The following is a 72089-nucleotide window of genomic DNA, read 5'->3' as shown; positions in this document are numbered from 1 at the left end:
GTGTTGAAAATCATTTGCACCAGATTGGTTATGTTAATTGCTTTGATGTTTGGGTTCCACATAAGCAGAAGATACCTTCTTGATCATATTTCCACATGTGATTTTCTACTTAAATGTAAGGAAAACATTCCATTTTTAAAACAAATTGCAACAGGCAATGAAAAGTGGATACTTCACAGTAATGTGGAATGGAAGAGATTCTTGGGCCAGTGAAATAAACCACCACCAACCACACCAAATGCAAGTCTTTGTCCAAAGGAGGTGATGTTGTGTGTACGGTGGGATTGGAAAGGAGTCCTCTAATATGAGCTCCTTCTGGAAGACTGAATGAGTAATTTCAACAAGTATTGCTCCCAAGTAAACCAGCTAAAAGCAGTACTTGACAAAATCATCAGGAATTAGTCAACAGAAAATGCATAATCTTCTATCAGGATAATGCAAGACCACATGTTTCTTTGATGATCAAGCAAAAACTATTACAGCTTGGCTGGGAAGTTCTGATTCATCTACTGTATTCACCAGATATCACACCTTTGGATTTCCATTTATTTCAGTCTTTGCAAAATTCTTTTAATAAAAAAATTTCAATTCCCTGGAAGACTGTAAAAGGTTCCTGGAAGAGTGCTTTACTCAAAAAGATAAAAAAGTTTTGGGAAAATGGAATTATGAAGTTGCCTGAAAGATGGCAGAAGGTAGTAAAACAAAACAGCAAATACATTGTTCAATAAAGTTATTGATGAAAATAAAAAAAAGTTTCTCTTATTTTTACTTAAAAACTGAATGAATTTTGGCCAACACAGATAGAAACAAGTAAATCAAGGGTTTTTGTGGTATGTAAAGGTGATAATAGACACAGTGTTGTAGGAAACCAGAGAGACTGGTAGAGGACCTTATGTGGGAGACTTGAACCTCATTTTTAAAATTATTTTACTGTTGTTCAAGTACAGTTGTCTGCTCATGAGAATATTTAATGAAGAATTTTAAGCTGAAAGAATATCATGCCAGATCTCTGCAATGAAAAGACCTCTTTGGCTGTAGTGTTGTGGGTAATATCAGGGGGCTGGACTTGAAGCCAGAAATGAACTGAGGCCCTTGCAGTGGAGATATAAGGACCTGGCTAGAGACAGAGTTGCATTTCATTGTAATGGAATAATACCTGCAGATAGAAATCCAATAGATTCTAGATTAGATCATTGCCTTCAAGCACCTATTGGCATAGCTCTTGATGGCCATAGTAGCACTAGACCTTGACTAAGCTATTACCAAATAGTATGTTTCTGAGATGGTTACAGCTTTGGTTTGGTTAGATAATAGAAATTTTAGGGAAGTAGGGAAAATAAAACTGAGCCAGTGAAATAATATTAAATGTGGATGTTATGACATTGTGAATGTATGAATGCTTTATAATTTATAAAATATTTTTCCATAAGCCATTTTATATTTTCTTGTGTCAGATATACTTGTTTCAAATGAAATATTCTTCAAAAATGTTTGATTTAATTAAGAATAACTTGAAGGAAAAGCCATATGTATTTGTGTTGTATCCATGTATTTTAAAACATAAAACAAAAAATATAAGGGTGGAACTGAGTTACAAGATTCAAGAGAATCTTCTATATGAGGTAACTATGTATGAGGTAGAAAAACATGATTAGAAGAAATGCATGAAACACATTCCTTCATTTTTTTTATAGAAATGTTGATTTTCAGCATTTTGTCACAAACGATTTTTTTAAAAAACATATCTTTTGCAAAATACCCCAAAAGACTTCTTTTACCTGCTGGTTCCTTAGTGTGTAAATGAAGGGATTTAGTAAAGGGGCAACTGAGGTATAGAGCAAAGCTACACCTTTGGATACAGTCACTCTTTCTTTTGCAGAGGGCTTAATATACATAAAGATACAGCTACCGTAAGTCAAAGAGACAACAATCATGTGAGAGGTACAGGTGGAAAAAGCTTTAGTTCTTTGCTGTGCAGAAGGGAATTTCAGAATTGTCTTAATGATACAAGTGTAGGAAAGAATCACTAACACCAATGTGATCACAAGTGTCAACACAGCTAAGATAAAAGACATTAATTCTAGGACATGTGTATCTGTGCAAGAGATCTGCAGTATAGGAGAAGTTTCACACATAAAGTGATCAATTACTCTGGAAGCACAGAAATTCAGCTTAAGTCCCATGACCAGTGGGAGAAAAATGATTAAGAATCCAGTTACCCAAGAGCTGAGTACAAGCTGAGAGCACACTTTGCTGTTCATGATGATGGGGTAATGCAGGGGTTTGCAGATGGCGACATAGCGGTCATAGGACATGGCAGCCAGAAGGTAAAACTCTGTAACTCCCAGTAAAAGAATGAAAAATAATTGAGTTGCACAATTATTGTATGAAATGGTTTTGTCTTTAGTTATAATTGTTACCAGGAACTTGGGAATACATACTGTTGTGAATATGATTTCCAAAAATGAAAAATTACGGAGAAAGAAATACATGGGCGTCTTGAGGCGAGCATCCAGCAGGGTGACAAGAATAATGATTATGTTCCCCATCAGGCTTAATGTGTAATTAAGAAATAAAAACAGGAAAATCACAATTTGCAATTGTGGGTCATCCGTCAACCCTAGAAGAATGAACTCTATTTCCATTGACTGGTTCTTCATATCTCTTTTGTAAGCCTCATTAAATGTGCATAGGAAAAGAAGAAAAATATTGAATGATATATATTATACATGGATATATTATAAATTAACTTACTGTATTAACTTAAATATATGTAAATTAGCAAAATTTATATAAATTAACATAAATATATACAAATTAACCAAAATCTATAAACAACAAATGTATATTAACTAAATACATGTATATTTAGCTAAATGTAGTTATTTAACCTAAAGCAGAAAAAGGTATACATTTTTAAATATATCCATTTCCAAATGGTTTCACCAGTCTGAGATTGCCAATGACATATAATTGCATACTACAGTCAGTTCTAAATTCTTCCTCTAAGTTCTCTTTATTATAATATTTCTCACAATTTTCCCTCTGGAACTTAAATTTTTTGGTTAATATTTATTTTTGTTCATCCTCCCTGAGTGGACTTAGTATTGCATATATACTTTTAATAAAAGGATATGAGTTGTTTTAACAAATTTTCTATCCTTTTTATTTGGTCTGTGAAAAGGCACTAAGTTATAGTTTGTCTTTTTAGAATGAATATCAGGATGATTTTCCCAAACCAAAATTTAGGGTTATATTACAATTTCAGTGATAGTCAATGCCTAAGGAATTACTGATTTCCAGTAAATAGATAAAGATTCAAATTATAACACTTTTGGAATTTTCTCTGCACTGAGCCCTGACTGGTGTGGCTCAGGGGACTGAGTGCCAGCCAGACTGTGAACCAAAGAGTTGCTGGTTAGGTTCCCAGTCAGGGTAGATGCCTGGGCTGCGGGCAAGGTCCCCAGTAGGGGTGTATGAGAGGCAACCCCACATTGATATTTCTCTCCCTCTTTTTTTCCCTCCTTTCCCCTCTCTCTAAAAATAAATAAATAAACTTTAAAAAAATTTTTCTCTGTACTGAGAGCATACCATTATCATTTTTGTCACTGGCTTTGATATGTTGAAATGGACAGTTGTTTTCCAGTATACATGGCAAATAAAAAAACAAAACATGATAAAGACAAATGAGTAACATATTTTAATAAAAATAGTGTTTTTAAATAATTATTCTTTTAAAATATATTCTTATGTCTACATAATTTGAAGCACTATTTTTAAAAATTCCTTCATATTTTTTATAAAACTATTGATTACCCCAAAATTATGTCACTCCCTATCCTTTCCATATAAGAATCCTATTTACTTCCAGGTTGTACTGTCCCTGGTATGTTAAACATGTCAGTCTGTGTCATTATATGCATCACCAGTGGATTTTTAAAATAAATGAATTACTAAAGTACTCTTACTTTTGCATTTGTCTTATTAATATTGCTATTGTACCTATTTATTACTTTTTTTCTAATTTGCAGAAAAATAACAATGCAGTAATGCAACCGATCCCAGGAAAGAAGGCTGGAGCCCTAAGGAAAGTTCTCTTTTTTTTTTTTTGTGAAGAACACGGCACCCTGGGATGGGTTCACCTCCAGACAGGGGCTGATTAAAACACAAAGAAGCCCTGGCTGGGTGGCTAAGTTGGTTGGATCATTGTCCCATAAACCAAAAGGTTGTGGGTTAAATTCCCTGTCAAGGCACATGTGTAGGTTGCAGGTTTGATTCCTCCTTGGGGCCACTGTGGGAGGAAAATGATCAATGTTTCTCTCTAACATTGATGTTTCTCTCTCTCCCTTCTTATTTCCCAGAAATCAGTGAACATATCCTTGAGTGAGGAATAGCCAAACACACACACATACACACACAACAGCAAAAAAAAGAACTCAAGATTTTTCACACCAAATGTAGTTTTCCAAAGCACACATTAGTAAATAGTTTTAATGTTTTTTAAATTACTATCATTACTTTCTGTTTTAATGTTTTTTTTAATTACTACTAGTATTTTTTTATACTATTACAGTTTCCTTTTCTCCCCCCAGAGGAGGTAAGAAACTACTTCCACCCAGGCCCATCCTTTCCCCTCCCTCAGTCAATCCTGATATCATCATCAGTGTTGGTGGGTCACACATAAATGTTCTTCGGTTAATCCCTTCATGGTCTTTCATCCAGTCCCCCACCACTCCCCTCCAGCAGCTGACAGTCTGTTTCATGTATCTATGCTTCCATTTCTATTTTGTTCATTAGTTTATTGTGTTCATTAGATTCCACACATAAGTGAGATCATGGGGTAGTTTTAATGCTTTTAATCTCAGATGAGGTCTTCAGCTACCAAGTGATCACAACCTTTTCTTGTAAAAAATATATATTTCTGTCCTTGCTGTGACTTCTATCTTTGCTCTATTCTGATTTGAAAAGGTGTGCAGTATGAGTTACTCATACAATTTCTGTTACCATGTGAGTCTGACAGACTTTTCTGGAACTATGTTATCTCAAATTATAGAGGAGAGTTGCTTAGTATTTTTTCCACATCACTTTACCCAGGGCAGCACTTAATTCATTAAAAAAATCAAATAAAATGAATTTAGATGCAACTGCATATGAATAAAATAAACTATGATACTTATTAATTCACAAACATAAAATGACTCTACTATTAAAAATTATAAAACACAAAAATTCAGTAGTCATATTTAATTCCTTGAATTGGAACTATTATGCATTTAACCTAATTTCTGACTTTGAAGTTAAGTTAAAATTATAGTAGACTTACCTCCTTGGATCTGCTGTATTTATTGTTTCCCTATGAGGGCATAGAAGATATATGTATATTAACATAATTAATTATGATTTTACTCTATTATGATCATATTTTATTATTTACTAGAGATGTTTACAAACAATGATTTTTGTTGGAAGAGGCAATGTGTACATATTGTGATTCTATAAATAATGTTTATGTTACCTCCGATTTATACTCACTGTGAAGTTTGAAACTCAGGTATCAATTGATTTTAATGAACATCTGGCATCTATCTTTTATTCCAGATAAAATGCATTTTGTAAAATTTTGTTTATATAATTGATATCATTCAAAACCTCATAATAGGTAGTTATTCCTTGAAATAAAATGAAATGAAGTGAAAAAGTAGAAACTGTAAAACCTCAAGACATCAACTGATGAAAGACAAGAAACTATTCCAAGAAAGTGATTCCACATTGCCAACTGTACACTTTTAAAATGCAGTTTTATAATTTTCTACTTACTACAGACTCAAGGGGTCTGTTGAAATAAAACAAAGGAAATCGCTTCTCTAGGGATCAGAATTCCAGAAGTACTAATTATTGCCAGTAAAGGACACTATTGTATTCTACTTTAAATAAAAACTAAAGTGAAAGGATCTCAGAGGAGCACCCTAAGTGATTTAGAAAAACCAATGAAGGATTTAACAGAATCATGAGCAATTTACCATTCTGGGGCAACATTAGAAAATCCCAAGCTGGTGTATACCAGCACAAAACATTGCTTTGCTTCTAATTAGCAACAGAAGCAATTTTATTCCTGATTTTAGTGGGAAACCTTTTGGTTTTTGCCCATTGAGGGTGATTTTGGCTGTAGGTTTCTTGTATATGGCCTTTATTATGTTGAGGTATGCTCCCTCTAGTCCCACTTTGCTGAGTGTTTTTTTATCATAAATGGAAGCTATACCTTATCAAATGCTTTTTCTGCATCTGTTGATGTAATCATGTGATTTTTGTCTTTCCTGTTATTTATGTGATATATCACATTCATTGATTTGCAAATATTGTACCATCCTTACATCCTTGAAATGAATCCCACTTGATCATGGTGTATGATCTTTTTAATGTATTGCTGAGTGCAGTTTGCCAATATTTGTTGAGGATTTTAACACCTGGGTTCATCAGTGATATTGGTCTCTAGTTTTCTTTCTTTGTTTTGTTTTTATCTTTAGGATGATGCTGGCTTCATAAAAAGAATATGGGAGTCTTCCCTCTTTTTGAATATTTTGGAATAGTCTGTGTAGGAAAGGGGTTAATGCCTCCTTAAATGTATTGTAAAATTCTTCTGTGAAACTGTCCAGTCAAGAGCTTTTGTGTGTCGGGACTTTTTTCATTACTGTTTCAATTTTTCCAGCTGTTATTGGTTTGTCTGTTCAGGCTTTCTGCTTCTTCTTCATTGAGTTTTGGAAGATAACATTTTTCTAGAAATTTGTCCATTTCACCCTGGTTTTCAAATTTCTTGGCGTATAGTTGTTCATAGTAACTTCTTACAATCTTTTGTACTTCTGTGGTATCAACTGTAATCTCTCTTCTTTCATTTCTGATTTTGGTTATGTGGTCCTCTCTTTTTTCTTAATGAGTCTGCTTAAAGGCTTTTCAAATTTGTTTATATTTTCAAACACTACCTCCTGGATTTATTGATCCTTAGAATTGTTATTTTAGTCTCTATGTTATTTAATTCTGCTCTGATCTTGGTTATGTCCTTCCTTCTACTTCCTCTGGGCTTTGTTTATTGTTTTTCTTCCAGTTATTGTAGATATATGGTTAGGTTGTCTGAAATACTTCTATTTTTTATAGATTCAACATAATCTCTATTAATATACCAATGACATACTTCACAAGTATAGAAAAAACATTTTGAAAATTTATGTGGAACCATAAATGACCCTGAATAGCCAGAGTAAATTTGAGAAAAAAGCACAAAGTAGGAGGGATCACAATACCTGATATCAAACTATATTATAAGGACAAAGTAATCAAAACAGTTTAGTACTGGCATAAGAAGATATACATAGATCAATAGAACAGAACAGAGAGTCCAGAAATAAACACAAGCCTCTATGGTCAATTAATATTTGACAAAGGGGACAGGAACATAGAATGCAGTAAAAATATCCTCTTTAACAAATAGTGTTGGGAGATCTGGACAGCTACATGCAGCAAGAAACACAACCACCAAATTACATCATACCAAAATAAACTCAAGATGGATAAAAGACTTAAATATAAGTTGTGACACCATTAAAGTCCTAGAGGAGAACATAAGCCAGAAAATCTCAGATATCCCACACAGCAATATTTTCACCAATATGTCCCCTACAGTGAGGTACATAAAGGAAAGGATAAACAAGTGGAATTTCATAAAAATAAAAGTTTCTGCATGGCTAAAAAAAACAGCAAAATGAAAAGGGAACTAACTGTATGGGAAAATATATTTGCAAATGATATCTCGGACAAGGGTATAACCTCCAAATTATATAAAGAACTCATACAACTCCACTCCAGAAGGACAAACAACCCAATACAAAAATGGGCAAAGGACATGAACAAACACTTCTCCAAGGAGGACATAAAGAGGGCCAGGAGACATATGAAAGGGTGCTCAGCATCACTAGCTATCTGAGTGATACAGATTAAGACCACAATGAGATACCGCTTCACGCTGGTCAGAATGGTCATCATAATCAAATAAAAAATCAAGTGTTGGTGAGGTTGTTGAGAAAAGAGAACCCTTGCACATAGTTGGTGGGAATGCAGACTGGTTCAGCCTCTGTGGAAAACAGTGTGGAACTTCCTCAGAAAACTAAAAATGGAATTGCCTTTTGGCCTGGCAATTCCACAACTGGGATTACACCCTAAGAATCTTGAAACACCAATTCAAAAGAACCTATGTACTCCAATGTTCATAGCAGCACAATTTACAATAGCCAAATGTTGGAAGCAACCTAAGTGCCCAACAGTAAATGAATGGGTCAGAAAACTATGGAACGTTTACATGATGGGATACTCTGCAGCAGAAAGAAAGAAGGAGTTCCTAACCTCTCCAACAGCATGCATGGAAGTAGAGAGCATGATGCTAAGTGAAATAAGCCAAGTGATGAAAGACAAATACCACATGATCTCACCTATAAGTGAAACCTAGTCAACAGAACAAACAAGAAACCAAAATATAGCTAGAGACACTGAAATTAAGAACAAATGGACAGTAACAAGATGACAGGTGGGAGGAGATAATAGTGAGAAAAGGGGAAGTGTTTTCAGAACATGGGAAGAGGACACCTGGAAAAAAACAAATGGGATAGGATCAAGGATGGGAAGTAGGGATGGCTGGGGTGAGGGGAGGGGAAGGGGGAAAATGGAGACAACTGTACCTGAACAACAGTAAAAACACTTAAAAAATAATTGAAACCCTGAGTCTATCCTGATATAAAGTAATATATAAATTGGAAGTTTTATGAAGAGTCAGATATTTGCATAGCATCCAAAATATCTATACAAAGTACTTCTTAATTATAAAGTTAAAAATGTAGATTTATTACAGTAAATCCTAAAAATAGCCACATTAACCGAGAAATAAAAGAAAATATTATCAATAATTAGAAAAAATGAAATGGTGTGATCCTTAATAGGATTTCATGAGAAGACATAGTCACTTCTGTGGTATTCCTGTCTAAGGTCAGTAAATTGAATATAATCATGCAGAAATTTCAGACCAAAATTGAGGGAAATATATGTAATTTCTGGAAAATAATTTTCAACAACATTCTCTTTCTTTACCAGTGCATGTGCTTATTTATTTATGAGGCATAATTTACATGATCTAGTTTTTACCCTTTCTGGTGTACAGTTCTATGAATTTTGACAAAAGCATATGGTTGTGAAACCACTTCCACAATCAAAATATAGAGCAGCTCTATTACTCAAATAATCCTCCTGTTCCCATTTGTAGTCAGTGCTTCCCCTGCACTGCATTCCTTGGCACAACTGACTTACTGAGCCCATAGTTTTGTCTTTCCCAGTATGTATCTTTTTGGGTCTGGCTTCTTTCACTTAGCATAATGATTAGAGGCTCATGCATATGTTGTACATATCAGTCACTGGGTCCTGTTTTTAAAAAATTATTTTATTGTTGCTCAAGTACATTTGTCTGCATTTATTCCTCACAACTCCCCCTCACCCCAGCCATCCCCACCTCCCTCGCCTGCTTCCACCCCCCCTTGGTTTTGTTCATGTGTCCTTTATAGTTGTCCCTGAAAACCCTTCCCCCTTTCCTCCCCATTATCCCCTCCCACCTCCCCTCTGGTCACTGTCAGATTGTTATTAATTTCCATGTCTCTGATTATATTTTGCTTGCTTGTTTGTTTTGTTGATTAGTTTCCACTTAAAGGTGAGATCATATGGTATTTGTCCCTCACCACCCGGCTTATTTCACTTAGCATAATGCTCTCCAGTTCCATCCATGTGGTCACAAAGGGTAGAAGCTCCTTCTTTCTTTGGGCTGCGTAGTATTCCATTGTGTAAATGTACCATTCTTGAAAGTTAAGGAAAGACTCGGGGACCATCCAAATTAACAAGTAAATAATATGTACTTGTTATATAACAAGTAAATGAAACATGTAATTCTGAACAGTATTCCTTTTTACTATAAAGAAAAATTTATAGTAAATTATTTATAATAATTTTATATATATAAATTTATATAAAATTTACTATAAAGAAAATTTACTTGTTATATGTATATAACAAGTAAATGAAACATGTAATTCTGAACAGTATTCCTTTTTACTATAAAGAAAAATTTTAGACACTCAGTGAAACTTGAATAAGATGGGAAAATTACACCATGTTAATGGTGTATATTAATGTTTAATAGTGGTGGTTGTATTGTGCTTATCTAATGGAATCTTCTTTTTGTCATATATTCAAACTACATTAGTGAGTAGTAGCTGGAACACCAAATGGTTTAGGAATAAAAGACCTTTATTATGTATTTTTTGTTTTTCTTTATATTTTATATTGTTTCAAAATAATATGGAAACAAGGAAACATTTAAGTACTGCCTCCTCCTACCCTCGTTTTGGGGGTGGATCACAGCCAAGTTATGGAATTCTGACAAATTCACTAATGGAAATAAGAGAGGCTCTTTGGGGGGTAAACCCTCTTATCAGTAGAATTGGCTATATTGTCCCAGTGGAATATCTGAAATTCTTGTTTGCATTAAGTGTAGAGTTTAAATTATTTCTAGTTCTTTAGGGAGGATGCCCTTCAGTTTTGTAGTTAAAGCAATTCACTATGGTTTTTATTTCAAGTTTTCTTTGTTTTCTTCTTCTTCCCTCTCTCTCTTTTAATAATTGGTATGTCCTGACACTAGTCTCCAGAGGGCATTTCTTTTTTCCCCCTCTTTTTATTTCAATTAATTCCTCTGTGTACATTATGAGCAAAATGATAAAGCTGTAGCTTTTATTTGTGTTTAACTGGGTTCCTTTCACTTGAGATATTTTTCAAAACATCTTTTCACTTAAAGCATCACATTTTCATTTTGAATTTTTATGAAGGTTTAAAAGTTATATGTAAGAAAGAAAAGAAAATGAATTTTATCTAGCATAAGAGAGGAATCTAGTGGAATTATCTATAATATCTGGTTCCTGTGGCTTTAATGAGTGTGAATGAATGTGGAGGATATTAGCAGATGTATACAATTTGCAGATTGCATGCCTGTTTCAAATTCTTCTCCAGAAATGCATTGAAATTCAAGTTCCTCTTAAAAATGGAATATTTCATAGTCTAAGAGGTAGATATTTATCATTTATTTTGACGTCTGATTTTACCATATTCTCATAGGGAGAATTACATTAATATGTACTACTACGGTAAGTCACTTATAATTTGGAATAAATATCTAGATCATAAGTGAAAGCAATTATGCAAGTACAAGTCAAGTAATATCCACTGGCTTTTGAAGTGTTATATATTTTTCTATTTTATGTAGATTGGACAGTCAAAACCTTCTGATTAAATGCAACTAAGAGGAGACTGATACATTTGAAACTAAATAAAAATAATCACGTGAAGCCCTGGCTGGCATAGCTCAGTGGTTTGAGTGCAGGCTGTGAAACAAAGTGTCGCAGGTTTGATTCCCAGTCAGGGTACATGCCTGGGTTGCAGGCCATGACCCCCAACAACCACACATTGATGTTTGTCTCTCTCTCTCTTTCTCCCTTCCTTCTCTCCCTAAAAATAAATAAATAAAATCTTTTTAAAAAGTGCGTATGTTTAAAAAAATAATAATCATATGAAATGAGATAAAGGAACAATGTAAAAGAGCCACACTGGGACAAGTAATTAATGATATATATTAGAGTATTTCAATCACAGAGAACATATGTAACTGTTATGGTTTTTATATGCTCCACATATTTAAAAAGTGTTTTGATGAGCTGAAAAATCATTGCAAATTGACACTGGTATAACTTTAGATGTTACACTTTGTCAATAGTGTATGTATGAAATAAGCATAGAGAGCAATTATCCAATAATATTCATGCTTTCCTTATTTAGAACATTGAAACAAATTCAGCTCATCTGAAAATGATTGGCTCAAGTTTAAATTCTCTTTCAAGTTCAAATGGGGAAAAGAAAGAAGTATTGTAAAAGTTAGCTGGTTTAAATGGAACAGTCAGTTAGAGGCTGCTTAGTTTATTGAAGCTATTATTTTAGGTATTGTCTGTTTTCTCAAATTGAATCAACCTTTTAAACTTTGTTTAGATTTCTGAATATTTTCTACATCTGAAGCTTTTAACATTCTTGTTATTTTCACTCTTGGACTTGTGTTTCTTTGTCTCTTTGACAGGACTCATATCTGAAATGAACAATCAGTCAAGAGTAGAATTTATTCTCCTGGGACTGACTGATGAGCCACATCTGCAAATTGTGATTTTTATATTCCTCTTTCTAAACTATATGTTTAGTGTGATGGGGAACTTATCCATAATCCTCCTTACCTTGTTGGATCCCCGTCTCAAGACTCCTATGTATTTCTTTCTGCGAAATTTCTCCTTCCTAGAGGTTTCATTGACAACAATCTGTATTCCCAGATTCCTGATGTCCATACTGACTAAAAACAAAATTATTTCTTATAATGGTTGTGCATCTCAGTTATTCTTTTTCCTCTTATTTGGAGTTACAGAATTTTACCTACTGGCTGCCATGTCTTATGATCGTTATTTAGCAATCTGCAAACCTCTCCATTACCCAATCATTATGAGCAACAAAGTATGCTACCAACTCGTACTCAGTTCATGGACAGCTGGCTTTTTGATTACCTTTCCACCACTGGTCTTGGGACTGAAACTGGAATTTTGTGCTTCCAACGTCATCGATCATTTCATATGTGACACTTCCCCTGTGCTGCAGATTTCTTGCACAGACACTCATTTCCTAGAATTAGTTTCATTTGTGTCAGCTGTTGTAACACTTGTGCTCACATTGCTGTTAGTGATTCTTTCCTATGCATGTATTATCAAGACCATCCTAAAGATCCCCTCCACTCAAAAAAGAACAAAGTCTTTTTCCACTTGTTCTTCCCATATGATTGTAGTCTCCCTTACTTATGGTAGCTGTGTCTTTATTTACATGAAGCCATCAGCAAAGGAGAGGGTGACTTTATCGAAAGGTGTAGCTGTTATCTATACCTCAGTTGCCCCTTTATTAAATCCTTTCATTTATACTCTAAGGAACCAGCAAGTAAAACAAGCCTTCAAGGACACACTCCAAAAGATTTTCTTTTTCTTCAAAAAATGAGGGAAAATTAGGAGAAAAGAGAGAACACTTTAGTCATTATTTTACAAGTTTACTTAATCTGTCCTTCAATGAGTCAGCCTTCCCATAACATTCTTTTTATTTTTGTTCAAGTGCAGGTGTCTCCCTTTGTCCCCCACAACTCCCCCTTGCAGCACCCTTGATCCTGCCCCCATTTGTCTTTCTCCATGTGTCCTTCATATATGTTCCTTGATGACCCTTTCCCCTTCTCCTCAGTTATCCACCCCCACATCCCCTCAGGTTACTGTCAGTTTGTTCTTTATTTCAATGTCACTGGTTATATTTTGCTTGCTTGTTTCTTTTGTTGATTAGGTTCCACTTATGAGTGAGATTATGTGATATTTGTCTTTCACCACCTGGCTTATTTCACTTAGCATCATGCTCTCCAGCTCCATCCTTGCTGTCATAAAGGGTAGGAGCTCCTTCCTTCTATCTGCTGTGTAGTTGTAGTATTCCATTTTGTAAATGTACCATCGTTTTTTGATCCACTCATTCAATGATGGGCACTTTGGTTGCTTGCAACACTTAGCTATTGTAAATGGTGCTGCTATAAACATTGGGGTGCATAGGTACTTTTGAATCAGTGTTTCGGGATTCTTAGGGTATAATCCCAGCAGTGGAATTGCCAGGTCAAAAGGCAGTTCCTTTTCTGGTTTTCTGAAAAAGTTCCACACTGTTTTCCACAGTAGCTGAACCAGTCTGCAATCCCACCAACAATGTACTAGGGTTCCCTTTTCTCCACATCCTCTCCAACACTTGTTTGTTGACTTGGTTATGATGGCCATTCTGACTGGGGTGAAGTGGTATCTCATTGTGGTTTTAATTTGCATCTCTCAGATGGCTAATGATGCTGAGCATCCTTTCATGTGTCTCTGGGTCCTCTGTATGTCCTCCTTGGAGAAGTGTCTGTTCATGTCCTTTGCCCATTTTTGAATTGGGTTTTTTTGTCTTTCTGGAGTGGAGTCTTATGAGTTCTTTATGTATTTTGGAGATTAGACCCTTGTCTGAGGTATCATTTGCAAATATATTTTCCCATATGGTTGGTTTCCTTTTCATTTTGTTTATGTTTTCTTTAGCTGTGCAAGAGTTTTTTATTTTGATGTAGTCTCATTTGTTTATCATTTCCTTTATGTCCCTTGCTCTAGTGGACATAGCAGTGAAGATATTGCAGCACTGAATATGTGAGGTTTTCCTGAGTATGTTCTCCTGTAGAACTTTTATGGTATTATGACTTAAGTGTTTTTCCATCTTGAGTTTATTTTTGTGTATGGTGTAAGTTAGTACTCGAGTTTCATTTTGTTGCATGTAACTGTCCAGATCTCCCAACACTGTTTGTTGAAGAGGCTATTTTTACTACATTTTATGTTCCTGCCCCCTTTGTCAAATATTAATTGACCATGGAGACAAGGGTTTATTTCTGGGCTGTCTATTCTGTTCCATTGATCTATGTATCTGTTCTTATGCTAGTACCAGACTGATTTGATTACCATGGCCTTATAATGTAGTTTGATTTCAGGTATTGTGATCCCTCTTACTTTGGTCTTCTTTGTCAAAAAGCTGAGCTTATTCCAAGTTGTTTATGGTTCCATATAAGTTTTTGAAGTGTTTGTTCTATATCTGTGAAATATGTCATTGGTATTTTGATAGGGATTGCATTGAATGTATAAAGCGCTTTGGGTCCACTCCTTTTTTTTTAAAAAGGGAACTCAAATTTCAACGACAAATAAATGATATATGGAATTGCCAGCCTCTTTTGGGGTATTAGTGTGTTTTTGGTTGTACAAAGAATAGTGATTCCAGTACATTGCATGGAATAGATTTTAATTTGCATATTTTGGGAAGTTAAGTATAGTTAAAAGAGGATATGTGGTCTGGATATCTAGTTGATAAAAAGTGGGCTATGCATGTATCATGTTATGTTTACTTAGATAATTTATAAATACATTTCCCAGGATTTTTCCCTTCATGGTCCTGGGAATGGTAAGAAAAATTAAAGCAGTCTTAAGAGAATTTATCAAAAGATGATGAAGTACTACAAAGTGTCATAAAAGTAGTAAGTCAGTATTTCTCCTGGTACTGAACATTGCTGAATATAAAATTCTTATTCATTAAATGAGTATTTCAACTGAAAAAAATTGCTTTAGCTAGTATAAACATTTTGATGATGTTAATTCTTCCAGTTTATGAATGTGGTATATGCTTCCATTTATTTGTGTCTTCCTTAATTTCTTTCTTTAGTGTTGTGTAGTTTTCTGAGTACATCTATTATCTCCTTGGTTAGGTTATGCTTAGATACTTTATTTTTTGTGTTGCCAGAGCAAATGTGATTTTTTTCCTGATTTTGGTTTCTGATATTTCATTGTTAGTGTACAAAACTGCACTCAATTTCTGAATATTGACTTTGTATCCCACTGTTTTGACACATTAACTTATTGGGTTGAGCAGTTTTTTGGTGGAGTCTATAGGATTTTCTATGTGCATGATCATGTCATCTGCAAACAGTGACAGTTTTACTCCCTCCTTTCCAAGTTGTATTCCCTTTATTCCTTTCCCTTGTCTCATCTCTGTAGCTAGGACTTCCAATACTATGTTGAATAGAAATGGTGAAAGTGGACATCCTTGTCTTGTTCCTGATCTTAGTGAGAAAGTTTTTAGTCTTTGCCCATTGAGTATGATGTAGGCCACAGGTTTTTCATATAATACCTTTATATGTGGAGGTATGCTCCCTGTACTCTCACTTTGCTGAGTGTTTTTTATAATAAATGGAAGCTGTACCTTATAAAATCTTTTTTCTGCATCTACTGATATGATCATGTGGTTTTGTCTTTTCTTGTTTATATGATGTATTACATTTATTGATTTGCAAAAATTATACCACTTTTGCATTCCTGGGATAAATCCCACTTGATCATGGTGTATGATCTTTTTAATGTATTGCTGGGTACAGTTTGCCAATATTTTTTTTGAGGATTTTAGCATCTATGTTCATCAGTGATATTGGTCTGTAGTTTTTTTTCTGCTGTGTCTTTACCTGGTTTTGGGATAGGATGATGGTGGCTTCATAAAAAGAGTTTGGGAGTCTTCCATCTTCTTGGAGTTCTTGGAATGTTTTGAGAAGGATAAGGGTTAGCTCTTCCTTAAACATTTTGTCAAATTCTACTGAGTCCAGTCCATGGCTTTTGTATACCAGGAGTTTGATTACTCCTTCAATTTCACCAGCTGCTATTGGTCTGTTCAAGCTGCCTACTGCTTCTTCATTCTGTTTCAGAAGATTACATTTTTCTAGAAATTTGTCCATTTTATCTAGGTTTTCAAATTTCTTGGCATATAGTTGTCTGTAGTAATTTCTTAGTAAAGGTTCTATATACATCAGTTAAGTCCATACTTTGTATTTCTGTGGTATCAGCTATAATCTCTCCTCTTCCACTCCTGATTTTATTTATTTTGGTTCCCTCTCTCTCTTTCTTTTTTCTTGTGGAGTCTGGTTAAAGGCTTGTTGATTTTGTATATCTTTTCAAAGAACCAGCTTCTAGATTTATTGATCCTTTGAATTATTCTTTTAGTCTCTACGTTATTTAATTCTGCTCTGATCTTGATTATTTCCTTCCTTCTACTGACTTTGGGCTTTGTTTGTTGTTTTCCTGCAGTTATTATTAATGTAGGGTTAGGTTGTTTATTTGAAATGTTTCTATCTTTTTAAGGTAGGCTTGTATTGCTATGAACTTCCCTCTCAGGATTGCCTTCACTGTGTCCCATTAGTTTTGGACTGTTATGTGTTCATTTTCATTTTTTTCCAGAAACTTTTTGATTTCTTCCTTGATCTCATTATTAACCCATTCATGGTTTAATAGTATGCTATTCAATCTCTATGAATTTGGATGTTTTTGAGTGTTTTCCTTGAGGTTGGTCTCTAGTTTCAGGCCCTTGCGGTATGAGAAAATGCCTGATGTGATTTCAGTTTCCTTGAATTTGTTGAGGCCTGTTTTGTGTTCTATCATGTGGTCTACCTTTGAAAATGTTCCACATGCATTTGAAAAGAATGTGTATTTTGCTTCTTTAGGACAAAAGGTTCTATATATATCAGTTAAGTCCATTGAACCTTTTAGCATAATATATCTTTTCCTTCTTACTCTTCTTTATGATTAGCATTTCTTTCTGTGCTAGGGTGAGGGTCTTCTATTTAAGTTATCAACATAAACATTATATTTTATTTACTCTAGAAGACAAGGTGGTGACTTCCTCAAAACTACTTTAATATATATTAATGATGAGATTATATATATACTTGTGAAATAGTTTGGCAGTTCCTCTAAACTTAAATACAAAGTTACCATATGACCTAACAATTCTATTTCTAGGACTTTAAAACATATGTTCACACAAACAGTTGTACACAAATGTTCATAGAAGCATTATGCATAATAACCAAAAAGTGGAAACAACCCAAATATCCTTCAAGTGATGAATGGATAAAGAAAATGTGGCATATCAATGCAATGGAACATTATTTGGTCATAAAAACAAGTGAAGTACCAATACATACTACAGGATGAATGAACCTATGAACATTATGTTATTGAAGAAAGTCACACACAAAAGTCCACGTAAGTGTCCAGAATAGGCAGTCCATAGAGACAGAAGGTAGGTGAGTAGTTGTACAGGACTGCAGGGAGGGAAGATAGGGATATGGCTCTTTAATGGGTATTTGGTTTCTTTTGAGGGTTACAAAAACATTCTGGAGTTATACTATAATGGTGAAGATTGCATAACATTATGAATACAGCTATGCACAGTGTAAGAATGTTTTGGTTAACAATGAGCCACATAAACAGTGGAGGTTCCATAAGTTTAGGGAACCATTTTGCATGGCATGGAAATGTAGCTCAGCCTCCACGTGGAAAACCTGTGGGAAGTGAGTGGCATACAGGACCACACCCATGGAGAGGTTTTCCTGTGGGGAATCAGGCCTGCATTGTACCTAGACTACTATGAAACTTGCTTTTGATAAAACTCCCTCACCCTGAATTGAGGCAGCAAGTGCTTACTGTAACTTCCTAAAGTCTGTGCTAAACCTACCAAGTATGGAGTGTGACCAGTTCAACCATTTTCCCCTTGGTCTGTAACATCCTTCTCTTTGAAGTGATTAGCAGCATTCTCCTTTGTTGTCTGTAAAAGATAGTCCCCTGAAGTGAACTTGTGCATAGTAAATGAGGACTACCCTCCATGTAATGTACCCAGAAAAACAATAAAAGCCTGTCCAGGCAGCGACCTTGGGCACTCTCATACTTTCTCTCTCAGAGAGTTGTCATGCTATCCCTTTTTCTACACACGGACTTCTTTGTCCGTGTCTATTTGTTCATTAGCAGCCACAACATAAACAGATACTGCAGGCCAGGATCTGCATCACATAAGATTATAAAATAACTGAAAAATCCTATTACCTGGTGATATTGTAGCCATTCTAACATAATAGCACAAATACATTATTTACATATTGGTGATGATGCTGGTATAAACAAACCTAATGTGCTGCCAGTCATACAAAGTATAGCACATACAATTATGTACAGTACATAATACTTCATTATGATAACAACTATGTTGTTTACTTATGAATTTACTATACTATACTTTTTATTATTTTAGAATGCATTCTTTTAAATAACAAACCTGTCTGCTGTAAAACAGTATGCTATGTTATGCTAGTAGCAGCCTCACACATCTCCTGTTTACTGTGTCCCTTGATTGCATCATTTTATTTTGCGCTCGATTTGATCTCATGTTGTTTTGTGCAATAACATGCTATATAGGGCTTATAGCCTAGGACCAATATGTTATACAATACAGCCTAGATATGTAGAAGGCTATACCATCTAAGTTTGTGCAAGTGCACTCTGTGATGTTCATACAATGACAAAATCACTGAAGGACGTATTTCTCAGAATGCCTTCTAATTGTTAAGCAGCATATGACTATATCTAAAAACCAATTAATTGTGTCTTTTAAAATGTTTTAAATGGTGAATTTTATATTACATGAATTTTATTGGAATTAAAAGCAAAAAAACACTGCCAAAGGGAAATATTTTTTCACTCATATCTTCAGAAACTTTCTCTTTATTGTCCTTTTCTCCTAGAAAACACTGCAAGGTATTGACACAAGAGAAAAAGTAGAAAGATATGTGTAAAACAATTTTATTAAATTTTTCTTGCCTTGTTCCAGGCCCCTTTTCAGCCATAAATTAGCTTGCAATGTACATCTTTTTTGTTAGGCATGGTCTGCAAGACTCTTCCCACTTTTGTCTTTCTTTAACAGGAATCACCAATCATTTTAACATTTATAGTTATTTTCCTCACTACATGTTGCTGTGGATTAAGATACAGTATCTCAGCTCCTTCCTCACTTGATAACCCAAAAAAATAATTTATTTTCATATTTTGATAGTAATAAACAAAGCAAAATCATGAGGAAGTTACATAAATTAGAAAGTATAGTACATTTGTTAAGAGAACTATCTGTGAAGTCATCCTGACTTTGCCACTTAAAAGCGCTGGTACTTCTGGAAAAATTTGTAAGCTCTCTGTGCCTCTTGTCCTTCATCTCTGTAATGTGAATAAGTGATAAAATTACCTAGTTCACGGGGGTTGTTCATGTAACTCAGAACAGTGCCTAGCACATGTAAGTATCAAAAACTATATAGGATATATATGTAGTTATCACAATGTTTTTGGCTCATTGTGAGTGGTTACTACACTGGAGAAATTTATGTTATAATTTATCTCTTCCAAAATCGATGTAGTTCTTAATTTTATTTTCTGAGGAAGAAAACAGGAGTTTGAAAATAATTTCTGTATGAAAGCTATTTTCAATTTCTACCCCATGATGCAATCATTCCCTAAAATAATTGTATATATAAAACATTAACTGTTGCATTTCCTCTTGAAAATACCATTCAAAGGAAGTTTCTTTTTTCTACCTAGAATATAGTTTCCATGGTTTCACTCTGGTAAATTCTTATTATTGTTTTCAGTCTGAAGCTATATCCTCAGAGAATGAATAAATTCTTTCCCTGGAGTCCAGGGAATTCATATGTCTATACATAAAAGTGACATTGTAGTTATTTATTTATGTTATTATAAAACTAAGTGATCTATTGAATTATTGAGGTTATATTGTACCTTTCTTGCATTAACCCAGTATACTCTCTGGCACCCAGCAGAGTATATCTACTACTTATAAGGATAATTAAGTATAATTTATTATCAGATTAATAAAGTAATACATATTTGGTATGATACTATATTAGTACCACTCCTAACACCATTAACAAAACCCCTTAACATTACCTAAAACCCAGTTCACATTAAAATTTCCTTGTTGTATCTATTATGTACATGTCTACCTATGTATATGTGTGTATAGAGTGGTTATTTGTCCTTTAGAGTATCCCACATTCTGAATTTGATTTACTGCTTTCTGTCTATGTAAATCCCATTGCATTGCATCTTAAAGCACACACTAGTGATGCCATGGTTATAAATGGCTTCATGTAGTAGTTTCTGCTCATATTCCCTAACTAAATAGTTAACATTTTTTATGAATGTTGTCATTTTTTTAAGTGTTTTATTTCAGTAGGTGTTGAAAAAATGCTTATTTCCCAATTTAATCTTTTATTCTATATATTATTCAGAATTATTCTATTCAAGGAACTTATTTATTTAAATACTCTAACATTATTTGTATAAAAAAGCAAAAATATATATGCCTTTCTTTGTATTTGTCTCACACCTTAATAACCACAAATGTTTATGATATGTTTTCTTTTTTCATGAATTTATAGATTTCCATATATTTCTGGTGTACATCTGGGAATGAAGTCCAATTTATGGTTTATAAATATCCAATTGTTTTGTCACCATTTGCTGAGGGGGTTGTTCTGTATCCACTGAATCACCAGAGCTTTTGATACAGAAAATAATAAAAAACAATAAAGACAAAAGCTAATTCTTTGAGAAGACAAATATAATTAATACATCTAGTTATGGTCATGAGAGAAAAAATGATAGGGCACAAATTACTGCTTTTAAAGTTTAGAAATGTGATATTGAGGAGGAAATTTTTATCTTCTACTTTTCTGTGTTCTTCTGGTTGGTCTAAGAATTAAACTGACATGAGGCAGATTAACAGAAGAAAATAAAATTTAATTTTATGTGTACCCATGGGGGTCCATAAGAATAGGAGGCCTGCTCTGGCCAGGTGGCTAAGTTGGTTGGAGCATCATCCTGTAATTGTGGGTTTCAACCTCAGTCAGGGCATGTATGGGAGGCAACTGATCTAAGTTTTCCTCTCATATCCATGTTTCTCTCTCTCCCTTCTTCTCTCTCCAAAATCAATAATGAAACATATCCCTAGGTGAGGATTTTTTAAAAAGGATATGAGACTTATAGGCAGTCAGGCAGTGGAGGCTTATATGTCATTCTGACTAAAGAGAAAGGGGTTGGAGCCTGGCTTCAAAGGGGTGGAAGACAATTCACAAGGAGATGAGAAGAGCAAATGTTTGGTAAACATTTGTTCTGCCATGTGGAGAAGCCTTTCTTATGTAAAAAAATTATCTTTGGTAATAGCTCCTTTCCTGGTGCAAGCTTTCTATCTAAATTATTTTAGGCAGTTAAGGAAGAGGTAAAAAGCCCTCACTGAGTTTATTGGGCCTTGATTGTCTTCAGCTCAAAATAATTCACATGTCAAATTGGCACATTCTGAGATGAACTTCTCTCAACGTCATCAATACTGTGAACACTTTTATGCCAAAAAAAATGAACAATTTCTTTGGAATGAACAAAATCCTTATGAGACATAAACTGCCAAAGCTCTCAATTAAAAAAATAAAACTTGTATAGCCCTATATTTATTAACATATTTGTAGTTAAAAATCTCCTCACAAAAAAAGAAGAAAAGAAAAAAATCTAGGCTTCGATGGCTTCATTGGTGATTTCTACCAAAACTGTTTTCATGTCTAATTTTTATTCTGGAATATGTAGCTCTTTTGAAAACAGTTGACATACAGTATATTAGTTTCAGGTGTATAACATAATGAGATTTCACATTTATATTCCTTACAAAGTGATGATCACAAAATGTCCAGTATCCATCTGTCACTGTAAAAAGTTATTGTGATATTATTGATATTGCCTATGCTGTACTTATATCCCTGTGACTTATTTATATTATGTTTGTACCTCTTAATCCCCTTGATCCTTTTGCCCATATCCCCACTGTCCAACTTTCTGACAATTATCAGTTTTTCTGTATCTATGAGTTTGTTTGTCTTCTTTGTTCATTTCTTTAGTTATTTTTTAGATTCTTCACATAAGCAAAATAATGTAGTATTTGCCTTTCTTGACTTATTTGACTTAGCATAATGCCCTTTAGATCTACTCATGTTGTCACAAATGGCATGATTTCATTTTTTATCCCATGGTTGAGTAATATTTTAGTGTATTTGTGTGTGTGCATGTATTCACTTCTTTATCCATTCATCTATTAATAAAAACCTAAGTTGCTTCAATAACTTGAATATTGTAATAATGCTGCAATGAACATAGGACCCAGCAATCTCACTTTTGGGAGCTTCTCTGAAGAAAATGAAACATTAATTCCACCAAAAAATTTTAAGATACTAATTATATACACAGGCTTTTCAGAAATTGAATAGGATGGAAGTCTTTCAAATTAATGTTCATCCAGCATTAACATGATACCCGAAATATGCAGAGACATTAAAATAAAATAAAACTATAGAAGATAATCCTCATGAATATATATGGGCATAAAAACTGACACACAAATAGAAGAAAGCCCAGAAATAAACCTACACATATATGGTCAATTAATTTTTGAGAAAAGTGCCAAGAAAATTCTCAAGAGATAGGCACTGGGAATATACAATGGGGAAATAACAGTATTTTTATTAAATAGCATCGGGAAAACTAACAGCCACATGCAAAAATTAACTCAAAATAGCTTCATTAACACAAAATCAGCACACTTACAAAATAAAACTTAAATGTAAGACCTAGAATGTATAACTCATACAAGAAAACATAGGGAAAAACTTCCTGACATTGGTCTTGGCAATGCTATTTTGCATATGACACCAAATGCACAAGCAGCAAGTGCAAAAATCAGCAAATCAAACTAAAAAGCTTCTGCACAACAATCAATAAAACAAAAAAAAAATGGCCTATAAAATAATAGACAATATTTTGCAAACTTCACATCTGATAAAGGGTATAATACCCTCCAAAATATGTCATTCATACAATTCAATAGCAAAAAACACCTAATAATCTGACTAATTAGTGGAAAAAAGACCTAACTAGGCAATTTCTGAAGAATTTATTAAAATGCTATCAAGAATGGAATGGTGTTTAATATCACTAATCTTTAAAGGAATACAAAACAAAATGACAGTCAGATGTTACCTCATGCCTGTAAGATTGGCTATTATCAAAAAGACAAGGGATAATTTCTGGTGAGGATGTGGAGAAAAAGGAAGCCTTGAACACTGTTGGTGGAAATGTATATTGGTGCAGCAACTACGGAAAACAGTCTAGAGGTTCCTCAAAAAATTAAAACTAGAACGATCATATGATTCAGCACTTCCACTTCTGGGTAAAGGGTCTAACCAGAAGATATCCAGCCGTATAATATAATAGAGACATTTATTGAAGAAGATACAGAAAACAAGAAACATTGTACACAGGACAATGATGCCTCAGTCCCCTTCAAAGAAGGCACCTTGGGACCTCACACAGTTCTCCCAACTGGCATCAGGGGCCCCATTGTATTTCCTGAATCTCATCAGCAGTCTGAAAAGTTTTCCCTTTCAAATGTGATTTTTTTTTTTTTAGTTTTGGGAAAAGCCAGAAGTCACAGGGCAACCAATCTCGGCTGTAGGGGGACTGAGTCACCTGGGTGATTTGACATTCCACCAAAAAACCCTGCAGGAGATGTGAGGCATGAGGAGGTGTGTTGTTATGATGAAGCTGCCAATCACCAGTTGCCCATAGCTGCAGCCTTCTGAGTCATCCAAACAATTTCCACAGAGGAATGTTCAAGCTTAATGCAAATTTTGATGCTGATTTGTTGCTCTACTTGTTTAGTCATTTTGAATGCAATAGCTACACAGTTCACATGTTCATTCAATGATGTCCACTGCTCCCACTGACTAGTACAGTGGAGTTCTCATTGTTCACACATGCCCATTCCAGCCCACACTCCTTGGCTGCCAGGTTACATTGATGTTGCACAAACCATTCTCATTATATTAACAATGGCTACATGTTTTCCAGACAGACCTTGTTTATCTGAAGAAAGTGAAATCATTATCTCAAAAAGTTATTTGTACCCCAAGTAATTAATGAGAACTTTGTAATATAAAATGCATATTTGGGGGAACAATTAAAATAATTAAATATATATATATATGTATGTCTCTGTGTCTGTCTGTCTCTATGTATACACACAAGTAAATGTAGATAATTTAAATCAACAATATTTCCACCTTAGAGAATTTGAGAGAAAAGTGCTAATTAAGCATAAAGCAAATGGAAATAAAAATATAATAAATATCACAAGACAAATAAATGAACTTGAAAACAGAAAAACAATAAAGAAAATCAGTGAAACCAAAGCTACTTTTTTAAAATGATGAATTAAATTGTTAAGTATCTAGCAAGACTAACCAAGGAAAAAAGAGAAAAGACAGAAAGTACTACCAAGATGAAGAAGAAGGCATAACTATGATGCCACAGAGAGTAAAAGGAAAATAAGGCAAAATTACAAGCAACACGATGCTCATAAATTTGACAATTAAATGAAATAGGCCAATTTCTAAAACATACAAATTACCAAAATTCACAGAACAAAACATGGATATCTCTATATTCTATGAAAGAATTTGAATTTATAGTTGAAATTTTTCTAAAAATGAAATTGCAGTCTCAGCTGGGTTCACTGGTAAATTCTACCAAACTTTTATGTTCTTTTCAAGGGAAAAATTATACTAAATCTGCACAACTCTTCCAGAAATGAGATGAGTAGAGAAAATTTACCAGTTTTTATAAGATTGACAGTATCTAATTTGAAACCAGAAAAATGAAGTAAAAGGAAACTGCAGCTTAATATCTTGAACATAGCTGAAAAGTTCTTAACAAAATTTGAATAGTAATTCAAATACAGTAACATACACAAAATATATACATCACATTCAAATTTGGTATTATGTATTTTTACTGGCCAGTAGATATATAAATATATATTAACCAAAGCCCAACGTTATGTAGCTTTTACTGGAAATGGACAGATATACAATAATTGCCATAAAATAAGGTAAAAGCACAAACTTTTGGAAGAAAGCAATTAATCCTAGTTTTTCAAACAAGGAAGATTTCAAAGATTATATGATATTTAGATGAAACCTTAAGGAGATGTGTGTATGTGTGTACAGGCATGTGAGTGTGTGTGCGTGTGTTTGTGAGAGAGAGAGAGAAAGACAGAGAGAGAGAGAGAGAGAGAAAGAGAGAGAGACAGAGAATGCTTAAGAAGTACAAGAAATGGTGAATATTCGGTGAGATCATAGGAAAAGTGGTACAGGACTTATGTTCTAGAAAATATACCTTCACTTAGGTAGTTCTTTAAGAGAAATATTAATAACTGTCATAACAATTATTTGCTTTGGACATTAATGGAAATGTTCTATAATCTTTGCTATCCAATAGATGAGTCACTAGCTACATTTGGCTATTGAGTACTTGAAATATGATTACTATAACTACTGAATTTGTATAAAATGATTTATAAAAACATTTTTTACACCTAAGAAAATTGAAGCAGTAATAAGAAAACTCTCAACAAACAAAAGTCCTGGACCAGATGAGTCCACAGGTGAATTTTACCAAACATATCAAAAACTAACACCTTTCAGTCTGAAACTATTTCATAAAATTCAAGAGGAGGGAAGGCTCCCAAACTCATTTTATAAGGCCAGCATTATCCTAATTCCAAAACCAGATAAAAACACTACAAAGAAAGAAAATTATAGGCCAGTATCCTGGTGAACATAGATGTTAAAATCCTCAACAAAATATTAGCAAACCAAATAGAGCAATGCATCAAAGAGATCATATACCTGGCTGCTGTGCCTCAGTGGATTGAGTGCCAGCCTGCAACGCAAAGTATTGCCAGTTCAATTCCCAGTCACTCAGGGCATATGCCTGGGTAGCAGGCCAGGTTCCCAGTAGGGGTCATGTGAGAGGCAACCACACATTGATGCTTCTCTCCCTCTCTTTCTTTCTTTTGAAAGAAAGAAAGAAAGAAAGAAAAGAAGGAAGAAGAAAGGAAGGAAGAAGAAAGGAAGGAAGGAAGAAGAAAGGAAGGAAGGAAGGAAGGAAGGAAGGAAGGAAGGAAAAATCTTTTAAAAAATCACATACCATGATCAAGTGGGATCTATTCCAGAATTCCAAGGTTGTTACAACATTCACAAATTAATAAATGTAATTTACCACATAAACAAAATGAAGCATAAAAACCACATGATCATATCAAACATGCAGAAAAAGCACTTGATCAAATCGAGCACTGATTGATCACAAAACTTTCAGCAAAGTGGGAATAGGGGAAACATACCTAAATATAATGAAGGCTATATATGACAAACACACTGCCAGCATCATACTGGGAAAAACATCATGGGAAAAGCCTAGAAGCTTTCTCATGAAGATCAGGAATAAGACAGGGGTATCCACTTTTACCTCTCTTATTCAACATAGTACTGGAAGTCCTAGCCACAGCAGTCAGACAAAAAATAAAAGCCATCCAAATTGGAAAGGAAGAAATAAAACTGTCTTTATTTGATAGACACAAAAGTGATACAAAGGAATGTAAAAGGGGATACAAAGACAACATTCAGAAATTAAAGGCATTTTTGTACACCAACAATGAAACATCATTATCAAAAATTAGGGAAAAAATCCCATTTACAATACCAACAAGAAAAATAAAATACTTAGGAATAAACTTAACCAATGAAGTAAAAGACCTGTACTCAGAAAACTACACAACACTGAAGAAAGAGATTAAGGAAGACACAAATAAATGGAAGCATATACCATGTTCATGGACTGAAAGAATCAATATCATTAAAATGTCCATACTGCCCAAAACAATGTATAGATTCATTGAATCACTATCAAAATACCAATGACATATTTCACAGATATAGAACAAATATTTCAAATATTTATATGAAACCATAAATGACCCCAAATAACCTCAACAGTTTTGAGAAAGAAGAAAACATAGGAGGGATCAGAATACTTAATATCAAACTATATTACAGGGCCACTATAATAAAAAATATCTAGTGTTTGATAGTTTTTGATATATTTTAAAATGTCTGATAAGAACAGACACATAGATCAATGGAACAGAATAGAGGGCCCAGAAATAAGCCCATTCAATATGGTCAGTTATAATTGACAAAGGGGGAGGAACATAAAATGGAGTAAAGATAGCCTCTTCAATAATGGTGTTGGGAGATCTGCACAAGTACATCCAAAACAATGAAACTAAACTAGCAACTTACATCATACACAAAGATAAACTCAAGATGAATAAAAGACTTAAATGTAAGTCATGACTCCATAAAAGCTCTAGAAAAACATAGGCAAGAAAGTTTCAGATATCCCATGCAGCAATATTTTCACCAATACATCCCCTAGGGCAAGGGATATGAAGGAAAGAATAAACAATTGGGACTTCATCAAAATAAAAAGCTTCTGCATGGCTAAAGAAGACATCAACAAAATGGAAAGGGAACCAACTGTATGCAAAAACATATTTTCCAATGATACCATGGATAAGAGTTTGATCTCCAAAATATATAAAGAACTCACATGACTGCATACTAGAAAGACAAACAATCCAATTAAAAAATGGGAAAAGGACCTGAACAGACACTTCTTCAAGGAGGACATACAGAGGGCCCAGAGACCCGTGAAAAGATGTTCAGCATCACTAGCCATCAGAGAGATGCAAATTAAAACCACAATTAAATACCACCTCACAGCCATCAGAATGGTCATCATTAATAAACCATTAAACAAGTGCTGGCAAGGTTGTAGGGAAAAGGGAACCCTAGTACACTGTCGGTGGGAATGCAGACTGGTGCAGACACTGTGGAAAAAAGTATGAAATTTCCTCAGAAGAACAAAACATGGAACTGTCTTTTTATCCAGAGATCCACTGCTGGAACTATGCCCTGAGACTCCTGAATTACCAACTAAAGAACCTATGGACCCTAATGTTCATAGTAGCATATTTACAATAGCCAAGTACTAGCAGCCTAAGTGCCCAACATAAATTAGTGGATTTAAAACACTCTGGTACACAAAAACACTGAAATAGAGAACAGGCTGACAGTGACCAGAGGGGAGAAGGGAAGGAATTTCAGGGGGAAAGGGGACGGGTTTGCAGGAACAAGTATAAAGGACACATGGACAAAAACAAGGGGCAGGTGGAAACAGGAGAGAGGTCGGCAGGGCTGGGAGGGGTGGGCTGAGATGGGAGTAAAAGGCAGAAAACTGTACTTGAACAACAATTAAAAAAATTAAAAAATAAAAACAAAACAAAACCTCTGGTACATTTACCCAATGGAATTTTACCCAGCAGAAAGAAAGATGGAACTCCTACCCTTTGTGATGGAACTGCAGAGCATTATGCTAAGTGAAATAAGCCTTGCAGTGAAAGACAAATACCATATGATCTCACCTGTAACTGAAACCTAATCAATAAAACACACAAATGAGCAAAATACAACCAGATGCTTGGAAATAAAGAACAAACTGACAGTGACCAGAGGGGAGGGAGGAGGGGGATAACATGGGAAAGAAGTGGAAGAAGGAAGCAAAGGAACAAGAATAGAGGACTCAGGGGCATGGATAATGGGAGGCATTTGACTATGGCATTGGAGGGGGATGAGCAACAAGGGAACATGTGGGACAACTGTAACTGAACAACAATAAATTTTTAAAAATGGGCAAAATACCTGAAGAGACACTTCTCCAAAGAGGACATACAGATGGCCAACAGACATATGAACTGATGCTCAATGTCACTGATTATCAGAAAAAAAGGAAATTAAAATCAAAATGTGATATCCTCTCACACCAGTCAGAAAAGCTATCATCAATAGATCAACAAAGAACAAGAAGTTCTGGTGAGGATTTGGAGAAAAGGGAACACTCAAAGACTGTTTGTGGGAATGCAGATCGGTGCAGCCGCTGTTGAAAGCAGTATGGAAATACCTCAGAAACTTAAGAGCAGAACTTCCCTGTGACCCAGAAATTCCACTTCTGGGCATTTATCCAAAGAAACCTGAAACACTAATTCAAAAGAACATAAGCACGCCTAGATTATTTGCAGCATTATTTACAATTTCCAAGACATGGAAGCACCTCAACTGTCCATCAGTAGAGGACTAGATAAAATAACTATGGGGCACTTACACAATGGAATACTGCTCGGCCATGAAAAACAAGGAAATTTTACCCTTTACAACAGTGTGGATGGATTTGGGGAACATTATGCTAAGTGAAATAAGCCAGTCAGAGAAAAACAAATATCTATGATTTTACTCATATGTGCAATCTAGTAAACAAATTGAACTTACAATAACAAGAAAACAGACAGACTCATAGATAAAGAGCAGGCTCACAGCTCTGGGGGCTGGGATGGGGGTGGAGGGATGGAGTAAAGGGACTCATGGACATGGACAACAGTGTGGTGATTGCAGGGGTGGGGGCAGGGGATATAGGGATATAAATGGTAGTGGAATAAATACAGTAAAAATAAAATTTAAAATAATAGCTTCTTGAAGTTCAGATCAGAACAATGTTTAGGGTATATTGAAAAATCAAGGAGATCAAGAAAAACATGTTTTACTTATAGCAGAGGCTGTAGAATACTTGCATGCAACTAAGCCTATACTTTCTCCATGTGAGAGGCTTTTATGTAGTAGAGTATATTATGAAAACATCACATCTCATGTTTTAAGTAAATTAAGAAAAATCTGGGTTTATATTTCTGATTGGAATCATTAGAAGTATCAGAAAGTAAATATGTACATTATTGTCAATAAATGTATTTTTACCTTTTTCCCACCCAAAATTTTATTTTGTTGGTATAAATTGCAGTGTTCCCTAAATTATCACTGTAACATATTTACTAACTTTATACTTTACTGTTTCAGTCATTGTTGAAAACACAATAATAGTTTGTGCTTTTTGACTTGCTAAATTGGCTGGCATGGTATGACCCCCCAAAATGTGTCTATTCCTAAAGGAAGAGAATGCTGATTGTCAGGAAAAAAAGAGAAAAAGTGCAATACTGCTTTGGTTCTTATCACCTACTGATTGGCCCAGTTCATGCTATTAGAAGAAAATAATACAATAAATATTAAGATCTTATAGCAAAGATAAAATGTTGGTTGCTAAGAATAAAGAGACAACAAGACATAAAAACCATATAGTTTACATTGTAGCAATTTGTGGTTTATAAAAGTTAAATCTTCAAGAGAATTTTATTTATTCTAATTATTTAGTATTCTAGAAGGAAGGCAATGACATTTCAGCATAAAAGTCTTCCTTATGCCCTGGCTGGCGTAGTTCAGTGGATTGAGCGTGGGCTGTGAACCAAAAGTATTGCAGGTTTGATTCCCAGTCAGGGCACATGCCTGGATTGTAGTCCATGGCCCCCAGCAACCACACATTGATGTTTCTCTCTCTCTCTCTTTCTCCCTCCCTTCCCTCTCTAAAAATAAATAAATAAAATCTTAAAAAGAAAAAGTCTTCCTTATAAGTCCCTTCTTGTCCTCAGTCAATTTTAAGGTTAAAAAGACAGCATGAACACAGTAAGTCAATTGCTAATTTAAATAAGGAACATAAAAGTGATATAAATGAATCATGATGCTGGAGAACTATATATTAATAGCTGCATCTATGTGAAGATTACATCACTGGTTTTTGCCTTCTTTCCCATAAATTGAAAACTTTACTCTTGTTTATAACCAAAGCAATTCTAGTCCTATGTGTGTCTGTTATTGCAAACACATTTGTTTCTGTTGGTCATAATTAAAAGGATATATATTAAGAATAAAAATAACCATGACTATTATTAAGCTCAGGAATTGTGATTGGGTCATCACTTTGTTCCAATGCTTTATGAGACAGTAAAGTCTGTAAACGGCATCAAAATTAAAACTCAAAATTATATATTTCAGTCCTAAAAGCACACAGTCCTGGACACTTGAAAACAGTATCTCAATACCTAAACTATGGACATAATTAATAAATATTGTTACAGAAATGTAACTAAAAACTGTGTTGCACATGGGGGGAGAGTGGGAATGGAGGGAAATAGGGGAAGGGTGGTCAAGGAACATGTATAAAGGACACATGGACAAAGCCAAAGAGGGTAGGAATGAAAGTGGGAGGTGGGGATGGGTGGAGTGAGAGGATTGGTGAAGGGAAAATGGAAACAACTGTACTGGGACAGCAATAAAAATTAAAAAAGTAAACACCAACAAAAAAAAGAATGAAAACTTGGTTACATGTAGAGTTTTCTGTGAAGGAACTGATGAGGGGACTTTTAACATAAATTTCTGCATACTTGTTTCTTTTTCCATAGAAGATGAGCAAAATTTCTCTGGTTTAATAAGAGTGAGTGGATATTGCAAAAATGCTTATGGGAAAAAAGTTCATTGCTTCATTTCACTGGAGTTTTAATAGCAATATTTAAATCTTCACAGTATTGCTACTTTTCACTTATTTTTTCTTTTTGTTTTGTTTCTATGAATACATTTTTCTTAAAAAATTAAAATTAATACCAGAAATCACACAATGATAACAGAGTTTGCCTCATGGTTATATAAGACAACTCAGAGCTTCAGGTTGCAATTTTTATCTATTTACTACTTCTTATTCAGTGTGGCTGGAAACCTAACCATCATTGTCCTCATCTTGATAGACTTCCATCTAAATACTCCTAGGTATTACTTCCTCTGAAATGTCTCCTTCTTAGAAATTACTTTCACAAATGTTTCTATCTCCAGATTTTACAGGATGTGAGCAGTCACTACCAATGTCAAGGCCATTTACTATAACAATTGTTTAGCTCAGTTGTTTTTCTTCATCTTCATGGATGTGCCTAATTTTCATCTAACTGCCATGTCTTTTGACTGTTATGCTGTCATCTTCAAGCAGCTTCATTATTCCACCATCATGATCAAAACCCCCTGAAACCTGCTTGTCTTTAGTTCATGGCTAAGAGAATTTCTTACCATCTTCCCACATTCACACTTATACTCCAGTTAGATTCCTTTGCTTCCAATGTAATTAATAACTCCTCTTAGGACTAGTTCCCCATTTTACATCTCTCATGCTCAGATACATGGCTTTTGGAAAGAATTGGTTTTTGCTTTGTTTTTGTTACTCTGCTCTTCACATTGGCATTAATGATCTGTCCTACACGTGCAGCATTAGCACCATTCTGGGAATCTTGTCTGCTAGTCAGAGGAAAAGTCCATATATTCATGTATGTCAGGCTTTTGACCAAAGGAAGAGCATTGTTGGCCATATTCACAATACTTCCATTGCCCCCATGTTGGATCCTTCAATTTATACCCTGAGTAACCAATGAGTAAAACAAGTTTTCAAACTTAGTTCATAAAGTGTTGATGTAGTGTTTTCTAGAAACAAATGAAATGAAACTATGACTTAGCATGAATGAATGTCACTGTGAAGATTCAGGAAAGGAAAAATGAAATTGTAACTTCTGCAATGTCCCCCTATATCCTTCTCACAGATACCTGTGGTGTTGACCTCATTTGCTTAAAATTTCTTTTTAAGCTAAAAATGACTATGTTGTGTTTTCCTTTCATGGTGTCTGGTAGATTCCATGTAATCACTGATTTAAATCTGGATAGGAAACCAGTGGCGGTAGAATTTAATAATTTTATTGATCTTTCTGAATAATGAAAATCTTTTATATTATAATAGCTAAAGGAATATACACTGTTTTAATCAACTTACTCTTAATTTTTTCCTTCTGGTATTAATAATGTAACAGCTTCTTTCATAAAATTGTATGAAATGTGAAATTGATTAAATATTTGCAACAACCATTTTTTTCACAGTATCTGTAGTATCTGTTCAATTATTTCTACTCACCTGATGGACTTGGATATTTAATTTTCTACTTTTGAATAATTTGAATTTCATTATATCTTCTATTTCTTAGTCATGCTGAAGGCATGTATGTCTTATTTTATAAACTCTCCTTGTTTATCTGTATTATGTTTAAAATATGTAGAAAAAGACTAGGCAGCCATTATTACTCTGATGCCCACTAGGAGTTTGATAGGAATTTCATAAATGATACTATCTCTTCCATAGAGAACATTTATTTTGTATCATATACTGAGCCAGATGTATTTTATACCATATATTATTTAATCTTCACAGCTCTCTGGCCAATTAGACAACATAATGATGATGATTTTACAAAACTGTAAATTGATGCTCAGAAAAGCTGAATAACTTGTTGGAGGTCTTGAGCTATAACAGCCAATAAATAGCCTGATTTGAAAACACAAAACACAAAATCCTTAAGAATCTACAAATTTTACATAACTTTTACTAGTGACCTGCACAATTTTACTGGCTGTTTAAACTCACCTTATCTCATCGGGACATGATTATATTATTATTAGTCTAGTGACAGAAGGTAGTAACTCCTAATATTATACTTAGCATATAAAATACAACATGAACCAATCAAAACAAGGAATTCTTCAACAGACATTCCTGGTAAGCCAGACTGAACAGGAAAAGAAAACGCATAAAATATTAGCAGTATTATAGCACCAAAAATTTTTATTGGAAGCCGGATGAAAAATAATAGCATTAATAAATGTACTTAGTACAATGAGGTAGATTATGAGATTTTTTAACTGCCATAGAGTATTAGGTAGAAATTTATGTTGGAAAGTAAGATATTAGGTTGCTAGTCTTTGTCTGAAAAGTAATGTAGAGGAAAACAAACTTTACACTTAGGGTTTTGGTTTGCTTGTTGTAATTTTTTCTGTCCCCTTGGACACTGACCCCCAAGCTTCCTATTAAGATTTCAATACTAGTGTGTATTATCCTTTATATTCCTTAGTGTGTTGTGTGTATTCCTGTTCTGGCAATTGCGATTCACTGAATTAGTCCCCTTGAGCCAGTATCAGAGGGACTAGATAAAACAGGAAGTAGCCTGTGTGAGTAAAGTCTATATAGAAAACACACCAGAGAGTTTTAAAACATTTGATAATTCTTCTCTTTTATATATTTGTTCCTTCCTCACTCTCTATGTCAAAGAAATACATTCCCTCTGGATAAAATGGGAAATTTAATACAAAAACATTGGCAATGGAAAGCAAATTTGTCAAATGAGAGGAAATATTTTCATAAATGTTGGGCTCCCTGGAATACAACAATGACAGTCGCTAATACTTTTCATATTCCAGATATTCAGACTGTTAGTGAGCCTTTCTGAAAATCCAAGGTAAGTTGGGTATAAAGAAGACAATGGGGCAAAATTCAGACAACTGTAATAGCATAAACAATAAAATACAAAGAAAGAAACAAAGAAAGAAAGATAGAAAAATATTTTACTCACCAAAAAATTCCTTTGAGCTCTTAGAAAGAAATATAAATATACATTAATGTGAGGTATTACTTTTATTACAAGTCAACTAAAAATAAATCCCTTGACATACTGACTATGGAGACAGCTTCAAATCTTTAGTCATCATATCCTGGCTAAACACATCATATACTCAAGTTATATAGTCAGTAGTGTACCTAACTATCCATTTATAAAAATGAACCATCTTTTAATGGAAATCTTATAACTAGATGTCTTTTTTACTGTCTCAGCTCAACCAGAACCAACAACTGCCTAGTATTATAGCTACTTACAAAAACAAAAACCCCTCATTTTTGGTTGAAGAACTTATATAGGTTAAAAAAAGAAAAAGAACCAATGTTACTTTTGTAACTGGTTTGAAACACACAATGGAATTTTCCCAATCATTCTCCTAAGAATGGCTTTGGCCTGAGATCATGAATCTGGGAATGACTCTAGAACTCATCTGCACAGACCTTTCTGCTTTCACGTAAGTGGTGGTGACAATGCCCTGCTCACTGCTCTTGGCTAAAAAATAACCAGACTCTTCCACAAGGCTAAATATTTTCTATGCAAAAATCAAACAATAGTCCATTCCCTTTAGTTTATAAATAATTCAAAGAGAATAATTTCTACCTACTAAGAAACTAGAGTATGTGATTTAAAGATTAAGGTCAATAGACCAAAACCAAAATATGATTACTAAAGTATAACTTGTCAACAGTGTGGTGATTGTGAGGGAGAGGGTTATAAGGGAAATAAATGATAATGGAAAATTATAGCAAATAATTTTGAGAAAAATGTAACTCATAAGGGTATTACAGCTACTTATTACATATACATATGTATATCTGTGTCTTTAAACACATAAGTGAGGGGTCCTGGCCCTGTAGCTCAGTTGGTTAGAGTGTCATTCCAATACCCCAAGGTTACAGGTTCCATCTCTGGTCCAGGCACATACAAGAAGCCATCAATGAATGCATAAATAAGTAGAACAACAAATCAATGCCTCTTTCTCTCTCTTTCTCTCAAATCAATCAATAAATTTTTTTTAAAGAAGACAATGAAAGTCTCCCAAATCTTATCATTAATTCATCACTTACTAGTTCAACTTGTTTTATTGTTGTTCAAGTACAGTTGTTTCCATTTTACCCTATCACTCTCCCCCACCCAACTCACCCTTACCTCCCACCCTCCAAGTGTCCTTTATACATGTTCCTTGTGATCCTTCCCCTTCTTTCCCCTGTTATCCCCCTTCCCCTACCTCTGGTTAGTGTCAGTTTGTTCTTTATTTCAATGTCTCTGGTTATATTTTGCTTGCTTGTTTGTTTTGTTGATTTGACAACTTTTAATTAAATTAAATATGATATATTTGGAGTTAAATTTTGTAGCTATATATATTAAAAAGTATAAAAAGAGCTAAGTGTAGTTTTTATTATATCAATTTAATCATTCTCTGTTAAATAAAGGCAGGAAATTATAATCTCTGTGTCGGTGTGTTTCTAACTGAATATAGACTTGAAGTACTTTATTTCAAAGAACAGATTTTAATCTCAGATAGTCTATGATTATATTTGACATTTTCCAGTTATATGAATATATCTAAGGTACATTCCTCTCTGAGCCTCAGTTCTTTATTTGGTAATAAAAATAGTTTCATGGGTGTGTTATAAGGGCTGAGACAATATATAAAAGTCCTCAGCATTTCACTAAGAGAATAAGTGCTTTTGCTAAATCACAATTACTATAAATATCCTTCCCAAAGTTGGGAATTCACTCCAACTAAAAGAAAACTAAAGGAAACAAAAAAGCTCTATATAAAGCATGTTAAGTGCCACATGATTTGTAGAGCACTTTCATTTCAACAGTGTGGTGATTGTGGGGAGGAGGGAGGATGGTTGGAGGTGAAAGAGGATATAAGGGGCCTAAACAGTAATGGAAAAAAACATAATTAAGAAAAAAACACGCTTGATATTTTAACTTCACTTTTTTAAAAAATTAAAAATGAGGTAACATTGGTTGATAAAATTGTATAAATTTCAGTTGCCGGTAGGGATGTAAATTGGTACAGCCACTATGGACAACACTATAGAAGTTTCTCAAAGCATTAAGAATAGAGCTGTCACATGGCCTAGCAATCCCCCTTCTTAATATCTACCCAGAGAATTTGAAAACCTTTACTCATAAAGATGTATGCACTTCTATGTTTATTGCAAGATTATTCATTATAGTCACCTTCAGTTTAAACAGAGAAAACTGAAGCTTCAAGAAATTAAGTAATTCCTCTAAAGTCACAAATCCATTAAGCAGTCCATTTGTATTTTAAGCCATATTTCTCTAACTGCCTAATCCATATACTTTCTAGAATGATGACTTACCATAGAATGCCATAAATAATACATTAGTAACACTTTGATTCCATAATTTTTATTAATTTACTTTTTCTTTCTTCTTCAAATTGTAGAGGACTAGCTAATGAATTAAAAGTAAAAGTGTGAGGTTATTAGTTAATATTCATCATAAACCCGTGCAGATATGTGTTACTGTTTATAAAATTATTATTGAAAGTGATTGGTAATATTCTCTTTCTCTTTATTTGTTTATATGAACACTAGTATGAATACTGGGAATTGAATTTGCCCATCATTATTAAAATGATGAAATATAAATTATTCAGATTTCTCCAGGAATGTAGTCATCCAAAATATTTGTGAAAAAAGTAAACAGTATCTAATTAAAATAATCCTTCCTAACCCTTGATGTAAAGACTCCTGAGGAGTCTTTGTGTCATTCCAGCCAAGAGAAGTTACTTTTTTATTAATTAAATGTACTGGGGGTGACGTTGGTTAATAAGATTATATAGGTTGCAAGTGTACATTTCCCTGATATATGAATCTGTACCATGCATTGCGTGTCCAACACCCAAAGTCAAATCATCCTGTGTCACCATATATTTAACTTCCTTCACTACCCCTTCTAATTCCCTTCCTTCTCTAGTTGCCACCATACTGTTGTCTGTATATAAAAGAGAAGAAATCAAAGGACCATTCCTATTATTAGTTTGCTGTAAATTTCCCCTGATTGTAAAATAACACACTATTTCAGCCAAACTCTGGTTTCACACTTGGATAGTTGTTAATCCACAATTCATGATGTGTTCCTTGTGTTTTCTACTATAGATCTGGCAGGAGAAAACCAAAAAAGCAACTGAAGAATGAGAAACCATACAGAAGTAACAGAATTTATCCTCCTGGGACTTTCAGATGACCCAAAGCTTCAGGTGATGATCTTTGTCTTTCTGCTCATCACCTACATGCTCAGCATCACTGGAAACCTGACCATTATAACCCTTACCCTGCTGGATTCCCATCTCCAGTCCCCCATGTATTTCTTCCTCAGAAATTTCTCCTTATTAGAGGTTTCATTCACAACTGTCAGTATACCTAAGTTCTTGGGCACCATCATTTCAGGTGATAAAACCACTTCCTTTAATGATTGCATTGCTCAGTTATTTTTTTTCATTCTCTTGGGAGTCACTGAATTTTACCTTCTGGCTGCCATGTCCTATGATCGTTATATTGCCATCTGCAAACCTCTGCATTACATGACCATCATGAACCGAAAAATCTGTATACTACTTGTCTTCTCTTCATGGCTAGCTTCATTCTTAATCATATTCCCTGGACTCATGTTGCTCTTGAACCTCGATTACTGCAGATCAAATATTATAGACCATTTCACCTGTGATTATGTTCCCCTGCTGCAACTTTCTTGTTCAGAAACAAAATTCCTAGAGATAATGGGGTTCTCCTGTGCTGTGTTTACTCTGATGTTCACTTTGGCATTGATATTTCTGTCTTATCTCTATATCATCAGAACGATTTTAAGAATTCCTTCTACTAGTCACAGGGCAAAAGCCTTTTCCACATGTTCATCTCACATGATTGTCATCTCCATCTCTTATGGCAGCTGCATTTTCATGTATATTAAACTTTCAGCAAAAGATAGGGTATCCTTGAGGAAGGGAGTTGCTGTGCTGAACACCTCAGTAGCGCCCATGTTGAACCCCTTTATTTACAGCTTAAGGAATCAGCAAGTCAAGAAAGCTTTCATGAACATGGTGCAGAGGACTATTTTTCACAAGCAAAGTAAATAATGTGGCATAATGAATTAGAGACACATTGCAGGAAATTTTAAAAATATACACACGAAATCTTAGTACCTTCTCCAAATCACAATAAACTCTCTGTCATTTTTGTTTATTCTCTTTGTTTTTTTCTGTTTATTTTATATACTTACCATTTAATTTAAATTCCTTTCCTTATGTCTTTCTGACTCCCATTCATCTGAACTCATCACAATTTTTTAATTTAATTTTTATTTATGTATAGTTGGTATAAATTTTATATTAAATGAAGTTTTTTTGTGCAAGTCACTTGACTAATACAATTTTTTAAGATTTTATTTATTTATTTTTAGAGAGGGAAGGGAGGAAGAGAGATAGAGAGAGAGAGAGAAACATCAATGTGCGAATGTGTGGTTGCTGGGGGTCATGGCCTGCAACCTAGGCATGTGCCCTGACTGGGAATCGAACCTGCGATGCCTGGTTTGCAGCTCACATTCAATCCACTGAGCTACGCCAGCCAGGGCATATAAATCTTATATTGATCATGTTAATTTCAGGTATACAATAACACTACTTCTTAAACAATAATGTTTAAAAGTGAAATTGTATGTTGAGCTTTGTTTAGGGAAAAAATAACCTCCAGGATCCAGCCCAGCATCTTTGGTTCTCAGCAGTTTTCAGGCATTGAGAGTATGTTAGTTCCCATCAGGGCTCTAAGATCATCCAGGGGTATCCAAACCTTTGGCATGTCTGCACCACACTGGAAGAAGAAGGGCTGTCTTGGGTCACACATTAAATACATTGTGATATGTAGTCACAAAAAGATCTCATAATGTTTTATGTAAATTTATGATTTTGTGTTGGGCCACATTCACAGCCATCCTGGGCTGCATGCAGCCCATGGGTAGCAGGTTGGACACCCTGGCAGACACTGGCACTTGGACAGCCCCTGGAAAGGCCAAATGTTGTACACATGTTCACTCTTCTCCTTTCTTCCTGAGGGAGGGGCCACTGAGTAGTATTGGCCTCAATGTACTGCTGAAAATAGGTGAACCATAAAATATTCAGAAAATCATTTTATAGTGTCATACTTTCTTTACATTAAATCCTTCTAAATTAGTTGAATCTCACTTTATGGCCTAGAATATAGTCACTTCTGTAATCATTTCTTGACCATTAAAAAATTGTATAAAATGACACTTGAGTGCAGTGTTCTATATAAGTCAACTAGGTCAAGTTATTAAGCACATGACTTAAATTTGTACTTTTACTTTTTGTGTTTTTACTGAGCTATTTAAATCTCCTTATATAAGTATGGGGTTGTTTTTTTTTCTTTGTAGTTATAGCAACTGTTTATTTTTTAAATATTAATACTGTGTTTTTTCTTATTTCTTTTATTTTAATTGTTGCTCAAGTACAGTTTTTTTTCCTTTTATAGAAACACTGTGTTTTTATACAGACACAAATTTGAAACTGTCATGTCTTCTCAGGAACATAACTTGTCTTATCATTATGAAAAAAAACAATTCCTCCTTTTATGCAGTACACTTTTTTCAGTAACATCTATGTTGACTAATATTGATGCAGCTATACAACAGCATTTTTTAAAAATATTGCTTACATCACATATTTTATTTACCAATCATTTGTTTTTGAGTGGATGCTAGCATATTGTACAGAACATCTGTGACTCAGTATATATTTTCATTTCTTGGTTACCTCAATTAGGTACTCCCACAAGGCCATACATGTGGACAGAGGAAGAGAATGTAAATACAGGAGAAATTTGTTTCAAACAAGTCTGAGTCATCTGTTCATAAGCCTACTTGTGCCTTCTGGACCTGCTCAAGTCTGATCTCTTAAGTATATCTCCCTTTGGTGATAGATTGTTGCTGTGAATGACCAGCATTATAACTCAGAGTCCAATAACATGCACTCCAATTATAGCAAGCTCAAATCTAATTGTCAATTGATGATGTCCTATGGTTTGACCTATAGTCTCTACCAGGTCACAGTAGTAAACCAGGAAGTGACCTTCAAAAGGAAAATGTATATCTGCAATACATTGCTCCATAAGCACACACTTGTTATGACTCTTCCAACTGTGGCAAAGCAGAAGTGCCTTACAGCATCCCTATTTGTCATGGAGACTTTAAATAACATTAGAATTTCTTGATCATTTGACCCCAGTGGAAGAGCACTAATTCTAAAATCAATACTAAATTTTATCTGGAAAATCAAACATGCAGTAATAATTAAGAAACCTTGGGAAAGAAGCAATATGAGATGACTAATCAGAGATATATTTAAGTATAATATAAAGTTTCTATAATCCAAACATGCACTGGGGCATGAAGGCAGAAAGATTAATGTAGAAACAATATAAGTGATACATTTTGATTATGCCTATTTGAATAGCTATAACTTAAGATATTCTTACTATTTCACACATACCAAAGACAAAATTAAATGAGTAAGAATGGGAGATACCCTATACAAGTGAACATAATTATAAAATAAATCAACAACCATGGAATGGGAAGAATAAAGAATTGATACAAATAACTTTTCAAGATAGTGTTTTGACAACTGGCCATCAATAAGACAGACACCGCAAAAATTTTTGAACTTTTTTTTCTAAAGATTTTATTTATTTATTTTTAGAGAGGGAAGGGAGGGAGGGAGGGAGAGAGAGAGAGAGAGAGAGAAACATCAATGTGCGGTTGCTGGAGGTCATGGCCTGCAACCCAGGCCTGCACCCTGACTGGGAATCAAACCTGTGACACTTTGGTTCACAGCCCACGCTCAATCCACTGAGCTATGCCAGCCAGGGCTAAATTTTTTAACTTTATTTAGATTTTAAAAACAATAATGGAACTATAACAATTCAGAAATTATTTTGTGTGTGTGTTGTAGAATCAAGTAATTGGTAAGTAGATTGTTGGAGCTAGGTTTCCCGCTGTGGAAGGAAGGAGATACAAATGTGGTATAAGTAAAGTAGAAAAATTCTATGCTGATGGACTAGAATAAGAAATATCATTGTGATACTGTTATTTTTGTAAATGTATTTCCTTTCTCTGTCCCATGAAAGTTCCAAAGAATGACAACTGAATAGCAAAAAGCCAACAAAGCATCCAGATCCTGGGCTCTAAATAACATTTCTTGCTAAAAATAACCTCTGAGGACTAGTGAAATGACCAATAGACATATGAAAAGGTGCTGAACACCACTAATTATCAGGGAAATGTAAATTAAAAATCTAATGAGATATCACCTCACATAGTCAAAATGGCTATTATCAAAAATTCAATGAAGATTGTGTTGGTGAAGATATAGAGAAAAGGGAACCCTTGAGCACTGTTGGTGGGATTGAAAGTTGGTGCAGCCACCATGGAAAACAGTATGGAGATTCCTCAAAAAACTAAACATAGATCTACCATATAACACAGGAACCTCACTTCTGGGTATTTATCCAAAGGAACAATAACACTAATTTGACAAGATATATGCCCCCTCTATGTTGATTGCAGCATTACTTACAATAGCCAATATATGAAAGCAATCTAGGTATCCATTGATAGATGAATGGATAAAGAACATGTATGTGTGTGTGTGTATACATATGTATACATACATATAAATAATAGAATATTACTAAGTCAAAAAAAATAAAATTTTGCCATTTGTAACACCAGATATGGAACTAGAGGGTATTATGCTAAGTGAAATAAGTCACAAAAAGACAAATACTGCATGGTTTTACTAATATATAGAATTTAAAAAACAAAACAATTGAACAAACAAAACAAAACAAAATAAAACAAAACACATTCATAGAAGCAGAGACCAAAGGGGATGTTTATGAGAGAGATAGGAGTGGAGGATGAGTGGAAAAGGTTAAGGGGGATGCAGTCAATAATATTGTGAGAAGTTTGCATATATTTCAGAGAAGTCTAAAAATATCTGGTCCCTTTAACCACTCTGATTTGATAAATTTCATTTTTGGATTTTGAACATGTTATGGCAAAATATTATTGGTAATTGAATTTCTGCCTCCATTCTCTGTAGAGAGCGAAACCTGGGAGTAGCACTATGTATTTCATTGCTTTAAAACCTAGTCACTATTCCACCTCATAATTCCTTGGACATAATTGGATACAATATTGAAAAGCAGAAATCCTACTTGCTTGTGGATAGAAGGGTAATAGGTATAAATCAGTCTAAATTCAAAGTAAGTTTTTAGGAGGCCTAGATAAAGATAGAAAGCTATTAGGGACTAGGAATAAAAAATAAAGGTAGAAAAAGAGTGAAAGAGTGATCAAGGAAGACAGACAGAGAAGTTAGCAGATAGGGGTCTGAGAAAAGATGTAATGGAAAAGAAAGATATCTAATAGAATTTTCAAATAAAATACAATGCTTCATGAGCTACAAACTCACTACCATTGCATCTAAGAAAATCCATAAAGACTGCATTGCCCACAAACACATATGCGGTGAAGACAAGATACATAACTAACTTCTTTCTGTTTCACATTCTTTATATGAATAATAATAAATACCACAAAGGGTTTTTGTTTGTTTTGGGGGGAAATTAGATAATTTAAGAGTATAGTCAATGCCTGGTAATCAATAACATATCAAAAATTATCTCTACATGGGATTCCTGGCCCAGAAAACTGTGTAGTTAGACACACTTCACCTTCTGGCACAGCCCTACAAAGGATCACAACTAATCTTAAAACAAAATACAACCAGAACAGCAAGAAAATATAACCATATAGATGTCCCACAATGAATATTTAAAGAAGAAATATTTATCCAGATGGATACAGGGAGCCAGGTAGGGAGGACACAATATGGCAGTGAAAGCAAGGCAGTGGCAGCAGCAGCTGCAAAAACTGGTAGTCCCACACTCACCTGTGGCAGCTAAAAACTGCAAGGATACCTGGGGAGCAAGCCATTCCAGCCCCAGGCTACTCCATGCAGCCCAGGTTCCAGTGCTAGGAATATAAAACCTCATAACTTCTGGTTGTAAAAACCAGTGGAGGTTGGTGTGGTGGAAGAAACTGCCAGTCTCTCAGGAGAGTCTGTAAAAAGGACCCACATGGTCCTAGAATGTACACAAACCCACCTACTCTTGGATTCAGCACCAGAGCAGCAGCTAGAATGGTGCTAGTTGCATACAGGAACTGGGGGAAGTGATTGGAAATAGGGCAAGAGTCCAGCAAGTGGTGTTGTTCCCTCTTAGACCACTCCCTATATACAGTGCTACAAAGCAGGTTGCCCCACCCTGGTGAATACCTAAGGCTCTGCCCTTGACAACATAACAGATTGTAAGGGCCATAAAAGGTGGAGTCAAAGCAGCTCTGTCCAAAACATAGAAAGAAACACAGGAAGACTGACAAATGGAAGAGACAAAGAAATATGGCCCAAAGGAAAGAACAGATCAAAAGTCCAGAAAAAGAACTAAGTGAAACAGAGATAGCCAACCTATCAGATGAAGAGCTCAAAACACTGGTGATAAGGATGTTAGAGATTTCATTGAGTATGGCAAATGCATAAGGGAAGAAATGAAGGCTACATGTTAAGTGAAATAAAGAAAAATCCAAAGGGAACCAACAGTGAAGAGAAGGAAGCCAGGGTTCAACTCAACAATTTGGAACATAAGGAAGAAATGGTAAACCAGAACAGAATGAAGAAACAAGAATAAAAAAAAAAAACAAGGAGAGAATAAGAAGAATCTGGGACATCTACAAATGTGCCAACATTAGACTCATAGGGATACCAGGAGAAGTGCAAGATATTGAAAAGTTATTTGCAAAAATAATGAAACATCTTTAATTTGGCAAAGGAACTACACATACAAGTCCAGGAGGCACAGAAAGTCCCAAACAAGTTCGACCGAAGAAGGCAAAAAAAAAAAAACAAAAAAAAACAAAAAACAAGACACACCATAATTAAAATACCAAAGGTTAAAAATACAGAACCTTAAAAGCAGCAAGAGAAAAGAAGAGGATTGCCTACAAAGACATTCCCATAAGCCTATCAGCAGAGTTCTCAAAAGAAACTTTGCAGGCAAGAAGGGATTGGCAAGAAGTACTCAAAGTGATGAAAAGCAAGGACCTGTAACCAAGATTATGCTTGCCAGCAAAGCTATCATTTAGAATGGAAGGGCAGGTAAAGTGCTTCCCAGACAAGGTAAAGCTAAAGGAGTTTATCATCACCAAGCCATTATTATATGAAATGTTAAAGGGACTTATTTTAGAGATCATAAGGCTAATGCCAAAAACTCAGACAAAATTTACTCTGCTATCCTACAGAACTTGCATTTTATTTTTTAATTTTTATCTTTATTTTTGTTATTATTATTTTATTATTGTTTTATTTCTCTTCTTTTTATTTATTTTTGTTTTGTTTGTTTGATTTCATTGTTTGACTGGCTTTCTTTATTCTTCTTTTCATATTGCATTTTAAATTCTCCTCCTTCACTTCACTTGTATTCCAATAACACACTACTCTTGGTCTTTTACTTTTTCTTCTTTTTATTTGTATCATATGTTTCTTGTCATATTATTGTTGTTCTAATTCCCACACCATACCCTTCACTAGCCTTGGTCTATTTTACTATTTTCCTGAGCTTTATATCTGTTATGGTTAACTTTACTCTCTCACACACTACACCAATTTTGTAGGCCTTACTCTCAGTATATCTCACCATCTAACCTCGCATAAGCACTCTGTTTCTAAAGTCAGCTCACATTCTTTTTCTCCTCTAATAAGAGTCTTATCTCTTTTTCACATTTTATAAAAAGTGGTTAGTTGGGTGAAATATCATGGTTATTGCTGTACTTCTCCAAAGGGTCTCCTATCTGTTTTACACTTGTTGGTACTTTAAATCTCATAAAATATTCTCCCACTTTCTTAATCCATTTCGCCTTTGTCCAGCCCCTGAACATACACAAGACAAGGTGGGAATTGTGCATACCACTAAGCACACTAAAGGAGAGAACCTGCCAACAAAGGAACTACCAACAGTGCAGTTTTACCAAGGGTAAAAGCCAAGTACAATAAGAGAGCCTACACAAAGGGAAGAAAGGGCAACCCTAGAATATCCAGACAAGGAGATAAAAGAGATCATATCACTGAGTCCCACAGAACTACTACCATAGAAGTTTAGAAAGTTTAGAAAGTTTAGAAAGACATCTAGAAAAGCAGAGATCAGGAGTAACAGAAAAAAAAGAGTGAATTAAAATGGGAATACAAAGAAAGAACCTGCAATTAAAAGGAATGGAAGACTCTCCACAAATAGAGCTAAATGAAATGGGCATTCTGTAAACTCTCAGATACAGAATTCAAAACCCTCAGATAACTATAAGGATGCACATCCTTATGGTTATAAGGATGTGCAAGGAACTCACAGACAACTACAAGGAACTGAGTTAAGAACTACAACAGTATGAAAAAGGAAATAGAAACTACAAACAAAAACCAGGAAGTAATGAAGAACACAATTTCTGAAATAAGAAACACACTAGAAGGATTTGCAAACAGGGTGGATGAAGCAGAGGACCGAATCCATGAGCTGGAAGACAAGGTAGAAAGACATACCCAGCTAGAGCAGCTGCATGAAAAAAGATTTAAAAAATATGAAGATAGCTTAAAGGAACTGCAAGACAACATGAAATGCAACAACATTCAAATCATAGGAATATCAGAAGGAGAAGAAAAGGAGCAAGGGATAGAAAGCCTGTATGAAAATATAATGACAGAAAACTTTCTGATCTTGGAGAGAGGAAAAATCATTCAAGTTCAGGAAGCACAGAGGGTCCCAATCAAGATGAACCCAAAGAGGGCTATTCCAAGACACATCATAATTAAAATGCCAAGTTGTAAAGAGAAAGCAGCAAAGGAGAAACAACAGGTACCATACAAAGGAGCTCTGATAATGTTATGGAACGGACCTGTCGGGGGATGATATACTATTACCAAATGGATCCTCCTTTCTCCTGGGGTTCCCCTCTACTAGGTTTGCCTTGCCCACCACCAGGTTATTATAGCTTTCAACACCAGAGGTGGTGGAAAGGAAAGGAAGTATTTATTCAAATGTTATACAGAAAGAGTACTGAGTTAATATCTTTGCCAAAATCCCAAAGTCCTTGAAAACACCCACATACACACACAGTCTTCCATCCTACCCTTTGCCCAGTCAGGGGTACCTTATCTCAAGAAACCAAAAAGTTCAAAAAAGGCTCAACTACCTCCTGGTTCTTCACAGTAATCTGTGCTCAGCTGGCAGGCTTCCTACAGTTTCCAGCACCATCAGCTGAGTTGCCAGAATCTCCAGTTCTTAATTCAAACCCCCAGAGCACCTTTTTATGGCCCACCAGCAAGAGTCCTTATACTCCTTCCTTCCCACAATGTCTCTCCTGCATTCTGCCAAACTGCTAAGAGAGAGCTCAACATCACTGCTACATCTTTCTTTAAGCTTCCTAAGCTCTGTGGCAAAGGGAGCATCAAAGCCTAGTGGTTCCAACCTGCATGGCTGCTGTGCCAGGGCTTAGATTCTGGTGCCAATCTTCCTTTGCATGCCCATTTCTGACTCTTCCCACAGTTGGCTACACCTGCCAGCACTCCCATATTTTTCCAGCTTTCTGGGCTGCCATAGTAAGTCCAGGCAGGCATGGACCCATGGCATAGAGCCAACCATCTCCAAACTCTCACACAGGTGCTAAAACCAGGGGGAGTTGCCTCCCAGTTACATCCTAGGTGGAAGTCACTCCCATCTCCCTGGCTAAAAGCATAGCCACAGACATTTAACATATCCATGAAACCAGTCAAAAATTGCAGATGTGTTAAATGACCATTCTAGAGGTTATTTGCAAAACTGTTGATGTGCCAATTAACTCAATGGCCCTGCTCCATGTGTCCTATCACCCAGTTTGACTTGTAGGGTGAGGACATCTTATATTTTTAATATTTCCTGGACACTCTGAGTTCTAGACCCCATTTCAAATCCCTCTTTGGGGAGCGCCCCAGTTGCACCCTGTTACAATAAGGCTAGCAGCTGATTTCTCAACAGAAATACTGCAAGCCAGGAGATGTTGGCAAAAAATATTCCAACTAATGAAAAGCAAAGGCAGGCAACCAAGACTACTCTACCCAGCAAGTCTCCCAATTGCAATGGAAGGTGATATAAGGAGTTTCCCAAACAAAAGAAGGCTGAAAGAATACACCTCCACCAAACCAGCACTGCAGGAGATGCTAAAGGGACTGCTATATGAAGAGGAAGGAAAAGACTGAGAGACAGGAGAACACAGGTACAAATGGGGAATAATGAATAAGTATCTATCAATAATAACCTTAAATGTTAATGAATTAATGCTTCAATCAAAAGACATAGGGTAGCTGCATGGATATGAAAATATGACTCCCACATATACTCCCTAAAAGAGACCTACTTCAGAAAAAAGACCTACACAGACTGAAAGTGAAGGGTTGGAAAAAATATTCCAAGCAAATATGCAGGAAAAGAAAAAGCTGGGGTAGCAATACTTATATCACACAAAATAGACTTAAAAACAAAAGCCATGAAAAGAAACACTGGAGGACACTTCATAACACTCAAGGGAAGAATCCATCAAGAAATAACCACTGTAAACATATATGCACCCAACATAGGAACACCCAAATAGATAAGCAAAATCTTGGAGTATTTCAAAAATATATAGATAGCAACACACTTATACTAGGGGATTTTAACACCCCACTGGCAATAATGGATAGATTTTGGCATTGACCAATGTCCTAGATCAAATGGACTTTATATATGTGTGTGTGTGTTGTATATATGTTATATATGTTATATATAATATACATATATATATAACCTTTCATCCCAAAGAAGTAAAATACACATTATTTTCAAATGCACATGGAATATTTTCAAAGATGGACTACATCATAGGACACAAAACAAGCCTCAACAAATTCAAAGAAATTGAAATATATCAAGCATTTTCTCATACCTTAAGGGCCTGAAAGTAGAAACCATCCTCAAGGAAAACACTCAAAAACACTCAAATTCATGGAGATTGAACAGCATGCTATTAAACAATTAATGGGTTAATAACAAGATCAAGGAAGAAATCAAAACGTTTTGTGGAACAAATGAAAATGAACACACAACAGTCATAACTTATGGGACACAGCAAAGGTAGTCCTGAGAGGGAAGTTAATAGCAATACAAGCTTAACTAAAATGACAGATACATTTTAAACAAACAGCCTAATCCTACATCTACAAGAACAAAGACAGACCAGAGCAAGTAGAAGGAAGGAAATATCTGACATCAGAGCAGAATTAAACAGCATAGAGACTAAGGAAACAATTCAAAGAATCAATAAATACAGGAGCTGGTTCTTTGAAAAGATAAACAAAATCAACAAGCCTTCAATCAAACTCATCAAGAAAAAAGGGAGAGGACCCAAATAAACAAAATCAGAAATGAAAGAAGAGAGATTACAACTGATACCACAGAAATACAAAGGAGTGTAAAATATTACTATGAAGTAATGCCAAGAAATTTGAAAACCTAGGTGAAATGGACCAATTTCTAGAAAAATGTAATCTCTCAAAACAGAATGAAGAAGAAGAAGAAAGCCTGAGCAGATCAATAACCAGCTGACATAATCAAAGCAGTAATAAAAAAAGAACTCCCATCAAAAGCTCTGGATCAGATGGTTTCACAGAAGAATTTTACAAAACATTTAAGGAAGAGCAAACCCCTATCCTTCTCAAAAAATTCCAAAAAAATCCAAGAAGATGGAAGACTACCAAACTCTATGAGGACAGCATCATCTTAATCTCAAAAGCAGATAAAGATACAACAAAGAAAGAAAACTTGAGGCCAATGTCGCTGATGAACATAGATGCTATAATCCTCAACAAAATATTGGCAAACCACATCCAACAATACATTAAAAAGATCATTCACTATGACCAAGTGGGATTCATTCCAGGGATGCAAGGATCGTTCAATATTTGCAAATCATTAAATGTAATACATCAAATAAACAAAAAGAAAGACAACAATCACATGATCATATCAATAGATGCAGAAAAAGCATTTGATAAGGTACAGCACCCATTTATGCTAAAAACACTCAGCAAAGTGGGAGTAAAGGGAGCACACCTCAACATAACGGCCATACATGAGAAACCTACAGCCAACATCATACTCAAGAGGCAAAACTAAAAGCTTTCCCCCTAATATGAGGAACAAAACAAGGGTGTCTGCTTTCACCACTTCCATTCAACATATATTGGAAGTCCTAGTCACAGCAATCAGACTGGAAAAAGAAATAAAAAGTATCCAAATTGGAAAGAAGGAAGTAAAACTGTCACTGTTTGCAGATGCTATGATAGTGTATATAGAAAACTGTATAGACTCCTCCAAAAAACTTCTTGACCTAATAAGTGAATTTGGCAGAACAGCAGCATTCAAAGTCAATATTCAGAAATCGAAGGCATTTTTATAAACCAAAAAGGAAATATTAGAATCAGAAATCAAGAAAAGAAAACTCCACTTCACTATAGCAACAAGAAAATGAAAATACCTAGGAATAAACCTTACCAAGGAGGTGAAAGACCTGTACTCTGAAAACAACACAGCACTGAAGAAAGAAATTAAGGAAGACACAAATAAATGGAAGCATATACGTTGTTCATGGATTGGAAGAATGAACATCATCAAAAGGTCCATACTACCCAAAGCAATTTAACACAGTCTCTATTAAAATACCAATGACATATTTCATAGATATAGAAGAAACACTTCAAAAACTTACATGAAACCATAAATGACCCTGAATAGCTGCAGCAATTTTGAGAAGGAAAAACAAAGCAAGAGAAGGGATCACAATTCCTGATATCAAACTATATTACAAACCTGCTGTAATCAAAACAGTCTGGTACTGGCATAAGAACAGACACATAGACCAATGGACCAGAACAGGGAGCCTAGAAATAAACCCAAGGCTCTATGGTCAATTAATTTTCAACAAAGGGGGCAGAAGCATAAAATGGAGTAAAAATAGCCTCTTCAGCAAGTGATGTTAGGACATCTAGACAGCTACATGCAAAAAAATGAAACTTGATCACCAACTTATGCCATACACAAAAATAAATTCAAGGTGGATAAAAGCCTTAAATAAAAGTTGCAACACCATAAAAGTTCTAGAGAACTTTAGGCAGGAAAATCACAGATATTCCATGCAGCATTTTTTTCACTGATATGACCCCTGGAGAAAGGGACATAAAGGAACGAATAAACAAATGGAACTTCATCAAAATAAAAAGCTTTTGCATGGCTAAAGAAAACAGCAATAAAATGAAAAGGGAATAAGCCTTATGGGAAAATATGTTTGCAAATAAACCTCACACAAGGGAATGATCTTCAAAACATATAAAGAACTCACACAACTCCATACCAGAAGACAAACAACCCCATTAAAAAATGGGCAAAGGACCTCAACAGACACTTCTCCAAGGAGGACATACAGAGGGCCCAGAGACATATGAAAGGATGTTCAGCATCACTAGCCATCAGAGGGATCTAAATTAAGAACACAGCGACATACCACTCCACACCAGTCAGTATGGCCATCATAAACAAATCAACAAATAAGTGCTGGAGTGGTTGTGGAGAAAAGACAATTTTAGTGCACTGTTGGTGGGAATGCAGACTAGTGCAGCCACTGTGGAAAACAGTATGGAATTTCCTCAAAAATTAAAAATGGAACTGCTTTTGACCCAGCAAAACCACTGCTGGGTTTATGCCAAAAGGATCAGGAAACACCAATTCAAATGAACCTATGCACTCCAACATTCATAACAGCACAGTTTACAGTAGCCAAGTACCACCAGTAAATGAGTGGATAAAAAAAACTACATTAGACTTCTGGCCAAGAGGGAGGTGTACGTAGATGCACTGTGCCTCCTTGCACAACCAAAATAAGGACAACAAAAATTTAGAAACAAACAAACAAAAAAATGACCAGTACTGACAGAAAATTGAACTGTATGGAAGTCCAACAACCAAGAAGTTAAAATAGACACATTCATCCAGTAGGAAGGGTGGAGTCTGGCAGCCTTGGAGAGGGGTTGCAGCAAAAAGAGTGGTGGTTGGTGGACCCTGGGCAGATTGTGGACTGCCACAGCATGCAAGGCTACTGGCAGACTGGGCGGTCCCACTTTCAGGCACAGATAAACCAGGCAAAACTGGGGAGGAAGACAGACCTCACAACCAGGGCACCAGCATGAGGAAATAAAGCCTCAAAACACTGATTGAAAACACCTGTTGGGGTTGAGTTACTGGGAGAGACTCCCAGCCTCACAGGAAAGTTTGTTGGAGAGACCCACAGGATCCTAGAATGTGCACAAACCCACCCTCATGGGAATCAGCAACAGAAGGGCCCAGTTTGCCTGGGGGAAGTGGGGGAAGTGACTGAAATCTGGCAGAGAGCTGAATAAGCATTATTGTTCCCCCTCAGACCCCTGCCCCATATATAGCATCACAACCCAGTGATTGGGTTGCCCCACCCTGGTGAACACCTAAGGCTTCACCCCTCATGTAACAGGCACATCAAGACAAAAAAAAAGTGGTCCAAACAAAAGAACAGATCAAAGCTCCAGAAAAAATAAAATTAAGCGATAAAGAGATAGCCAACCTATCAGATGCACAGTTCAAAGTACTGGTGATGAGGATGTTCACAGAACTGGTTGAATTTGGTCGCAAATTAGATGAACAAATGAAGGCTACATTAAGTGAAAGAAAGGAAAATGTACAGGGAACCAATAGTGATGAGAAGAAAAATGGGACTCAAATCAATGGAGTGGACCAGAAGGAAGAAAGAAACAACCAAATGGAAAAGAATGAAGAAACAAGAATTCAAAAAAAAACAAGGAAAGGCTTAGGAACCTCCAGGACATCTTTAAATGTTCCAACACCCGACTTATAGGGGTACCAGAAGGAGAAGAGGAAGAGCAACAAGTGGAAAAGTTATTTGAACACATAATAAAGGAGAACTTCCCCACTTTGGCAAAGGAAATGTAACAGGGTGCAGCCAAGAGGGGAGCCCCAAATAGAGATTTGTAATAGGGTCCAGAAGAGCTTAGAGGCAATTGGCTCCACACCACAGGGCCACACCTGCCCAGAATGCTGGCAGCTGTAGCCAATTGTGAGAGGAGCCAGAAATGAAACTGCAGAGTAAGATTGGTGCTGGGATTTAAATGGAGGCACCGCAGCCATTGGGCGTCTCTCTTTTTGGTACCACGTGTCTTTTGAGGACCATGCGGCTTTGGTGTCTTGGTTGGGACCATGCAGCTTGGGTGAGAGTCAGGACCACGAGGCTTTGGAAGTGCTCCCTTTTGCCACGTGGAGGGTGCCAGGAGGACCGTGTGCATTTGTGGGGAACTATAGTTTGTATTATTTCAGATAAATAATAAACTCCTTTCCTTTTCACTGATCTCTGGTGTTAAGAGATATCTTTCCTCAGGTGGCAGGCAAAAAAAAAAAAAACCCCAGTAGGTGGGGAGGAACCCCTGGAGAAAAAACGGGGGTCTTTTATATCATTCAGCAATCCCCCTGCTCTGTTCTGTAACAGAATTAGACTTCCAGGAAGTCCAGGAAGCTCAGAGAGTCCCAAAGAAGTTGGACCCAAGGAGGAACACACCAAGGCACATCATAATTACAATACCCAAGATTAAAATGAAGGACAGAATCCTAGAAGCAGCAAGAGATAAGGAGGCAGTTACCTAAAAAGGAGTTCCCATCAGACTGTCAGCTGATTTCTCAAAAGAGATGTTACAGGCAAGAAGGGGCTGGAAAGAAGTATTCCAAGTCATGAAATGCAAGGACCTACATCCCAGATTGCTCTATCCAGCAAAGCTTTTATTTAGAATGGAAGGGTAGATAAAGTGCTGCTCAGATAACGTCAACTTAAGGGAGTTCATCATCACCAAGCCTTTATTTTATGAAATTTTAAAGGGACTTATCTAAGAAAAAGAAGACAAAAAACATGTACAGTAAAATGAGAGCAAACTCACAATAATTAACCACACCTAAAACAAAAAGGAAAACAAACTAAGCAAACAACTAGAACAGAAACAGAACCACAGGAATGGAGATCACATGGAGGGTTAGCAACAGGGGAGTGGGAGGAAAAGAGAGGGGGAAAAAGTACAGAGAATAAGTAGCATAGATGGTAGGTAGAAAATAGATAAGGGGAGGGCAAGAATAGTATAGGAAATGTAGAAGCTAAAGAACTTATAAATATGACACATGGACATGAACTAAAGGGAGGGGAATGTGAGTGGAAGAGGGTATGCAGGGTGGAAAGGAGTGAAGGGGGGGAATGGGACAACTGTAATAGCATAATCAATAAACTATATTTTTAAAAAACTACATTACATTTACACAATGGAATACTACACAGCAGAAAGAAGGAAGGAGCTTCTGCCCTTCGTGACAGCATGGATGGATCTGGAGAGCATTATGTTAAGTGAAATAAGCCAGGCAGTGAAAGACAAATACCATATGATATCACCTATAAGTGGAACCTAATCAACAAAAGAAACAAGCAAGCAAAATATAACTGGAGACATTGAAATAAAGAACAAGCTGACAGTAAACAGAGGGGAGTTAGGAGGGGCACAACAGAGGAAAAAAGGGGAAAGGTCATCAAGGAATGTGTATTAAGGACACAGGGACAAAGTCAAGGGGGGTAGGTTAGAGGGTGGGAGGCAAGGATGGGGCATGTTGGATGGAACAAAATGGAGACAACTGTACTTGAGCAACAATTTAAAAAATTAAAACAATTAAAAAGGAAATAAAAAATAAAGGGACTTATTTAACAAAAAGAAAATGATCAAAACTATGAACATTAAAATGATAGCAAGCTCACAAGTATGAACAACTGAATCTTTAAAAAAAAAGTGCAAAAACAATCTAAGTGAACACCTAAAACAGGAATAGAATCATAGATGTGGAGATCATTTGGAGGGTTATCACCTGGGAAAGGCAAGGGAGAGTATAAGGGATAAGTAAAGAAATTTAGAAGCATGACTGGGTAGGTACAAAACAGACAGGGGAATGTTAAGAACAGTACAGGCAATGGGGAAGCCAAAGAACTTATATGCACCACCCATGGACATGAACTAAGAGGAGAAGTGCTGGTGGGAAGGAGGGTACTGGATGGGGGGGGGGCACAAGGGAGAAAAATTGGGACAACTGTAATAGCATAATCAATAAAATATTCTTTAAAAATTATTGCTACATGTATTATTGTTAAAGAGTTTAAGATACAAAATATAAATAGTTTTACTATTTGTATATAAAATAAAGACCAGTGAGTACAATGTTTATTAGTAGAACATTAATTTCATTATTTCTAGTGTAACATGTTGAATAAATACTTTTATTGACTATTTTAATGTGTATCAATTATAAAGTCAACACATCTTGACATCTACGTATATTGTCTTATGTATCAACTAGAGCTTTGTTCATCCTTTCTTATTTTTCTCTTCTGTTCCAATTTCCTATATGCCCATCTTTCAGTTCTATAAATAATTTTCATTCTGGCACATCCTGGTTCATATTTATAATGTGAAGAAATTATGGCTAAATTGCTAAATGGAAAGTTTATATTATATGTATATATATAGTAAATTAATATTATATTCTAGTTATAAAATTTGTATCTTTCAATGCAGAAAATGTGAAAATAAAGAAGTTAAAAATACTGAATGCCTGATTTCCAAGTATTTATATTCTTGGTTTATAAATATTCTCACAATGAGATGTCATATGACAAATATAGGCAAAAAAATTTAATGTTATGATTTAATGAAAGTAAATGATATGGTTAAGGAATATAGTCAGCAACTCATAGCAAATATTGCTATAGTATTAGTCATAGGCCATGGGAAAGGTTTCCCTGAATTCAGAGTCAATATTGAGATAAACTCCTTATTGGTTTTCAATATTTTTTCCATTTCAGAAGACAAGTAATACTAGAAATTCAAAACAGTGTTTCCTATCAATTCATTCTGGCATAGTAAAGAACTGTTGAGGTTAAGTCCAGAATTCTCTATGAGAAAAATAGACTCCTTCTACAATCATAGAAGAGTTATATTCCAAATCAAACTTCACACACTTGACATCACATCTTGTTTATCTATTTGCCCCATTTACCTCAATCATTTTGTTTAACTTTTATCAATATTTATAAACATGATTCACCATATCTTTTAATGATGGCTTTCTTTGGCACACTGTTTACTTAATGAACTCCCCTGAGCCAACAAAAAAGATGCATAAAATAAGTCCAGCTCTACCTGTATGACATATATAGAGAAGAACATTTTTATTTTCTATTTTTGAAAACAGTACTTGCAGGAAAATATTACAGTCTCTGAAATTTTAGAAAAACATTACTTAAATTTTATAGGTGTATAATCATAGAATTATAAAATATTCATTTATAATATTTGTATAAATACAAAGAAAATCTTTAACAAATGTGTTTTATTTCCTTGTCCAACCACGCCTAACTGAGTTAGTGCATAGATCTTGGATAAGGAAAAAAAAGCAGGAATGAGCTGTATAATAACATTTTCCAAAAATTTTATAATACCAGGAATAAAGGATATTATCAAATATTACTAGTCTAAAAAGAAAGAGAACTATGTTACCATGAGAAAGTTAAATCAACACATTTTGATAGTACAATGAAAATCAAATAAATTTCTAACTCAGTTTATCAGCTCTGAAATTATGTAAATGTTTAAGCCAATTAGACAATTAAATTTGAGGCTAAATCATCAAGAAGAAGCAAGTGTAAGTAAATTTGTTATTCTTCAATATAATATTCCATTTTATTCAAATGCTTTAAAATATTATATGCATATATACTTGTGGATTTATATCCATTTCAATATTAAAAGTTAAATAATTGTCTACTACCAAGAAAACTACTAATGGAATCCTAAAGCAAGAAAAAGTTTTGGATTGTTCAGTTATATTTTTCTAAGTTCAATGGTATTCTACTATAGAAATAAGATTCTAATAGGATTATTTCCTCAGTATGTATTATTTTGTCCACTTGTTTCTAGGTTATAGCAATAATTAAAACAAAACAAATGAATCGTACATTGTATAAATTAAACTGTTTCTAGGTGATTATTTATTTTAATAACAGAACTTTCCCTTTCTTATTCTGATCTTTCTGTCAGGAAAGGGAAAAAATGTTGTGGAGAGACTAATAGCACCAACCAAACCCTTAAAAAAGTAATGTAGAAGACAATGCCAGCAAAGCATTCCCATGGATAACCAGGTATGCTCTAGGGTGAGATGAATACTATGTTGACTAGTTGTTTCACTTTGTAAAAGTCTCTTAAACTATGTAATCCTCAAAATATAAAATGTGGTGTTTGGCCAAACCAACCTCTGTAAACTTTGAAATTCTGTTATTTAGTTTGTCCACAATTTAGACTATTTTTATAACACTGAGAAAAAGAAAAAGATCAATTATAATATTTTCATATTTTTAAAAGGAGATAAATATTTTAAAGGATAATTGCAAGGTTAATTTAAAGAAACAGAAGAAGAAATAGCTTTTGTTTAAATGTTAGCACAAGCTCTTTTTCATGGTATATGTATGTTCAAAGAAAAGGTTATACTTAACTTCAGCTAATATTCATTACTTGATTGTAAGGTCAAATGGAATTTGGAGAGAGTGGCTGAGGGGAACTGTGTTTAGAATTTCATAGATTATTTATCATCATAGAAATTTTAAAAATTTTATGTTCTATCATCAATTTTGTTTTAACTGTTTTATGTTCTGTAGGGGAAACATGTATTTTCCGTTCTACAGCGGGGGAAGGATAAGCAATGAGAAACCACACAGTACCCACAGAATTCATTCTTCTAGGACTATCAGACGATCCAGAGCTTCAGACTGTGATTTTTCTCTTTTTAATCATCACATATATATTAAGTGTCTCTGGAAATTTGGCCATCATCACTCTCACCTTGGTGAATTCTCATCTATGGACCCCTATGTATTTCTTCCTCAGGAACTTCTCTGTATTAGAAATATCCTTTACAACCGTCTGTATTCCCAGATTTTTGGGCACAATTATCACCAGAGACAAAACGATTTCATACAATAATTGCATAATTCAATTGTTTTTCTTCATCTTCATGGGTGTAACTGAATTTTATCTTCTAACTGCCATGTCCTATGACCGCTATGTGGCCATCTGCAAACCTCTGCACTACACTGTCATCATGAACAACAGAGTCTGCATATCGCTTGTCCTCTGTGCTTGGCTGGCAGGATTCTTAAGTATCTTCCCACCAGTTGTTCTTTTTCTCCAATTAGATTACTGTGGCTCCAATGTCATTGATCATTTTGCCTGTGACTATTTCCCCCTCTTGCAATTATCCTGCTCAGACACCTGGCTCCTGGAAGTGATTGGTTTTTACTCTGCAATAGTGATTCTGCTGTCCACCTTGGCATTAATAATTCTATCCTACATGCTCATCATTAGGACAATTCTAAAACTGCCTTCTGCCAGCCAGAGAAAAAAGGCATTTTCTACATGCTCCTCTCACATGATTGTTATTTCCATCTCTTATGGAAGCTGCATATTCATGTATGCCAACCCTTCAGCAAAAGAAAAGGCATCTTTGACCAAAGGAGTAGCTATTCTGAACACTTCTGTTGCTCCTATGATGAATCCATTTATATATACCTTGAGGAACCAGCAAGTGAAGCAAGCCTTTAAGGAAGCTTTTCAAAAGGTTATTTTTTTCTCTGGTAAATGAAAGTACCAGTAACATTAAAAGAATAAAATTCTTATCAGTGCTTTCTATTATTCCTACTCTCTCAAACCATTCTTTCCTTCATTACAATTATTTTTCCTTTTTTATTCTCATATTAAAATTCCTAAATGTTGCTCCAGAATATTGCCTGAGCATTGCTTCAGAATATTCTGTAAATTCAAATATTTTGTTCAAATGTACTTGGATGAAGTAAAAACATTTGACTTAATGGTTACGATTTTGAGTAGAAGGCATTTACTTTTGAAGAGAGATAAAGCATTTAGTTTGATGGAAAGACGTCAGGATAGATTTGAAATTCTGAACTTTTCCTTCTTATCAGCTAATTAAAAATGAATGTTATTAGAAAATTTTGATTTTATTTGGCATTTGAATGAAATCAAATAGTCACCATCACCAGGGGGTTGAGAACAAAATCTAAACATCTACATAAATATATTAAATGGTTTTATATGCATATATATTAAAGTTATTTATGCTATTAGTAATAATTATAATAAGAAGGAGAAGAGGGAAGAGGAGGAAGAGTAGAAAATAAAATAAAGTTCTTTCAGCAATTACTATATGTCAGCACTATTGTTTGCTTTGTAATGGTTCATTGAACCCTGCAAATAACTTTATGAGGTATCTACAATTATTATTCATTTTTAGTCAGAGGTATTTTTCTTTAGTTAGATTACCTGCCTCCAAAAGTTAAAATATAGTTAGAGAACAGACAATGTAAAATACATCAAGTGAAATGCATAAAACTATAATAAACTGGTAACAGTTCAACTTTCTGGAGAACTGAGCTTTAACTGGAGCATCTAGAACTGACTTTAGGGATTTGGGAAGTAAGGAAGAAAAATAACAGCTGTTGATAATATTCTACACACTCTATTTTTATTATGAAAATTATATGAAATGTTTACTTTTTATAAAACCTCTTACAAAGTGAGCATTATTATTTCTAATTTATAGGTGAATGAACATAAGGAAATTGAGGTTGAGAGTTCATTGTCACAGAGATTGTGACTTTCAAGATGGCATTTACTTTTCTTTAACTTCAAAATCCAGATTAATAGGATTCCTTTCATTTTTTACACTGGTTTTCACTAGTAATAATTATAAGAAGTTTATGTTAAATATTAGAACTGCTAAATGACTTTAGTAGTTCTTGGAGACATAATAATGAAAAAGAGTGATTCTTGCCCTATGTTTTCTGATATTCTAAAAGGAAGAAAGAATATCATTAAAATTTTATTTGATAAGTGAAACAATTTAGGTATAAGTGGTCTATAGGACAGGTAATGTTGACCAAAAATGTCAGTTTTTCTGACTCTTCTAGTGGAATTGTGGTCAATTGCACAATAATTGTAAATGTTCATTTTAACCTTTGAGTCACAAGCATTTGATAAACCTTGTTGGCCATCTTAGTTTTCACTTTTATTTTCTTTCTTGGTCATTATCTTATATATTATAAAAATCACATTAATTCCTGAGTAAAAAAAAAAGGTTACTGGGAATAGAATTATGATGGTCATCAAAACTCTCTCTAATACAATTCCTTCTAGCCCCAACTTGTATTGTGAATCATGCATTGATCATCATTTCAGTTTTACCTGTGTACTGCTATTATTCCCTCAGGTCTATTTGAAAGAATTTATACTAGTAACCACAGTCTACATTTCTAGGAGGTGTTAAACTATCCCAAACACTGACTATTCTATACCCAGGAAACACTCATGTATACTTCTCAAATCAAGACCATGTACAAAACAAAGAAAACCAATAACAATACTATACATTGAACACTCTAAGATGATACCATATAAATAATAAGTATTTTCATGCAGTATTTTTCCTTAATATCTGCATGTAGACATTAACAGCTTCACATAAGCAGAATCAGAATATTGCACACAATTTCTTCCTAATTCTCATATGATTGTGAATATTGTATTTTTTCCATACCCACTTTGTCCCCTTATTACCACAGTTACCACACTGTTTTCTATTATTAAACTAAGTATGCAACTAAGTTGCAGGCACATGCTAGCCATTTGGATTAATATAATATACCATCTTCAGCCTGTAGGATTCAGACAACAGGTAGAAAGGTAAACATGTATGAGTTAATCTTTTATAAACATACCAAGTGCTATATCAATATAAAAGATAGGTTTGCTCACAACATTTGTAGTAATTCAGTAAGAATTCCCAGGTAAAATAATAAAATGGATATAATTAAATGGATATTCTGGGTCAAGACAATTATTATCACAAATAACAGTTGTAAAAGTTAGAGAAGTGATTGTAAATCATATGAAAAAACACAGAAAACAACCAGTAATAATTAATTCTTTTCTGTAAGCTATTTTCTTGATTTAATTTATTATGCACAAAATAATAATTCCATAAACCAATGTTCACTTTTATCATTTGAATGGTGTTTTAAAGTATGGGAAATGTTTTACCTATCCATCTAAGACTTGTCTCTTTAAGTAAATATGATTTTTCCTCCTATTAAAGAATGAAACAAAAATTCATAGGAACTTTTACAGGGCCGATAAACATCAGAACAGTGATTCAAATCAGAGTTATGCTCCCCAAATAAAACATTGTACCTATTCTCTGGGAAGGGGAAAAACCTTGCAAAATAAACATAGACAAGAAAAATTAAGAATTCCAGAATAAAATGCTATTTAGATAATTTGTTCTTTCACAAAAATACCAAATGAGTCCATCCAAAAATGCCAGGTTTGGCTTATGAGGATTTTGTGTCACAGAAAATTTTCAGAAAATTTCTAAACATTCAGAAGACAATTACTCTTTTGGAATTAAAACTAATAGACACAGAAAACAGTATGGTGGTTACCAGAAGGAAGTGGAGTTGGGGGAATAGTTAAAGGTAAAAGGGGTCAAATATGTGGAGAGAGAAGATTTGACGGTGGCAATGGGCACACAGAGCAATATACAGATGTAATGTCATAGAATTGTACATGTGAAACCTACATAATCTCATTAACCAATGTTGCCCCAATAAATTTAATTTAAAAAGCTTAGATTTCTAAACTGAAATACAGAAAGTCACTTTAGCAAAGACTTGGAATTACCAACTCTTCTATTGGTAATTTCTGATATGATGTACACCTGCATGATAATTCAGCCTCTTATGGGCAACTCTGTAATTGTTTTAATATTTTTTATTTTTTTATTGTTGTGTAATTACAGTTCTTATTTTCCCACCATTACCTTCCCCCACCCTACCCACCAGCACCTTCCACCCTCAATCCTCTCCCCCACCCAGTTGTCTTTGCCCCTGGGTCCTTTATACATGTTCCTTGACAACCCTTCCCCTGCTTTCCCCCATTATTCCCCTACAGTCATGCTACTGTCAGTTTATTCTTCATTTCCATGTATCAGGTTCTATTTTACTCGCTTGTTTGTTTTGTTGATTAGGCTTCACTTATAGGTAAGGTCATATGTTATTTCTCTTTCATTACCTGGCTTATTTCACTTAGCTTAATGCTCTCCAGTTCCATCCATGCTGTCCTGAAGGGTAGGAGCTCCTTCTTTCTTTCTTTTGTGTAGCATTCCTTTGTGTAAATGTACCACAGGTTTTTGATCCCCTCATTTATGGATGGGAACATAGGTTGTTAACAGCACTTGGCTATTGTAAATTGTGCTGCTATGAACACTGGGATGCATAGATTCTTTTGGATTGGTGTTTCAGGATCATTAGAGTATAATCACAGCAGTGGTATTGCTGTGTCAGAAGGCAGTTCCATTTTTATTTTTCTGCGGAATCTACAGTTTTCCACAGTGGCTGCACCAGTCTGCATTCCCACCGGGTTATGAAAGCTGCATCTTCACAAATGAAGATTGCAGGGCCAGAAAGTATAGAGTAGAGGAGGAAAGGAAGTGTCTCTGGAGCTCACTTTATTGATGGTGATAGGGTCTTTCAATATGAAGCACATTTCACCAAAAACAGAACATTTTTGAGAACTACTTACTTCTAAAGTAAAAATAAAAGATAAATACACCTTGAAAGAATTTCTAAATGTTAAGGCTGAGTGCCTCAAAAATATGAGTTGTGATCTTGGCTCTATCATTATTTTACTAGAGGAAATTATATTTTTGGATATTCAGTTTCCTAATCTACAAAATAAGAAATTTGAATTAGATAATAGTGAAAGCCCCCATCAGTTCTGACATCATAAGATTTTACATAAACTAGCAAAACTAAAAACTTATTTATGGCATGAATACTGTAAGCTACCAAAAAATTAATACAAGAAAGAGAGTATGATTCAAAGGGAAAAAATGTCAACTCAAATATCAGAAAAACTTGAGAAAATAAAACCCCCATTTAAAGTGGCTATTACCCTCTAAGTGGTAAAGGTATTTAAAAAATGAGTATCTTTTCCCAGCAGTAACATTTATTGGAGAACTGTAGAAATTTATTTTTTAAAAAGAGTGAGACTATGACATGTGAAAAACAGACTAGCTGGAAGACTAGAACACTTGCTCATCTGTTTTTCTGTGGCCTGTCTCACTTGGTTTATTTGCAACTGTACTTTTATGTCTGGCTGCAGTGCCCATTTCAGTACAAATGACACAGTATTTTTATCATGTTGCTTACATATTCACCACCTTAGTTATCTGTATATGCTTGGTGTGATTTGCAAATACTCGGTGACAAAATCCAGAGCATGGCATTTCCACATAAAGTGTTTACTATTAAATTTCTCCTTAGAAGTTTGCTTTTCTTTACAGCCTTCATCCATATGACAGCCACAGTCCTACATTTCAAATAATGGCTTATAGTTAAATTAAAATGCTTCAATTTGATACAACATGACTACAGTAGAATGTGGTAGTTTTAGAGAGGACTTTGTTTTCTTATGTGATTAGAGATCCGGTCAAATTTAGAGACTGCTAAAACTTTCCAAACTGCACTTCTTCCATTTTATGATGACTTTGTACATACATTCTATTGTTCATGAACATTTCGCAGAAATGTTGGATTTGTTTGAATGAATTTGAAAACTCACAACTGAAGAAAATCAGAAAAACCTGGTTTTAAATATCAAAAGATCCCAAATGAAAAGTATTTCTACAGGCTACACCAAGCAAGTTTTATTGATCAGTGTACTTATTTGCAGGATAAAATTATTGCAAGATTGAATATAAGAACATAAACATTTTTGCCCAAATTTTTGAGGGAAAAATAAGGATGTGCATTATACAAGGGTAGTATTAATTCTGTATCTATATGTTTTTAATTATTTTATTTATACTTATGCATTAAAGGCACAACTCTAGGAAGCAATAATGATATCCATATGTTCGAAAATAAATGCTAAATTACTTTATAATATGAAAATAGGTATATAAATACAAATAAATGAATAATTGAATTAAAAACTAAAACAAAAGATTTTTTTCTTAAGGTTTGGGCCAAAACCCTATGTGTCCATTGTACACTGCAAAATACCATCCTGAGGTCAGATCTGTGGAGGGGATAGTCAGCCTGGGGAGTCATAGCAACATAGCCAATCTTTGAAACCAGAGTGTCTGCTTCTATTGCCTGATTAATTGTGACACAAGAAACAAATTTACAAGGTATACAATGGATCTGTGCATAAGAAAGAATCTTTGAGTAAATGTGTAGAAACATTAAAATAAAAACAACAAATGAGGTCAAGAAAAAATATGTTTAAAATAGAAATATTTGATGTTTCTTAACTATTTCTTTTATGAAACATTAAGTACTTTTCTGGATTCAGAGGAAGAGGGTGGCGAGGTAGGAGGGATCAGATTCCACATCTCCCTACACAAGGGAGAAAAACATAGCCGAGCTGTGGAGGAACAGAGCAAACAGCGAGCAGTACCCCAGCATATATAAAAATAGGAGACCAAAAGTTGTAGCAAACATGAGAAACCAGACGGTAAGGAGAGTGCTTCAGGACAAGAAGGTCCCAGGGACCAGCACATGGACCAGGGCAGCTGCAACCCCAGGTCCGGCCTGCTGGGTCTGCCACAGGGTTCTTGGGAGATAGCTGGGTCAATGGCTCCCTCCCTAGCCAAACAAGGTTTGAGCAGCACTGGAAGAGACTGGTTGCTTGAAGTTGCAGAGAGGGTAATAAGGATAAGTGGCAAATACACAGGGGCCATCAGCACCCACAACGTCTGTGGATGCCAATTGGAGAGAGTTGAGAGTCACACTGTGACAGGCCCTGACCTGATAGTCCTGGTCTGTCTGGTGAATTGGGCTGTGTGAGAGGCCAGGCCACTATCAGAATGGCAGGCTTAAGTAGGAGGAATTTCTCAAAAAGAAAAAGTGAAGAAAAGACACACTGTTTGGGGAATTCTCCTGCAGAAATCACTCCAGCCTCCTCTCTACCCAGTTGGGCAGTGTTTCGAGGAAGCACAGGAAGCCCTGCATGCCTCCATAGCACTGGGAAGGGTGTGCACCAGAGCCCATGGGGCTGGAGGTGGCCTGTCTGCAAAAGGCCCAAGCCCACAGGGGTAACTTTGGGGTGAGTGCACTCTGCAGAAGGCCTGGATCCCACACCCAGGGCCCAGTGGAGAGGCGCCAGGCTGGCTCTGTGGAAAGCCCACTTGAGGCTGATTGAGTGCCAGTCAGGAAGGGAGAAAAGCCCCTCAGCCTGCTGCAGCCAGCAAGACCAGAAAAACCGGTGTGGCTGGTTTGAAACCACCAAGAGGCTTTTTTTTAAGTAATTTTTTAATTTTTAACTTTTATTATTTTTTATCTCTCAATTCTTTTTTCTTCTCTCTCCTTCTTTCTTGTTTTATTCCCCCTTCCTTTCTTTCCAATTTTATCTCTTCCTCCTTCCTTCTTCTGCTTCTCTCTCTCTCTCTCTCTCTCTCTCTCTCTCTCTCTGTCTCTCTCTCTCTCTTAAATACCCACAAATGAGATTTAAAAAAACCTGGAACTGGGAGAAGACCAGAATTGGACCTAAAGAGGGGGGATCACAACAACAGCTGAGACAGTGCAACAAATTTCACTCTGCTATTACAAAGAATCTGCAAGTTATTGCATATTTGTATTATTTTTTCATTATTCTTACATCTTTTATTTTAATAGTATTTTTGTACTCCTCTTCTTTTTGTTTAGTCTTCTTTGCTTGGTTGGTTATATTGTATCATTTGACAGGTGTCCCCTGTTCTCTTTTTCATAGTGTATTGCTAATTTACTGTCCTTCACTTCACTCGTGTTCCATTAGCACACTACTCAAGATCCTATACTCCCTATTCTTGTTATCCAGATCACATAGATTCTGTCATATGATTGTTGTTCTAATATTAATGTAAATAATAACTGTTCCATACAATTGTAAATACTACACAACACCCCTCCCAGATCTTAGCCCACTTCATGGTTTCCTGAACTCTATTACTGTAGTGGTTAACTCTATTCTCTCACACACTACAGCTATTTACTATCCTTTACTGTCACCCTACCTAACAATGTGACTTCTGACAACCTCACTGCCTTCTAGATCCAACTCACAACCCTTATCTTCCCAACAAGACTCTTATCTTCTCTCCATCCTTTCTAAAAAGTGGCTAATTTGGGTGGAAGAGCCAAAGGATCTCCTATCTCCTCTCTACTGGCTGCTACTGTAAATACCAGAGAATAGTCTCTTGCTGTCTTAAACCATTTTGCCTTCCCCCTCCAACTGATCACAAAAAAGAGTGGGGGAAACCTGTGAACACCAGGATACCTGCTGGAAGAGGAAACTCAACAACAAAGGAACCACCAACAGAGAACAACAGAAAAATGTGAAGGAGGGAGTGGAAACCACACTAACCTCAATCCAGAACCTATCTGAAAACAAAACTAAATAGTGGAAAAATTACCCAGAACAAACAACTGAACAAGAGCAAGAAAGAATACTTGAAACCTTGTACACATGGAAGAAACAACTTCAACACAACCTGCCCTCACCAGCACAACAAGATACAAGAGGTGGTGGACACAGTGACCCTCAGTTAAGCAGCTGGTGGGAAGGGCCCACAAAAGAAAGACCCAACAACAATTAAAACCCCAAAACAAACACAGAGCCAACTTAAATGACAGCCCAAGATCAGTGAGCTCAGGAGATCAAGGAGACTGCACCACTGAATCACACAGGTATTCTACCATAGAAGTTCACACCATAAACCCAGGAAGCTAGAACAGATCAATTTAAAAGGCTGAGGCTAGCAAGAAAAGTCTCACAAACAATGGGAAGACAAAGAAACAATCCCCAAATGGAAGAAAAGGAGGAAGCCTCAGAAAGAATGCTAAATGAAATAGAGGCAACTCAACTATCAGATAGTGAGTTCAAAGAAATGGTTATCAGGAAGCTCAATGAGCTCACAGTGAATTACCAGAAACTACAGTGAAACTACAATGAACTCAGTGCAAACTATATCAACATGGAAAAGGAAATATAAACTATCAACAAGGGCCAAGAGGAAAGAATACAATTTCTGAACTGAAGAGCACAGTAGAAGGAATCAAAAGCAGGATTGATGAAGCAGAAGATTGGATCAGTGAGCAGAACGAAGTAGGAAAAAACACACCCCAAAGAGCAAGAAAAGGAAAAGAGGCTCAGAAAGAATGAAGACGGATTAAGAGAAATGCAAGACAATATGAAACGTAATAATATTCATATAATAGGGATACCAGAAGGAGAAGAAGAAGAGCTAGGGATAGAAAACCTATTTGAAAAAGTAATGATGGAAAACTTCCCTAATATGATGAGAGAAAAAGTCACACAAATCCAGGAAACAGAGAGTTTCAATCAAGAGGAACCCAAAGAAGCTCACCTCAAGACACATCATAATTAAAATGGCAAATTTCCAAGACAAAGAGAAAATCTTAAAGGCAGCAAGAGATAAACAGTAAGTAACATACAAGGGAGCCCTGATAAGGTTAGCAGCTGACTTCTCAATGGAAATACTCCAAGCCAGAAGAGAATGGCAAGAAATATTCCAAGTAATGAGAACCAGAGGCCTGCAACCAAGGCTACTTTATCCAGCAAGGCTCTCAATGAAGTAGAAGGCCAAATAAGGAGCTTCCCAGACAAGTCTAAAAGGAATATACCTCCACCAAACCAGCTCTGCAAGAAATGCTAAAGGGCCTGCTTTAAAGGAAAAGAAGGAAGAGAGAAAAAGAGGAACACAGGTATGAAAATGGTAATCAATAATTACTTATCAATAATAACCTTAAATTTGAATGAATTAAATGCTCCAATCAAAAGAAATAGAATAGCTGAATGGATAAGAAAGCATGATCCACACATATGCTGCCTACAAGAGACCCACCTCAGGACAAAAGACCTGCACAGGCTGAAAGTGAAGGGCTGGAAACAAATTTTCCAAGAAAACTTACAGGGAAAAAAAGCTGGGGTAGCAATATTCATATTAGACAAAATAGAGTTCCAAACAAGGGCCATAAAGAGACCTTCTAGTCACTTCATAATATTCAAGGAAAGAATCCACCGAGAAGACATAAACATTGTAAATATATATGCACCCAACATAGAAACACCCAAATACATAAAGAAAATCTTAGAGGACTTAAAGAAAGATATGGACAGAAACACAATTATAGTGGGGGATTTTAACACCCCACTGTCAAAAATGGACAGATCTTCCAAACTAAATATCAACAAAGATATTGTGGCATTGAACAATGCCTTAGAGGAAATGGACTTAACTGATATATATTGAGCCCTTACTCCCAAAGAAGCTAAATACACATTATTTTCAAATGCACATGGAATATTTTCAAAGATAGACCACATGATAGGACACAAAGCAAGCCTAAACAAATTCAAGAAAATTGAAATCATACCAAACATTTTCTCTGACCACAAGGGACTGATACTAGAAACCAACCCCAAGGGAAAAAAAAACTCAAAACACTGAAAATCATGGAGATTGAATAGTATTCTATTAAACAATGAATGATTCAAGAATAAGATTAGGGAAGAAATCAAAAAGTTCATGGAAACAAACAAAAATGAACTCACAATAACCCAAAACTTATGGGACACAGCAAAGGCAGTCCTGAGAGGGAAGTTCATAGTGATACAGGCCTACCTAAAAAAGATAGAAACATTTCAAACAAACAACCTAACCCTATGTCTACAAGAACTCGAGGAACAACAACAAAGACAGCCCAGAGCAAGTAGAAGGAAGAAAATAACCAAGATCAGAGCAGAATTAAATGACATAGAGACTAAAAGCACAATTCTAAGGATCAATGAATCCAGGAGCTGGTTCTTTGAAAAGATAAACAAAATCAACAAGTCTCTAAGCAGGCTCATCAAGAAAAAAAGAAAGAAGACCCAAATAAACACAATCAAATGAAAGAGGAGAGATTATAACTGATGCCACAGAAATACAAAGGATTGTAAGACATTACTATGAAGAACTGTATGCCAAGAAATTTGAAAACCTAGGTGAAATGCACAAATTTCTAGAAAAATATAATCTTCCAAAACTCAATGAAGAAGAAGGAGAAAGCCTGAACACACCAATAATAGCAAATGAAATTGAAGCAGTAATCAAAAAACTCCTGACACACAAAAGCCCTGGATCAGATGGTTTCACAGGAAAATTCTACAAAGCATTTAAGGAAGAGCTAACCCCTATCCTTCACAGACTATTCTAAAAAAATCCAAAAAGATGGAAGACACCCAAACTCTTTTTATGAGGCCAGCATCATCCTAATCCCAAAACCAGACAAAGACACAACATAGAAAGAAAACTTCAGGCCAATATCGCTGATGATCATAGAAGCTAAAATCCTCAACAAAATATTGGCTAACTGCATCCAACAATACATTAGAAAGATCATACACCATGACCAAGTGGGATTCATCCCAGGGATGCAAGGATGGTTCAATATTCGCAAATCAGCAAATGTAATACATCACATAAATGAAAGCAAAGACAAAATCACATGACCCTATCAATATATGCAGAAAAAACATTTGATAAGGTATGGCACCCATTTATGATAAAAACACTCAGCAAAGTGGGAATAGAGGGAGCATTCTTCAACATAATAAAGGCCATATATGAGAGACCTACAGCCAACATCATACTCAATGGGCAAAAACTAAAATCTTTTCCACTAAGATCAGGAACAAGATAAGGTTGTCCACTTTCACCACTTCTATTCAATATAGTATTGGAAGTTTTAGCCACAGGGATAAGACAAGGAAAGGAAATAAAAGGCATCTAAATTGCAAAGGAGGAAAGAAAACTGTCATTGTTTGCAGATGACATGATAGTGTACATAGAAAATCCTATAGATTCCACCAAAAAACTGCTCAACCTAATAAATAAATTTGGCAAACCAGCAGGATACAAAGTCAATATCCAGAAATCAAAGGCATTTTTTATACCAACAACGAAACAGTATAAGCAGAAATTAAGAAAAAAATCCCATTCGATATAGCAAAAAGAAAAATAAAATACCTAGGAATAAACCTAACCAAGGAGGTAAAAGACCTGTATACAGAAAACTACACAACACTGAAGAAAGAAATCAAGGAAAACACAAACAAATGGAAATATATACCATGTTTATGGATCAGAAGCACTAACATCATCAAAATGTCCGTACTGCCCAAGCAATTTATAGATTCAATGCCATACCTATTAAAATACCAATAGCATATTTCACAGACATAGAACACATCAAAAAATATATGAAATCATAAACAACCCCAAATAGCTGCTGCAATTTTGAGAAAGAAGAGCAAAGTAGGAGGGATCACAATACCTAATACTAAACTGTATTACAAGGCCACTGTAATCAAAACAGAGTGGTACTGGCATAAAAACAGGCACATGGACCAAAGGAACAGAACAGAGAGCCCAGAAATAAACCCAAGTCTCTACAGTCAATTAATATTCGACAAAGGGGGCAGCAACATAAAATGGAGTAACAATTGCCTCTTCAACAAATGGTGTTGGGAGAACTGGACAGCTACATGCAAAAAAAAAATGAAACTCGAGCACCAACTTACACCTTACATAAAAATAAATTCAAGGTAGATAAAGGATTTAAATATAAGCCATGACACCATTAAAGTCCTAGAGGAGGGCATAGGCAGGAAAACCTCAGATATTTCACACAGCAATATTTTCACTGATATGTCCCCTAGGGTAAAGGACATAAAGAAAAGGATAAACAAATGGGATCTCATCAAAATAAAAAGCTCCTACATGGCTAAAGAAAACAGTATTAAAATAAAAAGAGAACCAACTGTATGGGAAAACATATTTGCCAATGATACCTCAGACAAGGGTTTAATTTCCAAAATATCTCAAGAACTTACATGACTCCACTCCAAGAATACAAGCAACCCAATTATAAAATGGGCAAAGGACTTGAACAGACATTTCTCCAAGGAGGACATACAGAGGATCCAGAGACTCATGAAAAGATCCTCAATATCACTACCTATCAGAGAGATGCAAATTAAAACCACAATGAGATACCACTTTACGCCAGTCAGAATGGCCATCATAAACAAAGCAACAAACAAGTGTTGGAGAGATTGTGAAGAAAAGGGGACCCTAGTGCACTGTTGGTAGAACTGCAGACTGGTACAACCATTATGAAAAACAGTATGGAACTTCCTCAGAAAATTGAAAATGGATCTGCCTTTCGACCCAGCAATTCCATTGCTGGGACTCTATCCTAAGAACCCTGAAACACCAATCCAAAAGAACCTATGCATCCCAATGTTCATAGCAGCACAATTTACAATAGCCAAGTGTTGGAAGCAACCTAAGTGCCCATCAGTAAATGAATGGATCAAAAAACTATGGTACATTTACACAATGGAATTCTATGCAGCAGAAAGAAAGAAGGAGCTCCTACCCTTTGCTACAGCATGGATGGAACTGGAAAGCACTATGCTAAGTGAAATAAGCCAAGCAGTGAAAGGCAAATACCATAAGATCTCACCTTTAACAGGAACCTAAACAACAAAACAAACAAACAAGCAAAATATAACCAAAGACACTGAAATTGAGAACAGGCTGACAGTGACCAGAGGGGAGAGGGGAGGGAATTTCAGGAGA

At 35.2% G+C, this 72089-nt stretch overlaps 4 protein-coding genes and 1 pseudogene across 5 annotated transcripts in view; 4 read left to right on the top strand and 1 right to left on the bottom strand.

Annotated features, from left to right (window-relative positions):
• Positions 1-2660, bottom strand: part of LOC123812600 (olfactory receptor 6C6) — a 3507-nt gene extending 847 nt beyond the window's left edge. Inside the window, exon 1 of the mRNA XM_045829377.1 lies at positions 1726-2660. Coding sequence (XP_045685333.1) covers positions 1726-2660 — 935 coding nt within the window. The remainder of the gene's footprint in view (positions 1-1725) is intronic.
• A 9556-nt stretch (positions 2661-12216) lies between these two features.
• On the top strand, positions 12217-13152 carry LOC123812781 (olfactory receptor 6C6-like). Its single transcript, XM_045829646.1, has one exon. The coding sequence runs from the start codon at positions 12217-12219 to the stop codon at positions 13150-13152; it is 936 nt and encodes a 311-aa protein (XP_045685602.1).
• Positions 13153-32126: 18974 nt separating this feature from the next.
• LOC123812599 lies at positions 32127-32955 on the top strand (annotated as a pseudogene).
• Positions 32956-38167: 5212 nt separating this feature from the next.
• On the top strand, positions 38168-48498 carry LOC123812792 (olfactory receptor 6C1). Of its 2 annotated transcripts, XM_045829665.1 has the most exons (2): positions 38168-39075; positions 48474-48498. In XM_045829665.1, the coding sequence occupies exons 1-2, from the start codon at positions 38168-38170 to the stop codon at positions 48496-48498; spliced, it is 933 nt and encodes a 310-aa protein (XP_045685621.1). The 2 variants fall into 2 exon arrangements, with proteins under 2 accessions (XP_045685621.1, XP_045685620.1); XM_045829664.1 differs by lacking the exon at positions 48474-48498 and having other exon boundaries at positions 38168-39109.
• Positions 48499-58031: 9533 nt separating this feature from the next.
• Positions 58032-58970, top strand: LOC123812777 (olfactory receptor 6C3). The gene has a single exon (XM_045829642.1). It carries the CDS (start codon positions 58032-58034, stop codon positions 58968-58970), a length of 939 nt encoding a protein of 312 aa, XP_045685598.1.
• Positions 58971-72089: the final 13119 nt, after the last annotated feature.

Source organism: Phyllostomus hastatus, unplaced genomic scaffold, assembly GCF_019186645.2.
Source record: "Phyllostomus hastatus isolate PE091 unplaced genomic scaffold, TTU_PhHast_1.1 phas_scaffold_93, whole genome shotgun sequence".
NCBI lineage: Eukaryota > Metazoa > Chordata > Mammalia > Chiroptera > Phyllostomidae > Phyllostomus > Phyllostomus hastatus.
Note: the sequence above shows the minus strand (reverse complement) of the source record. Positions and strands in the feature narration are given on the sequence as shown.

Excerpts from the sequence above, each read along its gene's own strand:
- LOC123812781 (XM_045829646.1), top strand. The coding sequence starts at position 12,217 with ATGAACAATCAGTCAAGAGTAGAATTTATTCTCCTGGGACTGACTGAT.
- LOC123812792 (XM_045829664.1), top strand. The coding sequence starts at position 38,168 with ATGAGAAACCATACAGAAGTAACAGAATTTATCCTCCTGGGACTTTCA.
- LOC123812777 (XM_045829642.1), top strand. The coding sequence starts at position 58,032 with ATGAGAAACCACACAGTACCCACAGAATTCATTCTTCTAGGACTATCA.